Source organism: Akebia trifoliata, chromosome 1, assembly GCF_017979445.1.
Source record: "Akebia trifoliata isolate Shusen 1 chromosome 1, ASM1797944v1, whole genome shotgun sequence".
Lineage (NCBI taxonomy): Eukaryota > Viridiplantae > Streptophyta > Magnoliopsida > Ranunculales > Lardizabalaceae > Akebia > Akebia trifoliata.
Genome location: NC_141375.1, coordinates 27165231 through 27237319, shown reverse-complemented (window position 1 = coordinate 27237319; position 72089 = coordinate 27165231). Strand labels below are relative to the sequence as shown.

Below are 72089 nucleotides of genomic sequence, written 5' to 3'. Positions count from 1 at the left end.
ATTTTATGGGATTTTGGATTTTATTTAAGATACCTCCATGATTTTCAAATTGATGATGGGATTCCCCTTTACCTTTATGGCCAAATTGAAAACACCATTCTTTCTTTTTTTTCTTAGACATTTACCCGACAGACACAACGTTGCACTTTTATTACAAAAACTCTTTTGAATTTTCGACAACTCCAAAAAAAACCTAACTTTATAAAGTTTGTTACTAACCAAACCTCACTTTATCAAGTTTGGCAAATTAGAGTGGGGATCCACGTTCAAAAATTCAAATTTATGCGATTAATTTATTACTTAACATACCTTGGATTGAATACTTACCGCGTCAATTTGTTGCATCTAAAAACATGAGCTAACAATACAAGGTTATAAAGGACAAAATGCTAAGAATTTTACAAAAAAAATTTGGAACAAAAAGAGTTAATTTTCATTATTAAATTTGGGAGTTTGGTAAGTGTCCATTTTCAACACCTACGGCCAAGTTCAAAACTATTATTTTTTCAATTTTTTTTTTTTTTTTTTGAATCTGAATTTTTTCTTGAAATCTAAAAGGCTTTGTTGCTAATTTGACAATCCATGTGGGCTCAATGACCCTTAGTAAGATTTGAAATCTTACTAAGTTAGCTATGGTAGCATTATTCATAAAGTATGGTTTGTTGAAGTACTAAATTGGATAAAAAGTAAAGAAATTTTTGTAATAAAATTGCAAAAGATAGGTCTGCCGATAAATCTCTCGTCTTTTTTAATCACAAAATTATCAAAATTCACAATTTAATCTTGGAATATTATAACATTTTTATCCTTGACTTTCAAAATTTTATTTTCTTCAACATTCAAAACTCAAGAACAAGATAGACTTTTGGGGAAGTTGAAAATGACGGTTTTTTTTTTTTTTTTGTAAGATCACCTCTGAACATCATTTGTATATTCTCATGATTTTTTTTATTATAAAACTTTCTAGAATTTATATAAATTAACTGAATTGAACCTTGATAATTACTTAGTTCAAACTTATTATTCATGGGCTTTAATTATTGGTTATATTTCTAAAATCATTACGATGTAATCAATTATTGAGGAAAATATTATGATTTTGAGTTATTTTTGACATAAGCTTAGAGATACCCTCATGCTTTCAAAATTCAAATTGATGGCAAACGCCCCTTTCGGTAGTTTAAAATTTCTTGACCACAATTATTGGCAGAATTTATCTTTTTAAGTATTTTGAGATATCCTTCAAGATATTGGTGAATATTTGAGAAATCCCTACTTTTCTAATTGACTATGTAATCCCTTGACCTCAGTCTTCTCTAAGTGAAAAATGACCTAAATGCCCATATCTTCAATACCTTTAAAAAACCCACTAGTTTTGTCTCCCCAAAACCTGTTATCTACACTCCCTCGTACCCATTTTTAAAATCTCGAGAATAAGATAGGATTCTTAACAGGTAAAAACAGTATTGAGGTGAAGATTGAATATGTATATGTTTGAATAATTTAAACAAATTACCATAGATGTTGGATCAATTGAAAGCTTTGTTGAGACCAAATCAATGAGAGAGAGAGAGAGAGAGAGAGATCCCATGGGTTTTGGTCCTCAAAATATATTATTTTAATTTTTCCTAATTCGTTGGGATCCCATGGATTTTGGAAGTAGTATCAAGATCCTAAAATAAGGGATGAGAATTTGGATGTAATTCCACATGAAGGCATCAATTCAGATTTGCATGGAAATCGGGCTTGTGGCCAGGCCAAGATCCAATTGGATTTAAAGCATATTAATCTGCTCCAAGTTCTCTATGACGACTCAATTGAAGATAAGATTAGGCCTCTTCAATAAATTTCAAAGAATAAACTTATGATTTGCTATGATAGTGAACAACTAAATTCCCAATCACAATTAGAGTTGGAAGATCAATTGTTGGTGTGGGCGCACTCATAGTTTATAGGAATGGGAAATCCAAATCTAATTGTGCCTACGAACCTAAGCAAGGTCTACTAAGAAGGGTAGATCGAGGAGTAAAAAGTCTTGGTCCCATCTGGGCCCTCCAATTGCCACTAAATTTAGATTAAAAAGATGAATTTCTCGTCATTTGGGCCCTCTAGCCTTGATTGTTCATTTGCCTTCTTTTTTATGTCAAAAAGTTGTTATGTAGGGGCTTGTCCTTGAATCACTGTAATTCATTGTTTATTTTATATATTTTCCCCTTTTCCTACTTAGCAAAAAAAAAAAAAAAAAAAACAAATTAACATAGGTAAGTTTAAAGATGACATAATTTTGGGAGAAAAATCAAGGGTTTTGGTCCTAAGATAGAAGATAATGGAATTTATAATTTTTTTTATATTAATTTCTTTTAAAAGACCAAGGTCAATGAGATATGTCATCAGTTTGAAAGCACATGTGGGTATCTCAAATATTCACCAAACCTAGAGGGTTATATCTTATAACTCACCCAATTATTAGTTTTTCTCTCCCTTCAATGCAACACCTTACCTTGCCAATTATTTGACATTGACATTGGTCGATGGGCCTGAGTTTGCAAAGAGAAGATGAGGGATGGGGACACTGACAAAGAAAAATCACTCCCATCCGCTATCTTTCCCATCTTTCATCTTTGAAAAAAAAAACCCCAAAAACAAAGTATCTCAGTTGTAAAAGGAAACCTCCCATCACTATATGGTTTAACACCATTTGTAACTTGAGAAAATGGCTTCTTATCACTACCTCTCTTGACTTATTACCCCACCATGATTCATAAAAAAGACACATGAGATGTGAAAAATTCAATCTTCTATTAATTAAGGGTCTGTCCCACTCATCTTTATTCGCTTTTAATGATAAATGGAATTATATATTTCTCTCGATTTTTCTTTCAAATAATGTGCCTTTATTCTTTGTGAACCAACCAAGTGTAACATTATCTACATATTGTTAAGCTTCGTTTTCAAATTTTGAAATTTGCACACTTGAAGTTGACTACTTTGTAATATTTAGAAACTGAAAATAATCTTAGAGAGAGACATTAGCATCAGGTTTATGTGAGTTTATTGGATGATCTCAAGGACACACAAATCTCTTAAAATAAAAGGGCGCTATGCAAATAAAAAACTAAAAAATTAAATGATTCGAATGAGGAAAGTAATTAGAATACATAGAAATAAAAGTGTCTTTTTAGACAGTTACTAAAACTGTTGACAAGTGAATTTAGGGTGTGATTGGAACATACACACTTGTCGGTAGAGTTTGGGTTGTGATTGTTTGAACAGACACACATGTCTGTAATCATTAGTGTCTCTTATAAAAATCATGAGTTGATTCTACTTGAATCTCTTATAAAAGTATAAGAGTCACAAGTTGTAACTCATTGAGCTCAACTCGGTCCAACAAAGTTTTAGTGAGCCTTTTACGCACACTCACATGAGATTTAACTCTGAAGATTTACACCCCCTTGCATGCGCATACATGTATTAAGGTTTTTCGGATCAATGAGTCCAAATCCTTTTTACAACCCATGGGCCCTCATGTGCGCGTGGGCTTGACCTATATCTTTCTCTCACTTACTATATTTTATGAAAGTTTCCATTTATACTCTTTAGTTGTTCCTATCCGATGTAGGACTAAAAAATTTATACAACAATTTTGAAAAACAAACTACTTAACTCTTACTTTCATTTTTTTAACTCTTACTTTTACCTTTTCTTTTGCTTTTACTTTTCTTCCACTTCCATTTAAACATTAGAATAATATCCCACATTAATCAATAAAAATTGAGGAAATTTAATTGTTGGGATAGACAAATGTTCCTTCCATTTGGATTTAATTTGTACGGCAATGACCAAGTATAGTCCCATTTTGAATTAAGAGGAATGGCGATGTTGGCCCAACATTATTTCTTATCTTGGAAGGTCATTTTGCTACGGCAGATGACAGTTGCCAAGAGTGGAGTTCACCATGGCAGAGTGGTCTTTCTGTTCACGTGCGAAGAAGACTGATTACGAACATAATTAGATGGAATATGCAAGTTGAAGACTCTAAAAACACAAGTAAAACATGGATTGAGATAATGTATATGAACGTTTGAATTGTTAGAAGACATTGTTTCATGGATAATTTAATAAAAAATTAAAAAATAAAACATCATGATGCTTCTACCACACCATTTATTGCTCTTTTGGATGTATAAGCTTTTGAAACATAAAATTTCAAAAAACAATAGCTTGTATGAACAGATAGAAGCAGCTTTCCAAGGTACCAAACGCACAAAACAGTCAGCTTTTACCAAAAGGGACCACTTGAAATTGGGAAAAAAGAAAAAGAATTTGCATATAAGACACAAAAAATTTATAAAACCAAAAATTATCTGCCCTTGTAATCTTGGACTTGTATATATATTGATGTAGATCAAAATAGAGATGTGTCATCCATCATAGGACAAGAAGCAATGAGAACAAGAATTAATTTAGCATTGGAGTGAAGACAAAAATGCCACACCTAAATGCTTTTTTCGGCTAGTGTCATCACCTCAAGTGTCTAGGCCTGTTTTAGGCGGGATTTAAAAAAGTGGGGATAAAATGATACTTTGGTTGAATTTTTTGACGAAACTGTGTTATAAAGCGTATTAATTTAGTCAATTTTAGAACATAAGGGGTGTCTCAAATATTTAAGTAAACTTGTGAGGCATGTTTAAGATTAAAAAACACTGACTTGGCATATGCAAATGCACCTGAATTGCGAAATTTAAGATTTATGCTTAATTAAAATTACTTAATTTTTTTTAAAATAAAAAAATCAAATAGATAATCTTTTTTTTTTTTTTGATTTTTCATATTTTATTATTTAATATATTGTAATGGTCTTTTTGTAATATAAAATATTAACTAAGTTTATTTTCAAGAAAAACATAATAAAAATATATTTATGTAGTTTTAGAAATTAAAAACTAAATAAGATCATGGGATTGTTATTTTATTCATTTTCACAAAAGTGACTTTGATAATGGTACTGTTAAATGTAAATGTGAGGCATTTTTGATCTTCCAACTTTTGGTGTCAACAAACATCTATTCAACTTTCTCTCATTATGATAGTAAAGATTTGAGAAGATGGCTCTAATATTTACTGTTATATTATTTTCATTTTACTTACATGTTAGTTGTGTTTACTTACAGGACTGATTGGTAGCTGGTAACTTGGTATTATTTTGATGATAATGACATATCTATATTGTTTTATTACATGACATTTACTACATATTGAAATTAAAAAAATTGATTGTTTTTTTAGAGCTCAAGTCCCGTCGCTTTACAACCTTGCTTTTGGAAAATATTTACCTCATTTTCGTTTTTAGACACACGATTTAGGCATTTTTTTTTTCCATCACGGGCTTGGGACTCGTTGACGGATTTGTTCATGAAACCCGCAATTAAAATAAAACCTAAAAAAATCCTCTAAAATAATATCTAGAAACACACCAATCAGGGTGATATTTGGATGTAGGGTCCCTCTCTCTGCTGCCTGATAAAGGGGAATATTCAGTCTCCAAATTCAATATCATGAAGATGTATCATAATGCAGCATTATGTCAGTTACACCATATAAATTATTTGCATGTAACATCGATGAAAATATCTTGCCAATTAAAAAGAAAAGAAAAAAAGACATGACAAAGTTTGTACTGCATTCATATCGGATCCGATAGATAACAATAAATCTGTCAATATGGCAATGATCGAAGTCGACAGCCTAAACAATAAATCTGTCAATATGATAATGATCAAAATCAACAAATTAAATGCATCATGTATTGTTTCATTCAAAGGCTGCAACAAGTACGATTCTCAATTTCTCAAAGCTTAAAGACAATTACACTTGCATGCCCCAATGAAAACAACCCCACACATGTACAATCTACAGAGATGGTAAGGCTTAATATTAGAAAGACTTGGGCGTTTTTACTCTTTTGTGGGGCTTCATAATGTTTTTTTTTTTTTTTACCAATCCCAAATATGCCAAAGCATCTTGTAATCCAGTACATTTTACCTAGGTACCACGGCTACAATACATCATGGACACTAATTTCGCATTTAGAATTGGTGTGTAGTCGTGTACAGCATGAGTACAGCTTCAATTTTGATGTGTCATTGTAAGATATCCACAATAATTACCTCATTAATCTTGATTATTTTGCCAATCTGCATAGCTTCGGTCAAGGCCAAACTTGGGTTCAACAGAGGCCGTGCCCATGCCAAGACCAGTGGAGTGCTGAGAGTCAAAATATTGCTCGAGCACTAGACGAGCCAAAACAAGCAGATATTTTTGTAATTTGCAAGTGTTTGAATCAAATCTGAGCCTTGCAAGTCCATGCATTCTTTGAAACATGTGTCAAATAGCATTTCGGTTCACATGGCACATAGATTTACTTGGTTCCCCTAAGATTGAGGTACACACTATTCTCAAAAATCCAAAACAAAATATATTATTTTTCTCACAAAAAAATTATATAGATATCCTTAATGAATTAGCTAGGGCCAGCAAGCTAACAGTACCATCAAGTTTCACAAACCATAACAATGAGGAAACCTAGTTATCTTGTTCAAACCTTTAACAATGTGAGAGAGCTTTACCATCTTAGTTTCTATTAGGTCATTAATTGATGGCTAAACTGCAGTCTTGTTTATAAGTCTGTAAAGAATTATGAACTCAAAGTAAGAAATGGTAGTACTATTGCAATGGTAACATATCTAGAAAAGAAGAAAAATCTTCATTTGCTCTTATACAACCTTTTGACATGGTATTATCTGTATGAAGATCTCCCAAATAGTACCTTATTCCTTCAAATAAGGTGGAAGACTATCTTAAGTTGGTGATAGAAAACACACACGAAGAGATGGTATCATGGTAGCAAGTGAATTGCCACATAAATGACTTTGTCACCCTTTTTCTTGATCTAACTAAAAGATATGGCCCAAGTAATGGTTGAATGGAGAAATATAATTCATGTTGGTGACCTAACATTGGATGACAGATAAATGGTGATCGCCTGGAAAATTAGATGAACATGATTCTTCTGACGCTAAATTTTTGGGATGAGGCTTGGATTATGATCCTGCATTCCTAACACCTCCCATCCTTGGCAAATCTGAAGTATAATGACGTGACGATGGAAAACGAGAACGAGTGAAAAAAATGAGCGAAAGTAAAGCCAAATAATAATAATAATAATTATATGTTCTTTACTGATGAGTATAGCACGTGTATTTGTAAAATTTCTGATCACAACCTTCATCCTCCATTCTCTTGCAAAGCATTGATGTTCATCAATCTTTCCGCAACTAGCAAATGTGTCAATAAGTGTATTATTCTAGCAATATGAATCCCATGTGCATCCATGACCCCCATACCTTTAAAAAGCTTCTCTGCTTCATCTACTCCCAACATTCCCAAGACAAAGTCGATGGGACAAGAATTAAAATGGCATCGACGAGAACCCCTTCTCTCGAAAATCTTCATGATTTCCATTACATTCACACTTTTCGCAAATTAATCAATCAAAGTCGTGCAAATTCACATTACATACTCTTTCTTGTCATAACATTAAAAAAACAACAAAATAAGTAACCACAATTATTGATTTGTCCATTTGGATATATATTTAAAAAGTACTTTCTTCCAAAATTACTTTTACATATAATTATTTTCTACTTTTGCCTTTTTATCTAATCAGGACTGTCGTCAATCACGAAGCTGAGGGTAAATTTCATATTCCTTCTCTTCTTCCATAGGTTTCGAAAATGTTTGCAATCCTATTCCAAGTTAAAATTTTCTTATCGGTGATTGGAATTCAACTATCGGTATAACTATTGTAGTCCAAGAGTGTTTTTCTCTAGATTTTGTATTCTCTTATAATCCCATTATTTTCATAGCGGAAGTTGAACTTTTAATCTGGACCAGGTCTTGTGATTTTTTTATTTCTTTCTCATTGAAGGTTTTTATTTTATTTTTTTAATTTCATATTTTATTTGTACCATTCATATGCACATAGAGTCGAGTAATTTCCCATCAAACTCCACTAAAGTAACAAGATTGGATAAAAGTTAGACAAATAAATCTTATTACATTGAGATCAGATACGTCAAAAAAAAGTGGGTTCTATGCAATCAAGAGGAGGAAGGAAAGTAGAATCGAATCTTGAATTACGACAAAAGAATAAGCTCCGTTCGCTTCTTCTGTCCGTCTCTGATATTGACATTCTCGTATCGTGGATAAGAAATGAAAATTATTTTATATAAAATATGAAGTTTTTAATCGCAGAATGGTCCCATGGTCTAGTGGTCAGGACATTGGACTCTGAATCCAGTAACCCGAGTTCAAGTCTCGGTGGGACCTTACTTATTGGGTTTTTTTTTTTTTTTTTACTGTTTTTGTTTATTGAACTTTACAGTAACATAAGTTAGTCTCGGTGGTACCTTATGTTTTTGGGTTTTTAATGTTTTTGTTTGTTGAACTTTACAGTAACATAAGTTCTAGGGTGACTTTTACACACCCCTTGACCTTGTTCTACTTTAGAAAACTAAGTAGAAAGACCAGAATGCCCTTTTATTCATATCAAGTTATAGACCTATTTTTAAAACTAATGTTGTATGCGAAAATGAATTCTATGGATAATCTAAGAGAGGGTTTTAAGTGGATTTTAGAAGATTCCATAGTTACAGATTTTGGTCAAGATATCTAGAGAGTTTCACTATCATTGGATGATCCACGTGCAACCATAGTATAAAATGGATTTGTCATTCTAAACTTTGCCAAAAAGAGAAAGAAAATTGATAAAAACATTATTTTGATGAACATGTAATCATATGTTAAGAATTATTATTTTTTGAATAATATTTAAATAAATAAGTATGTAATATGGTAACTCCCAAAAATGCATGTTTGTCTATACTTTATTTTCTTTTTAAAAACTACAAATTATTTATTTTACGAGAAAATGTAAAATTCACAAAATAAACACAAGTATACGATAGATTGTTATTTAGGGTTGAAACTTTGAGATTATCAATTAACAATTGGATCAAGGAAATCAGAGACGCAAGTATAAAAATTTATTTTACAGTATATCTATCATTTGCAAAAAAAGCTGTCTTAGTAATTAGAGTTTGCCTGTGACTATCATAATAAAATAAGCATTCTCTTTGAGGTTAAGGGAGTAGAAGAAGAAATACAATAAAGTTAGAAGGATTTCACTGGAAAAGACTAGAAATGGAAAGACAATAAAATTAAAAAAATTTCTCGAGATTAAATCCCAATTTCTCTTTACGTGTGGAATAAAGGGAGTGATCGTATTTTATTATATAGACTAGAGTTCGATGGCACAGGCATCCACTTTGAGATTAATGGGATAAAAGCGAAAAAAATAAAATAAAGTTAAGGATAGTTTTAAAATTTTTGAGGTTAAATGGTAAAAGACAAAAAACAATAAAAGGAGTTAAAAGAAGTAAAAGAGGAAATATGATAAAGTTAGAGGAGGACTGACAAAAACTGTAGTTTATTAGATGGGATGTTTATCCTACTTGGATAGAAGTTTGTCCCCCACAAAAATGGGTCCTATAATTGTGTTTTATTATATAGATTTTCCTCTCTGAATTACTAAAATAGCATCACCTAATACATGTTTGTTCAACATAGGGTGAAGTATATTTGAAGAATAATGCTGAGGTGACCTCAAGATTGGACCTCACACCGCACACCCTAACCGTGAAAGTGTATGGGAACCATAGATGCTTTTCCTCGAGATATGAGTGAAAAACATCTATGGTTCTTATCCACTTTCACATCAAGTTGTGCAATATGAGGTCCAATCTTGAGGTCACTCGAGCACGACTCATATTTGAATCTATGATTGTGCACTGAAACACGTGGGGTTGTCAAAGCCCGATCTGATCCGTTGTGGAGTGGGCTTGGGCCATTCTTCAATGCCCATTTACTTATTAGGTCAGATTGGGCTAGGATTTAGGTTTGGGTTTGGACAATAGAGCTAGGACAGTTAGACGACCCAAACCAATCCAATAACTAATATAATAATAATATTTATAATATGTAATAAAACTTATTAGATGACCTGGCCTGACTTGTAAATGGGCCCAGATAATTACATGACGGCCAGCTTGGACATTGGTTTTTTTTATTAGGCATGACCCGTCCTGCCATTAATTGGGCTAGCGGAGGTTAGTATTTTGATGCCCGATTAGCCATTGGTCCCAAACCAAGCCCAGCCCCATTTATATCTCTTCAATCTTTTTCCAGTATTTGAGTCAAAAATTATATTTTTTGACTGAATATCTATCTCCCAACATTATTAAAATCCAATGTGATAAGTGTCTTATCTCTTCATTGAATGAAAAAAAAAAAGAAAAATAGAAAAAAAAAAAGGTCTATTAGTTAAGTGGGGGAACTTAGAACTTCAAGATAAAGGTGTTTAAAGTAAGGGAAGAAGAATAAAACAAAGTAATGCCTCCCAAAGCCAACACTTTCATTGGAGATTTTACCTACTTAAATTGATTTTGTAGGAAAAGTGTTGCTTTAGATGTTAGGTAATATTTTGTTAAAAAGAAGTAATAGATTTGGTTCTTCATTGATTACGTCGAGACTTAGACACCACAGTGGGCTACAAAAGTGGGTTTAAGAAATTGCAAATAAGGATTTTTGTGAACCAATGGGTCAAGGAAGGGGGCTTTACTAACATTATTTAAACCTCGATCGAAAGTCCGAAGCCTGTCGAGTGAGATATTCAATGTGAACTGTCCATCACATTGACTCTCTTTTTTAATATTAAATATTTACTTTTAATAAATTATATAAAAAAGATTCTATGATTACACATCCACTAGCCCACCTTATAATAATAATTTTTTTATATAATTATTTAAATATAAATATATATTAATAAATAGTTTTAAAGACATGATGACTCAAACGAGTTTGTAATGCCTTAGACCCATAATAATACAATATTATCCATTTTGAGTCGAAGTCTGCATGACTTTAAAACGAGTTGTACTACGTAGGATCTGGTTTGTCTTTATAGATCATGATCTAAATGTTCTCCTGTTCGATGTGGGACTAATCGCACTCCTCCATGTCATTCCACCTTGCCACATGACTGCTTTACTTTGACCCCTTGATCTCCGCAATCATTTTCACGTTTAATCAATGGCGCACCGACAAGACTGTGGCAATCTCCTCACCAAACAAGAAGAGTTGTCCTCGATTATGATACCATTTATAATGTCCCAGGCATACAATAATACAATATTGCTCGCTTTGGGTCGAAGTCCGCACGACTTTGTATGTCATAATTACAATTTATACCTTTGTATTACCAAGCAAACATAGCAAATAATAACTAGAGTATATGTTGAAAGTTCTAGAGTTTCCTTTACTTTTTTTCACTTACTTTGATCTAAAACATCTTTCAAAATCTACATAAAAGAGAGAAGTTCACATTGGTGTACAAATTTGGGTTAAAAATCTAAAGATATTATAAAGAAAAAAATTGATCCTACATTCTAAATAATGTTGGAGCATTAAACAATAGACACTCTGTGGCACGACCGAAGCCATAGGAATTCATTGTCGTTATGAAAGACTTATGTCAAAAATTAGGGTTGATTGGAAGAATCTCTTCTTCATCCATTTAATTCTACAAGTTATGTCTTATCATCCAAGATATAAGAAAAAAAAAGGTGGAGGAAATAATAAAATAGCTATGTATTTCACCAAAATTACTGAATCAATCATTAGTTTTTAATATTTATGAAAACAGTTACATTCTCAATTTCCTACTTATTATTTGTTAATAACAATGATTATCTGATGTAAATTATAAAGTTGTTGTATGGACAATTTGATTAGTTTACCTTTATGCCCTTTGGTTAAGTGTAGGTTGATTGGAAAGCTAAAAAAGTCAATATCAGATAATATTTGTCACAAAAATCTCTAATTATAGAATTAGTTATCTAGCTGTTTTCATAAATGTGTAAAAAAAAAAAGTTAATTCAGTAATTTTTACAAAATACTCAATCATTATCATTAAATTCTAAAAAAAATAAAAATAAAAACAAAAACAAAAACAAAAACAAAAACAAAAACAAAACAATTTATTGTATAGGCATGTTTAAGAAACGGTGAAATATATTTAAGTCGATGGTTGTAGTCCAAAAGTAACGTTTAAGGTTGATGGGGATATTTAACTTAAAATTTTAGGATAAGGAAGGTAAAGGAAATCAAGAAAGTATAAAGTAGTCTAATGCTTCTCAAACCCAAATATTAGAGAAGTAGTCAAATTCGATAATTGTATTTAGCTGCCTACCCTGATGTTACCTGCTTAATTAAGTAGAAATATGTTTAATTTTTATAAAAAGAGCATGAGATTTTGTCCTTCATTGGACCCGAATAATATTTGGCGAAAAAAAGTTGTTAAAAGTAGCTTTAAGATATAGGTTTTGTCAAGTGGGTTAATGAAGGAGGCTCGGACGAAGATGCCAACTTAGCAAGTTGGTAAGACGTATGGAAAGTGTTCCCACGTCTTAGGTTCGACTCTCTTAGAACCAACTTCGTGATTACCTCCCCCTCCCCCAAACAAAAAAAAAAAAAGAGGGAGGCTTGGACTATAAGAAATTAAAACCAATTTTGCAGTAATTTTAGGTTCTAACTTATTTTTCTGATAGTCACCCAAATATGAAAAAACTACTTACAACCCAATATACGAGGGACGAATAGGGCTTAAAATGGGTTGGGTTTGGGTTGGATATGTGTCTACTCATACCCATATCCTAATTTTTTTTTTTTTTTTTAAAAATTCGGGCCCGAATCTGGATCCAAAACCGATTCGGATTCTACTATCTCAAACCACATCTGATATTTTTTACTTTCATTAAACCCCTATTTGAATTTGATCCGATTGAAATTAATTGATTCGGGACAGACGGGTCAGATAATTTCAAACCATTACAAAATATTTTATTAAAAAATGTGGCTTAAATATGATTTGAATTTAAGATCTCTCCCCTTTTGAAAAGAAACTTTGACCACTACACCTAATACTAATTTGTTGATGAATGATAGACTAAAAAAATATAACATACAACATACAAAATAACATATCATTCGGATATAGGGATGGATCCATATCCGACCTGTATTCAACTCGGGTCAAGGGGGTATCAACCCATATTTTAATTCGGACATACTTGAAGAAATCAAATCTGTTAAAAATTAGATTTGGTTCACTCGGATTTTGGATAAAATCCGACCCATTTTAAGCCCTAGAAATGAATAATCTAGTTGTTATTAAACATCAGAAAATAAGGTGAATACATATTTAAAGTAGGAGATGGTAAGCGATTTATCCAAAAAACTGCGATAAAAAAGCAATCAAGCCAAAGTCGAGGAGGTAGTTTAGCATGAAAACTTCATAATGACATTTGGCAACACATAGAAGAGAACTATGAAACCTTCATACAGCAATGTTTAATGTTTATTGAGCAACAGATCTAATAATGTTTTTAAGAGAAGATGGACTCGAGAATCTAGATCTTTCTCAAGAAAAATTCTAGAGAAAGCAATATCATTGGGAAATAAGGAGGATAATGTTGCTATACCACTAAAGTTTCAAAAATTGGCACTAAACATTTTAAAAAGAAAAAAAAAATCAAGATCTGGATCATATAATTATTATTCTATAATGATTATGGCACGAATTGATGTACGTATTGGTGTTTGCATAAATGTAGCATGAGTTGGCACTTCCATGGCTCGCTTGATTGGATCATCTAGAACACAAGATGAACATTGAAGAAGATGAAATGTATACTCCTTGGACGGGGAAGGCCTCTTTTTATGGGTATGGAGATCTAAGAAATTTAGGTGGCATTTTGAAATGTTTTATTGGGGTTGGATTTTAGGATCTGTGTGGATTGACTTTTCTAAGTGCTTCTGATTCTTGCGGGGAGTCAAAAGCACTTTAAGGGTGTTTGGATAAATAGCTTCTAGAGAGAACTATTTTACTTTGAGTCATTTTAGTACTTTTTCACAAAGTACCGATGGTGCAACTTCTCTAAACTACTCTTGCACAGAATCACAAAACACCGTCAAAATGACGGGATTGGGACAAGTATGCTCATCATAAATTTTGAAAATTACCCTAAAAAAGGCAATTGGAATAATATTATATTACTGTCCATTGATGTGGTGGCAACCTTTTGGTGTCGCATTTGGGACAAGTATGCCTCTCATAAATTTTGAAAATTATAAACATACCCTCAAAAATGTAATTGCAATAATATTATATAGTCCATTGATGTGGTGGTGGCCTTTTGGTGTAGCATTTGGGATAAATATGCTCCTCATAAATTTTGAAAATTATTAGCATACCCTCAAAAATGCAATTGAGTAATATTATATTACTATCCATTGATGTGGTGGTAGCTTTTTAGTGTAGTATTTTGCTTTGGATTTCTAACTCCTCCAAGTGGTCACTTAATGATTTATCCATGAGGGTTCCAACAATAGTTGAAAGTTTTTCTTACAAGATTTTACTAGCCATTGATGTGGTGAAAGCTTCTTCATATTTGTAGTGGTTGTATATATTTGCTTACAATATCTTCCATTTGTTTATAATTGTTAGGTGTTTATGAGTTTTTATGGATAAAAATAGTCACTATTTTTATTTCTTTAGGAGCATAATTTGTTGAGTTATAATGTTAAAAGTAGTAACTGATACTTATAAGAGCATTCTTGTCATTTTAACAGAATCCAAAATAGTTCCCTAACACAAAACTCTATCAAAAATATTTTTGACAGTAATTTTCAGAACCTACATCCAAACACACAACAGTTATTCACTTACTTCGGACAGTAGTTCAAAAAGTACTTCTAAGAGTACTTATGTTCTAAGTACTTCTGGCTCTTGTATCCACACAACCTCTTTAGTTTCCAAATCCCGAGAAATGCTTTTGAGAAGAAGAATTGGGTCTGCTAGGAACTTATTTGAAGCCAGATTCTAGGCTAGATAGAAGTTGAAACTTCCTCACATTAGGGTGAAGAGAAAAGACAAAAAGTGGTTAATATGGATTTCACAAAACTTTAGATGGGATGTTTATCCCGCATAATTATAGCAAAGGTAGGACATACAATTGTATTTTATTATGTATATATATATACATTTTAAATCAATTTTTTTTAAATATTATCAATGGTAAGATTTAGGGGTGTCAATGGGTACCCATTTTATTGAAACTGAAAACCTCGATTCTAGTTCCTTTTTTTATTGGACCTGATTAGAACTGGGTCTAAAATGGAACTGAATTGATAGGAATTGGAACCATTAGGTTCTATCCAATGGATACCCGTGACTACTCGGAATTGATTTATTTTGTCATTTCTAAGGTATTTTTTTTTTTTATATTTCAAAATAAATGTGTATTATATACAATTCTTCAATTTTTTATATAAATTATTGATTGGAACTTAAAATGAGTTCTCTTATAAAAATTTGTTCCTTTTAAGTTAAAATTTATTAGTTTTTGATTTTTTTTTTTGTAATGATTTGAAATACTTTTTTTCTCATTTGATTTTTGAGAACCAGAATCGATGCGTATCCGTGATTTTTAACGATTTTGATTTCATTTATTTTGGAACCTGACCTGAAATCGATAAGAACCAGAACCAAACTAAATATAATGATTATGGTTTTAAGTTCCTTGGGAACCAAACTGGAACCAACCCATTGACAACCCTAGAAAGGTTTCTATCTTATGTGACAATGTAACGTTGTGGCAACGCAATTTGACATTAAAGCCAGCCTATTACACGACCAAATAACATTTAAAATCTTGATTAAGAATGATGTTTAGTCAACAAGATAAAATGATTTCCCTATACAATCAGTTTCTTTTTTTCACAACTTTGACTTTACGGATAAGATCCTATAGCATTATCATTTTCATAATCAAAATCTTATCTTAAGGGAATTTCATCGCATGATATCAGCCTGCACATGTAACGTACACAGTTTCTTTTGCATAAGCAAATAAATGTGTCCCTACACAATATAGAATGTCCGCAGCATCATAATTATCAACACCAATATCACCAATCAAGCATAGCCAGGAATCCCATATAAGCCCTAGAAATGATTCAAAAATTAGATAAAGAGATAAACCTAGACCTACAAAGACTCACAAATTTGCACTTTTTTAGTGCTTTGAAATTGACCTAACCCCCCACCCACGAGTGATGAACAGCACCACCAAAAAAAAAAGTGCAAAGCCACAAACCCCACATTGGGAGCATTTTTCACTTACAAGAGGACAAACCCTATGTGAGTTTAGTGCTTTTTAGCATAAAGACAAATGTTTTTGTTGAAAACATGTCTCATAATTTTCTTTCAGATAGGAAGAAAAAAAATTGAGACATATTTTGAATAATTAATGGGATAATTTCCTGCTCCTCTTTCAACTTATTTAAAGTTGGAATCCAAGTCATGGTTCAACAACCAGATTTGTTGTTTCCCATTGTTTCACCACTTTGACTCAGTCAGAACCCACAAGGTTTTCTCCCCCATAGAGCACCATTTTCTACTCTTTGATGATGCTATTCGGAAAAAGAACTTTAACTTTTTATATTTTATACAAAGGCACCACCATATTTGGAATATATACTTACATTATCTTTCCACGTGTCGCTTGACATGTGGTAAGCAATGACGCGGTCAATCTATTCAAGCAAATGTTACGTTGTACTAATTAAATTTCTGGTTTGTGTCTTTCTTAATTGTGATACAATGAAGTCCTCTTACGATATCTAATTTAAAATAATGGCATAGGCTATATCATATTAATATGTTTGTGTTGTGTATTCTGTTGCTGGTATTATATATAAGAGCCTAGTACGCTTTATACCAGGATCTACTCTATAGAAATAATAAATTGTCGTCCTTTTAATTTATAGATTATATATTTTTAAAATGAGGAAGATTTTCAGTTTTATTGAGAGGAAGTGAGATTGTAACACTAATTTTCACGGATATTGTGAAAGGATCTTCTTTTTCTTGCCCAGCCACGTAAATTAATTTTATCTCTCTAGCTATTGGACTTTAATTATCATGAACCCTATCTCTAGTCGATGTATGTTCTTTTGTATTTTTTCTTACCATCTCCACCTATGCCATTTTTGAATTTTATTTTACCTTTTTTTGAGTCATCAACTTACATAAACCACTCATTCTCACTAATTTTGTGATTGGTGTACTTTGCATTTATGCCAAAACAACCTAAAAATGCCATTCCCTGGTTTTATTGCGCGCATTCAAGCCATTCACAGTAAAATTTCTAAATGATACTCATCTCTCTCTCTCTTTCTCTCTCTCTCTCTCTCTTTCTCCCTCCCTCCCTTTAACCATCTCATCATTCATCCATCTAAACATCCTCATCACTAATAGGATTTCCGATAAACATGTTATTACTTGATAATCCAACATTCAACTCAACAAACTATAAATAGTCCTATTACCATCTTACAAATTTTTTCCTTCAATTTGATTATTACATGTTAATGGCATAGTTTATATAGTTACCACATATAAAACACGATAATCCAAGTCAATTCTTTGGTTGACTATGATATGATGGTAATCCAAGCCATCCAACTCATTTTGCTCACACAAGAAGTAACTCACATCGTTTTTTTTGGGTAGAAAAAGGCCCACATTCCATGTAGGAACAAGAGAAACCAAGAATAATTTCTAAGGTAAAGATAATTGATATTAGGCTTAATATGTGAGTCATGATAATATAACTCATCAGGTGGCATACTCAATCGACTCTTTGACGTGACAAGTTCGGGAACCACAGTCTATATGCCTCGGGATACATGATTGTCCTTCCCCATAAACAAGTGTATCCCGAGGCATACGGATCTAAGGTTCCTGAACTTGTCCACATCAGGGAGTTGATGAGTATGCCACCTGGCAAGTCAGATTATCAGGACCCTTAATATATAGAGTGCTTTAACCTTGTTACTATATATACGACTCCCCATAGGTAATATATATTTATATATATGACTCCTCATATATGTTAATGTTGTTCATGTTCTTGTGACTTCAACAACCAACACCATAAATGGAGCCTCCACTCACCCCTTCCTACACGTGCACAAAAAAGCTCTCAAACCTAACCAAAATCCACATCAGATACCATACAGTAATTGCTGACCCAATAGAAACTATTTGCCACGTAGGACTCTTCATCCATATCTGATTTTAATATACAATCTGTTTGAACATGAACCTCTGCCTACTAGCAACTCTGATGGGTATATAAAGGCATGGGTCTTTGTGTGTTCTCTCATATTATAAAGCTATAGTTCCTTTTGAGTTCTTTACACAAATGGGTTCTCTCATGATGGTTATTATTGCTTTATTTGTTTTGGAACCAGTGGTGGGTGCAAGACATGGAACATGGTCATTTGAGAGGGGGGTGAAGTTACAGGGAAGTGACCAGGATCTTGTGACTGATTTGCCTGGCCAACCCAATGTTGGGTTTCGACACTATGCAGGTTATGTTACCGTGAACGAAACGAACGGTAGAGCACTATTTTACTGGTTTTATGAGTCATGGACTGACCCTGATGAGAAGCCTCTAGTTCTCTGGCTAAATGGAGGTAATTAAAGATATTGTTATATGGAGCCAGTTGTAACATATCATGCTCGTTGCGCCACTAACCGATATAATATGGAGACCATGACACAGCACTTTATTGCTCTGGTGGTGCACCTTTCATTGGCTGGTCTGTCTGACAAGTTTAATTTGATTAGGAGAGCTGCTATTGGCACCCCAGCTTTTACTTATTACACCCCAATTTCTTAAATTAATAGATATCACACTCCACTTAAAGATTAAAACTCACCATTCAAACATTACAAAGTTTGGCTCAAATTATTATGTTAACATTACAAAACATTATAACACTTGTTCAAACAATTTCAGTAGTTGTTACAGTTATGATTAGGCTCATATAAGATCTTAAATCCAAAAAATAGAAATCTAGAAAAATGAAAAAAGAAAAAGGAAAAAAAAAAGAAAAAGAAAAAAGAGAGCTTTTATTGGCATCCCAACTTTTACTTATTCTCAATCATTTTTTTATTTTCTTTATTTTTAATTGGGGGTGTAATAAGTAAAAGTTGGGGTGCCAATAGAAGCTCTCTTCATTAGCTCTCCTGCCATGTCTCCAGCCATAGAAACCTAACATAGGCTCGGAGGGCCAATAAAAATGTTTGACCATCACTTTATTCTTTGTAGCATTTGTTCTTCTTTTTATTTTTTCCTCATAAGATGACACCCTCTCTTTCTTGGGTGCTTTGACATTATGCTCTCTTTGAAAGGTGACACATGTGGTGTTTGTTTTTTCAGGTCCGGGGTGTTCTTCTGTGGGGTATGGAGCAACACAAGAGATTGGTCCCTTCATTGTGGATTCTGAAGGACGTGGTCTTAAATTCAATCCTTACTCATGGAATAAAGGTCTTGGGATCTACATACATACATGGATATATACATATATACATACCTAACAGTTAACATCCACCAATCCACCCACCTTCACATGAAAATTACTGGGAACATCTATACATATTAATACATGCATACATGGGGAGACAATTATTAAGAGTAATTCCTTTGCTGAGCATTATTAGAACTAAATTAAGATCATAAACAAGTATTTAAATTGTCATTATGTACATGTTGCAGAGGCCAACATGTTATTTCTGGAATCTCCAGTTGGAGTGGGCTTTTCATATTCAAACACAACTGGGGATTATGATATCCTTGGAGATGAATTCACAGGTGAGATACATGCACATTGGTGTGATATGTCTTAGTTATTATGTGCATGCACATGTTATGGGTTCTGATCATGACCTTTCTAAATTGCATGTAGTGCATGATATGTGCACATGTACACATGCGTATATGTAGATATGTGTTAATTATAGAGAATTCATAATGCCACACTTAAACTTTTTTCTTAACAGGCCAAAAAGGATATAAACACGCCAAAGAAGGTTAAAATTGAAATTACATACCTTTATACCTCTTTGATTTTTTGAAGGTAAATAATTGATAGTTTAAAATCAAAGGGGTACAAAGATAAATTCACTGCAATTTTTTTTTTTTACATATACGGTAAAATTTATCTGGGTAAGGAAAAATTTCAAAATCAAATCTAATCACGTAACTTGACCAAAAGTTTTATCCAATTATATATTTTCACCTATAAAAAATTTATGTGGTCTATAGTTAAATATATTGTGAAACAGTGGTCTTTAACTAATTTTTTTTATTAACAAAGGATTATTAGCCCCAGTTTACTGATTTGTTGCTCTACTGAACCAATATTAATTAGCGAATGATACATATGCTTTCCTGCACAAGTGGTTCATCAAGTTCCCATCGTATAGGAAGAGAAGTTTTTACATTGCAGGGGAGAGCTATGCAGGTATTTTCCACCATTATAATAAGCCTTTAATCCATTTTATTAGTGTTATTCATCAAGCCTCATACATTATTCTTTAAACAATCTATGATCAGGAAAATATGTTCCCGAGCTGGCGGAGCTCATTTACAACATGAACAAGGATCCTTCTTTACATATTGATCTCAAGGGTTTCATGGTATGATACTTTCTTGATAAAAAAAGAAATCAAAGGCAGCCAATGTTTGATAATTACCCATTTTCATACTAAGTTTTTTTTTTGTTTTTGTTTTGCTAAGCAACCAAAGATGTTTTAAAAGAGAAAATTATAATACAATATCAAAAGAGAGAAAAACTGTTACACATTTAACTTTTCTTCTCTTTCTTTTTCTCTTTACTAATGAGGTTTTAGTAGCTATATATGGTGCATCAAACTAATCTCCTTGTCAAAATATAGTTGGGAAATCCTGAAACATCCGATGGTGCGGATTGGCGAGGGTTGGTGGATTATGCTTGGAGCCATGCTGTGGTATCTGATGAAACTCACAAAATTATCAGAGATACATGCGATTTTGACAGTAACGATACTTGGAGCAATGATACTTGTGCACAGGCCGTCGATGAACTACTTAAACAGTACAAAGAGATCGATATCTATAGCCTATATACATCAGTCTGTGTGAACACTTCATTAGGTTCTGATAACAAATCCATGCAAGCCATGTTTAAGACCTCATCTAAGATGGTAATTAGGCAGTAATATTTGTTTCTTCGATTTTCTTATTTTTTGATCTGTATAGTGGCCCCTCCAATTGGAGTTCAAAATTTTGAACATCAATTGCGCAGTTAGACTTCCTTAAGCAATTGGATTTATTAACATAACAGCGATGATGATGATCTTATCTTACTAGATGCCAAGGATCATGGGTGGTTACGATCCATGCGTTGACGATTATGCAAATGCTTTCTATAATAGACCTGATGTTCAGAAGGCCCTCCACGCGAGTGATGGACATCAATTGAAGAATTGGAGCATCTGCAAGTAATTCTACCTCTCTACTTTTCAGTAACATTTTTTTCTTCTTCTAAGAAAGTAGAGGACTTAAAAGATAAAAGTGAATGATGTACATAAATTCGGGGTTATCTTATACCCCTAATAATACAAATTTGGAAATCTAAAGATGGCCTAGTTTGATCTCCAAAATGTGAACTATGTACCAACTCTTTAAGATAGATGTGAACTTGATTTCTTTCTTGAGATGGCACAACTCTAGTTTGTGACAAATCTTTCCCATCCTATAATCAACTCATAGAATTCGGTCTCCAACACCGAGCTTATTTTCTTGATGCTGATTTAGATTCCACGCTTATTGGAGGGCCTAGTGAGACCAAGACCTTGGCCTCCTCGATCGTCTCTTCTTAGACCTTGCTACTGCTTTATGATCAGATGAATTGTTTAATTCATCTATCTTTCAAAAATAAAATAAAAATCAATTGCTCTGACCTTCTGAACAATTCATCCCTACTATCTCACTCTTGAATTTCCCTCCCTTTCTTGCATTCAAATTCAAATTGCCCAATGAAGTGGCATCCAAATCGGAATCAACCATGAAATGTTCTCTGCCTCCAAGATTTTCTCCATGATAAACATTATATTCCAAATCCATAAAAAGAATTTTCTAAATCCCAAGGAGTTGGATTAAGAGATCTTTTTCAGTAACATATATTCACCTTAATCTTCTTGATTTTATTAAGATTTACTTATGAGGAGAATTTTTATATATTAAGATTAGGGTTTTCAACAATAGAACTGATTATTGTCATATTATGTGGATGCAGTAATAAAATATTTACTGAATGGTCATATTCTAAGCCTTCAGTTCTTCCAATATACAAGAACCTAATATCAGCAGGACTTAGAATTTGGGTATATAGGTAAATGTTTTTTACTATATCAAATTTCCTCTCCTCCTGATCTCTATTTTTATATGTTGTTTTTAATGTTCTAACCTTTGTTAGTTTCTTTCTTTATCTTGTTGGGTATCCATCAGTGGAGACACAGATGGAAGAGTTCCTGTATTGTCCACAAGATATAGTTTGAGCGCTCTTGGACTACCTATCACTAGGGCATGGAGGCCTTGGTACCACCAGAAGCAGGTATTGTTGAGAATGTTAGTTTAAGGTGGAGTCTGATCATGTACTCCAGGGAGTTTTAGTTATCATACGCCCGGTCTCTTTTGCCTACCACATGACAAGATACACCGTTCCCCAATCTAGCCATTGGATTCGAGCAATTTTTTTTTTCTTCAGTGCTTCAAACCCACTGATTGACCTATTCATCAAGCCTTTGATGAACAACAATTAATGCTTGACCACAATGGTTAGACACAACAAACCAGGCTGATTTTAAGTGTGTAAATTTAATATTTAGTTAATTGGTTCGACCAAGTTATTCAGCAAAGCAAAATAAATAAAATAAAATGGTTATGTCCATACAACTTGAGAATTTATATTGCCGCACCAACTTTCTCTATAACACACCAAACAATGAAGTTAAATATTGTATTTCAGGGTGTGGTTAACCATTCTATTTTCTAATGAATACATCCCTTTCAATTTTTAATTCTTGGACGTTCTTTGATTTGTGTTTGTATTTAGGTGAGAAAAACTATTGAAACTCTATAGGTATTCAATATATGAAAGTGTTTGAAAAAGAAATAAAAGGTTGATTGCTATCAGATTGCCATTGCTGTTTTTATATATTTTCTCTTCTTTTTTATTTTCCTCCAGTTTCATAATCCCTTTTTAGAGTGTCTATATCTTTATTTGGTGTGTTATATATAATTTCATGAAAAAAGATGGGTTGCAAAACTTCCTCCAACTGTAGTTTACTTGAGAAATTGATATGTGTGTGTGTGTGTGACATATAATTGACAAAGATGAATTTGAATTTTTACAGGTAAGTGGTTGGATACAAGAGTATGAGGGGCTCACATTTGCCACATTTAGGGGAGCTGGACATGCAGTGCCTATTTTCAAACCAAGCAACTCCTTGGCTTTCTTTGCGTCCTTCCTCGCGGGTGTATCTCTGCCTTCTCAGCGATAAATTACTGGTTGGAAATGAAGTCTTCACACAGACATAATATAATGGGATGCAATCCATCAAACTTTCATTACTACTTATAGAGAAATATATGAGAAAACATAACTAATGCTTTGCCCATTGGAATGTAGATGATGTTGTCCCCCAATAGCATAATAAATTATATACTTATCATACAAAAGAATAGGGATTGTTCATACAAAAAGATTACTAAATTAGAAAACTCCACTCCCACACCTAAAATTTTGCTATCATTTTTGGTACATTCACTGGGAGGTCTATGTGGTAATTAAGATTTGAGGTGTGGGAGTGGGTGTATATGAACCAAACTTAATTTTATAAAATGTCAGGAAAATCTTTTGGAAAAGGCTCAAATCCAATAAGTTGAGATCGCTGATCAAATCGATATTCGGTGTGAAAATCCATAAAAAGTTTCCATGTGGCATGCAATGGAAAGCTTGAAGCTAGATATCTACCCAACTCCAACTCATAGTAGCATAAGGACAAGAGTTGGATAATATGCTATGTAGGGCTTTTTCCATCAAGAGTACAAAAAATTCTCATCTCAAATATTTGAGATTAGCTAAAAGAAATCTTCATCTTTCATTCCACTCTGTCCAAAAGTCCAGTCTTCTGCTAGCGAGAATAAGTTCATATTTGCTTTCACTGTCTTCAAACAATTTCTTTTGGATTTTCCTCTTGCTCTTTAATGACCTTCAAGTTTAACATTTCTTTTCATTGGGGATATCATCTATCTTCGTTGAACATGCAGTCATCTTTTACGATTAAAGATGTTTTAATCTCACTTATCAACTAATGGGCCTTTGTGTGGGGTAACAATAATAGTGGACCCATTTTTAAGTAGTATCATTGAAAATTGAGTAAGCAATATAGTTCAAATTGTTAATAAAAATATATTTTATATAGTTTATTTGAAATAAAAGTAATGACTATCCCATACCAAATCCAAATAAATGTAAATTAATGAACATTATAGTAAAATAAAACAAAATCTAATAGCAATGCAACTGATAAAGAAAACTGCGTCAAAAGAAAGAATTTGGGAGTCCTTGCTTTCTTATCAGAGGTTCCTAATTAGATGTTGAGTTAGAAAATGCTGTCATTGGTTCCTACTTATGGTGACAAAACAAAGTGATTCAAACTAAAAACCATCCCCTACGGGCTGCTTGAGTGGATAACTTAAATCGGAGGAGAAGACCCAATAGAATTAAACTCTCTAGAATTCTTAGCACATAAAGAGCATCATGGAAATTCTTAACGCATAAAGAACATAATGGAATGGCAACGTATATTTGTCGGGCATCCATATTTGATATATTCCCTTTCCCACCACTTCATCATTTAATCAAAAGTTAAGATAAAATATTTAGAACTTTTAGAATCTCAATTTTGTTGGTCATTTATTTATTTATTTTAAATCATTGAAATAAATCAAAAAATGCATTTAAATGTTCAAAATTAGGAGTATATCATTCTTCATTCACAATAAAAATCGTCAGAAATGACTGCAATTATCGTTGGAAAACCTAAGTGTGAAGAAATGACAAAATGATAGTTTTAGTATTCCAAAAATATTAGAAAGAGAGATGAAGTTGTAAGAGACCATTAAAAAATAGAATAGTAAATCTGAAAAGTTGGGGATTGCTTAGAAAGAATCCTGTCCCACGGGATCAATTAAGTAATTCTCCCTCTCTTAAATCCCATGAAAATCTGATTTGGAATAGAAAGGTTGTATGTATGTTAAACATATTTTATTAATATTGTAGAGGTAAATTCGAGTTTTACCTCTTGTTACTTTGCTCTAAAAGAGTACTCCTTGCTCCTCTATGATGACACGGGTGTGGTACCTACCAATAATCCTTCGACAATTAAGTTATAGTTGAAAAAAAGATTAATATGTGTTCATTCGGATTGAGGGGGAGTCAAAAAGCCTCTTAGCTCCGGGTTACCTACTTAATATATAGGATCTCCCGAGGATCAGAGTTTCCCCTTTATACAAAATTTGATTAAGGAGGATCCCATGATCACATTGTCCTAAACTGAATTGAAACCTTCCTTATTGTGCTTCAAAATTCTTGGGATTTCTCCTAGAATCTTGGAGCTTGATACGTGTGGTATGGGATGGGCATACCTCTATCTATGTTCTACCCTTCTACTGGCTAGACTGGATTATTGGCCTACTCCGAGTACTCCTAGTCCTCAATAGTTACTATGTTGCAGTTCAATTCGTGCTTTTATCACGACACGTGTAAGATCCTGATGAAATACCAATTTTATCCTTTACAACTATTATAATGAGAGAAGGCGGAATTGGTTTACATCAAAATTTATTTGGGAAAATTACTTAAAAGGACCTTAATGGAGAGATTTCTTACTAATTTGTCCCTAGATTTTGGATGATTGATTTATAGTCCATTGAGTAAAACTTTTTATTATTGAATGATCCCTCAACCTAAACTTAGGTTTAATATTTTTTGAAATATCCAAACTACCATTTTTTCATCTTCTTCACATACTTAGATTTTTTAACAACAATTCCAATCATTTTTTATAATTTTTTGATCATGAATGACGGATAAAGATGATGTAATTCTAATTTTGAACATTTAGATGTATTTTTGATTTATTTATAAGATTTATAACAACAAACAAAAAATGAAGTTGTGATTCAATTTTTTTTATATAATGTCAAGTTCACCACTTTGTATTGTCAAGCTCGCCAATCTTATTTGTTGTTGGGCTCACTACTTTTTATTGTTAAGTTCGACAATTTAAAAAAAAAATAGTCAAATTTGACAATAAAAAGTGGTGAGTTCAATACAGGTAAAACCCACTTATTTTTGTTTTTTTGAGATTTTTTGATTAAAATACAAAGAAAGATCGACTAAAAACTTGACATAAAGCCTTGTGTAAATGATTTCAAACTAAAAGAACCATCCTTAATCGATTTTCACCCAAAAGCAAAGTAATTTTTTTTTTTTAAATCCTAATTTTTACATACATCTTCAAAATATTTTAAAAAATCTTTGAAAATGATTTATTCTTCCTTCTCAAACACTTTTCACGGGAATGTAGTATTCAAAATTTGATTGAAATATGAAAAATGCAATTATTATTATTTTTTTATACAAAAAATGGTGAGATCAAATGATTAACAATTTCGACATTTCAATTGTGGGACATGCGTGGAGTGGGGTTCAGGGGACTGATTAAAAAACAAAAAGGGTTTTACTAAATGGACTATTAAGAAAACCCCTAACAAAGAAATCCCTCCGCCAGAGTCCTCCAAGTAATTTTCCCAATATATTTTGATCTAAATAAAATGCATCTACTCTTTTCCATTTAACCCCGGATTGATGGTGAAGGAGAATATGGAGGTGATCTTAAACCAAAGGATGAGTGTGGAATTAGAAAGAATTCCGCCATTTGAAGACGTTTTTCTCTGAAAATCTAAGGTGAGTGTGAGTGGAGGTGCGATCATGCGGCCTCACATAGAGATCATCATATTCATGGCAGAACATCAAGTGGTGGTGGTGCTTGCAGAAAGGGCCGCCACGACACAGGTTAGTCTCTCTTCTTCTTCTTCTTCTTCTTTTGAAACTAGGGTTTCTTGGTATTTCGAATCGCCGTGTTAACCTGTGAGTGGATCTCGAGCTGGCTCCTGATTGGACTCATTGAATTGACTTGCCAGAAACCCAAACCAATGAACAGTTTTTAGGCATAAAACGGAAGATTGAACCCATGCTCTGCTCTCCACTGTAATAGATATAGTTTTTTTTTTTTTTTCTTTCAATTTCTTAAATTATGTATCACACCCCAATTAAAGATTGAAACACACTTTTCAAACATTAGACTCGTATAAAATCCTAAACCCGAAAAAGGAGAGAATTCTATTGGCAACCCAACTTTTACTTAATCTAAAACCATTCACTTATTTTCTTTATTTTTAATTGGGGTGTAATAAGTTAAAGAAGGGGTGCCAATAGCATCTGGGTTTTGAACATGGGTCATGGTGTAACAGAAACTTTAACCAATTGAGCAAGTTGGCACCTTCTTGTTAGGCTCAATTAGTTATCAAGCCTGCTTGCCTGCCTGCCGAATAAGGTCCCATACGTATTTGGAGTAGGGTTCATGAGCTCGACTCATAGGGCGATCCAGCCCGATAACTAATATATTATATACAAGAAAATTTGTTAGGCAGCCCGGCACGACCTGAAATAGGCTTGAATACTTGTGGGTCGGGGGAGGCTTGGACACGGGTGAAAATTTATTTGGCTCGGCGGTAGGATTTCGGAGGCCCAATTTGTACCAGTAAATTTACGAGCCGGCCCAAATCCCTCCCACCACGGTCCATTGAAAGCTCTGAATAACAACTCCTAATCTCTTTAAACTTGAAGTCCTAACATGAGAGGTCTTTTGGATTGTGTGCAATTAGTGGTGGGGCCCACATGGATATCCCAATAAACACCAAACTTATCAGGTTATTATTATAGAAATATTTGAAAAATTATAAAATCTTTAGAAATTAATGTACAATGATTTATTGTTGTCAAATTTTTGGTAAAACTTAATTTTCTTACAAACTCACCATAAAAATACAAGGGTTTATTAATGAGAAATCTTTTCGAATTAATGTGTAAGATCTTTGTTGCCATTCAATTTCTTGAAAAACTTTGGATATAGACCTCAATTCATCCACCTGTTTCAGCATAAAGTGCATGTGATTAAGAATTTTGTTCTTCACCTCTTTTTTTGCATGAAAAAACTGTTAAAGCTATCCAAAACCCACATTAGATACCATTTATTTGCTTACCAAATATGAACGGTTTGTCATCTAGGATTACTCTTCCATTTCTGATTATAATGTACAGCGGGTTTGAACATGACACTAGTAATTGTAGCTATATAAGGAAATATGTGACTTGGTGTGGTCTCTCATATTGTAAGGAAGTTTATAGAGTTTTTGAGTTCTTTACGGAAATGGGTGTGAGAAGTGGTTTAGACTTTGAGACAAAGGCGAATGTTTTTCTTGTATGGGTTCTTGTAGCTCTATTTTCTATGGAGCCTACGGTGGATGCAAGATATGGAGCAGAGTCATTTGATAAGGGGAAGAAGTTATTGGGAAGTAAGGATCTGGTGACTGACTTACCTGGACAACCAAAAGTTGGGTTTCGGCATCATGCAGGTTATGTAACCGTGGATGAAAAGAATGGTAGAGCATTATTTTACTGGTTCTACGAGGCATGGTCTCACCCTGATGAGAAGCCTTTAGTCCTCTGGCTAAATGGAGGTAAACATACTGTTATATGGTGCTAGTTGTAATGTATTGGCTTTGTTGCACCACTAGGCCATATGACATGTAGGCTATGGCACAACACTTAGGTCCCATTTGTCACAGCTCTGCTTTAATTGAAGTGTTTTTATGGAATCACTTCTCTTTTAAGTACTTTTATATGACTACATTCAGGAAGTGCTTCCAGAAGTTGTACATTTGGTGAAATCAACTAAAACTAGTTTCATGATATGCAAATGGTGAAGTGAGAGAAATAACTCTAGAAACAATCGGGATTTTTGTCCCAAAATCATGCAATTTTTCTTACGTTTGGCTTCTCCTAAAAGCGAGAAGCCAAAGGTGGGGCCGAGCAATTGTTTTCTTCTGTCCCCTTTTTGGCTTTTGCGTCTTGTGGGAATTCTGAAGCCAAGCACCCTCCAAAAATGCTTTTGACTTTGAGAAGTGCTTTTGATGGACGAGAACCAATGTTGTCAAATAGCATATGCAACGCAGGGCTACCAACGTATGCTGTGTGCATATGTGATTGCGCAATAGTATATGCGCTTGAAATCATTATATGCAAAGCAGTGTTTCCAATGTAGTCAAATAACAGTTTTTTTTTTTTTTGGCTCTAATATTGAAAATAAGAAAAAAAAAAGTGCAACTATGGGAACAAATTTTAAAAAAATAAATTATTTGTAATCTTTTATTCCTAATTTTATTATAAATTATTATATTCACATGTTTAACAAGTATGTAAGAATGTATGAACTTAAAATTGTTAAAAAGAAATATTAATTAACCGTGACTTATGAACATGCGTATGAATATATAAATGAGCTTGAATTGTTGTAGTGTTGTAGGTGCTAATGTAGAAGAAAAGTAGTGAAAATATGAGTTAAAGAAAGTATACTGGAGTAGAAAAGTGAAATAAATAGTTTAGAGTGGTGGAGTGGGGGAGTGGAAATGGGAAATCTATAGAAGATGGGTTAAAAAGACTAATTTATGGTCCAATGGTCAAATTGTTGACTATTAGAACAATATGCAAAGAATGTGATGGCATAATGACCTACAGCCACGTAATTGTGTACGTCATGATGGCATATGAGATTATGTGACCCAAAATTGCATATGCAATTGCATATGACAACAATGATGGGAAGCTAGCCTTCCCCAAATGTTGTATCAAGACGATATATTTTCTTCAAATGACATGGTTGTATATGTTTCAGGTCCTGGTTGTTCTTCTGTGGGGTATGGAGCAACACAAGAAATTGGTCCCTTCATTGTGGATAGAGATGGACGTGGCCTAAAATTCAATCCTTATGCATGGAATAGTGGTCTTGGATCTTCATATATATATATATATATTACATCTATCCATATTCTTACAATTATTAACTCTAATTCCTTTGCTGAATGACATTAGGACTAAATTAAGTATATAAATTGTCATTATGTGCATGATGCAGAGGCCAACATGTTATTCCTGGAATCCCCAATTGGAGTTGGTTTTTCATACTCAAACACAAGTAGTGATTATAAAAATCTTGGAGATGACTTTACATGTGAGTTACAGGCACATTGATGTGATATATATACATGTTTATAGATTCTAATGACCATTTTAAATTGGTCCAACCCCATTGAACATTTATGCATATTTCTGTGTGCTTGCAAGCATGGAAATATGTATGTGTAAGATGTGCACATAAATACATGCATATATGTACATATATATTCATTGTAGAGAACTTATATTACCATCCCAACTTATTTATAACACATTAATTGATAAAATCATATATTACACACCAACTACTCTAATAATCAGCCTCTAAAGAGTTTGAAAAGCTTTTCTCACCTGAGTAGAAATCCCAGAAGATCTTCATAGAAGAGATTGGAAAGGGCTACGATCATTAAACAATAGAACTGTTATCTGCACTCCAAACATGATATTTTATGTCATTATTGTGTCATAAAACAGTTGTGCGGCAATGTAAGTTCTCTAGTTATATTGTGAAGCAGTACTGATCTTTAGCTGTAATTAATAGATGACTATGAATCTCATTATTATACAATTGTTTGCTGTTCTACTGAACAATTGTTTATTAGCCAATGATACATACACTTTCCTGCACAAGTGGTTCACCAAATTCCCAGAGTACAGAAACAGGAGTTTTTACATTGCAGGAGAGAGCTATGCCGGTATTTTTCCATCATTATAAACATTTAATCCATTTTAACAGAGTTCCTCATTAAGCCTAATAGCTTTTTAAAATATATGAACAGGAAAATATGTTCCCGTTTTAGCGGAGCTCATTTACAACTTGAACAAGGATCCTTCTCTATATATTGATCTGAAGGGTTTCTTGGTATGATCCTTAACTTGATGAGTAAAGATATCAAAGAGAGCTAATCTTTCACAATTACCCATTTTCATACTAAATATAAAATTGGATATTCTTTCCATCATTCACATCTAATCTCTTCGTCAAAATATAGTTGGGCAATCCTGAAACATCGGACGGTGAAGACTGGCGAGGGATGATGGATTATGCTTGGAGCCATGCTGTGGCATCTGATGAAACTTACAAAATTATCAAAGATAATTGCGATTTTGACAGTAACGATACATGGAGCAATCATGATTGTGGAAAGGCTGTGAATGAAGTACTTAAACAGTATAAAGTGATTGATATATATAGCCTCTATACATCAGTCTGCATGAACAATTCAATGGGTTCTGATGACAAATCCATGCAAGTCATGTTTAATCCCTCATCTAAGATGGTCAGCAATTATCTGAATTTTTTGTATCTTGTAGAGTTCAGATTTTTGAATATTGATAGCATGATTACATTCCCTTAACATATCTTGAATTTTTTAATATAATGATGGTGGTAATGGACTTGTTTTATTAGATGCCAAGAATCATGGGTGGTTACGATCCGTGCCTCGACAATTATGCAAATGTTTTCTACAACAGACCTGAAGTTCAGAAGGCTCTCCATGTTAATGATGGACATCACTTAAAGAATTGGAGCATCTGCAAGTAATCCTAACTCCCCAAAAACAAATAGGCATTGCAGTTTCGTTAATTTATCATCTAATTAGGAGAAAAGATTATTGAAATAATTAGAGTTTTAAAGAATATAACTGAATTATTTGTCAAATTATTTGGGTGCAGTAATAAAATATTTAGTCAGTGGTCTTATTCAAAGCCTTCTGTTCTTCCCATATACAAGAAGCTTATTGCAGCTGGACTTAGAATTTGGGTCTACAGGTACATTTTTTTTATTTTTTTATTTTTATTTATTAATAATCTAATTTCCTTCTGATCTTTGTTTATATGTTGGACTTATCTGCTAACCTTTGTGAGGTTCTTTATCTTATTGGGTATCAGTGGAGACACAGATGGAAGAGTTCCTGTATTGTCCACACGATACAGTATCAGTGTGCTAGGACTGCCCATCACTGGGGCATGGAGGCCTTGGTACCACCAGAAACAGGTAATGTTGAGTATTTTAGTTTAAGATGGAGTCCAGTTCATCTAATCCTAGGAGGTTGGCTAGCTACCCTTGTCCTGTCTCCTTTGCCGACTGCATGACACACAAGTACACACGTGCGCACACAAACACACAACTACATATAGTGTTGGGATTAGGTGACAATCTTTGTTTAACAATCCAGTTGACAACCATTTGTTCTATATGGGTTAAAAGTTCTGGAATGGGCTGATTTTTTGTGAGGATGATCTCTATGGTACAGAGATGATCCTCACAAAAAATCATCCCTTAGTGAAACATCTAACCCCATCAAAAGTGGTCTACAAGTTAATGGTAAAAATTGACAGTCCATGATTTTTCAACTTGTAAACTACTTTTGATGGGGTTAGAAGTTTCAGAATTAACTGATTTTTTGTGAGGATGATCTACTCACAAAAAATAGCCCATTCCGGAACTTCTAACCCATATAAGCCAAATGGTTGTCAAATATCTATATAATAAAACAAAACGGTGGACCCCACTCTTTTTTCTCTATCTTTATACCCCCACAAAGAATGTATCTCGAAGATTGCTTTTGCCTTTTCTCTTCTTTCCCATTCCAAGAAAAACCCTTTAATTTCATCTCCTTTTCCAATAATATCCTTTTATTGTCTTTCCTCTTTTACCCCTCCCACAAAGGATATCCGTGTCATAGGCACGGGCAAACTCTATTATATATAATAAAACGCAATGGTTGTCCCTCCCCTTTGTCTCAATCTTTATCACTCCGTAAAGAAAGTATCTCGAGGATGATTTTATTGCCTTTTGTCTTCTCCCACCTTATAAAAGTACCGTAACTTTATTGATTTTTCTCTTCTACTCCCTTTCCAAGAATGCCCCCTTTAACTTTATATATTATTTTTCCTTTTCTCCCTTTTTTCAATCTGACCCCTCCAACTTTATTGTCTTTCCTCTTCTCCCCCATCCCCTTTTCCAAACACATGTTTGTAAAACTTGAAAGTCTATATTTCCGAACTTCTTTCATAATCACCAAACAATGAAATTAAATATGGGGCCTGGGATGCGGATAACCATATTTTTTAATGACCTGTCCCTCGTTTTATATCTTTTTCTTGAAGAAATTCTTCGATCATGATTTGCACTAAACTGAGAAAAGTTATTTGAACTCTATAAGGTTTGGTTGTGAGAGTTAAAGACTGATCTAGGAAGAAATCGAAGGTGGGCAACTGTTGGATTTCCATTGTAGCGTCTCTCCTTTCTTCGCCTCTTCTTGTTTCCTTTTATTTTCATAATTCCTTTGTTGACCTTATTTAGCGTGTTATAAATAATTTCTTTTAATGGTGTATTGGAAAAGAGTTGGGGTGCCAATACTTTCGTGGGCTTCATAGTTTATGAATGAGTTCTCAATTCCAGACATAGTTTTATTCGATATCTTACAAATAGAGTCCCTCTTTTTTTTCCAATCCCATTCCTTCAGCACCACTGTGAACCCCAAGGCATGGGGTTTGTATGTGGGTGCACACGTGTGTCTGCGCACGAGATATAGTTGATAAAGATGAATTTGAATTTATCCAGGTGAGTGGTTGGGTACAAGAGTACAAGGGACTCACATTTACTACATTTAGAGGAGCTGGACATGCAGTCCCTATTTTCAAACCAAGCGACTCCTTGGCTTTCTTTGCATCCTTCCTTGCCGGTAGATCGCTGCCCTCCTCAGTGATCGTGATGTAATCCGTCATATTTTCATAGTAGATGATGTTGGTACGGTGCATGGCAAGAAATATTCGACAAGTTATAAAATTTCCAGAATCGTTTGAAATAGTTGTTCCATATTTTGTCTCCAGCAAATTTCATAAAAAAAATAATAAGTTGGCTAATAACTTACATAATGTGGGATATAATTTTTTACAAATAATATTTTGTTGGGAAAATTATCTCACCAATTTTGCTTGCAAAATAATGCAGATCACTTTGAGAAGTTATAACATCCAATGAATAGATGAGATGGGAAGAGATTCATGAAAATTGATCTCTATGAAACTTGTATTTCTCCTCTCATCATCACCATAAACAGAAACCCTTCTGTTACAGTTGTTCTCATGGAACGACCGGCCTGGGGTCTTCATGAAAATCAGTTACTAGAGTAAAGTTTATTTTCCCCAAAGCATAACTGTAAATATTTTTTGAATTGAAGACACCTTTGACACCAGGATGAACTTTACAGGTTTGATCCATCAAAACCCCACATCGTGTTAATGACATCTAGGGTTTGCTTCATTATGCATGGAAAAATTAATTTTTTGTCTGCCAATGATCTAATTCATGATTGAGGAGACATTGAGCCCATTTTTAAGGTATGAAAGAGGTGAAAAATTAATTTTTTGTCTGCCAATGATCGAGTTCATGATGAGCATAAGTACAGAAGAGGCAATCTAAGCATTTCCTTTTATGATTTGTCCTTTCAAATTCGAGTTGGTTTGATTTACTTAAACCATATGTTTACTTGTTTAGTATTTATCAACAATACTCATTGGCCAATAGTGAAACTTCTTCGTCATTAATTACTCTACGACTTATTATCTTACAAGATGGGGATACCTAAATACTGATACCAACAATTTATAAGTTCTTTGAGGTTATTTATTCTAGCATACTCATGACAATCATCGACCGCCATAAGCTTGAGCAAGGGTATTTAGGTTATGATGCATTGTAATAGGGATTTTATTTGCACGCCAAATCATTCTCGTGAAGAGGAGGATTATATTGGATTGGAATAGTTTAAAATTAGGATTAAATTAGATGAGATACTGTTATTTACTATCGAAACTCTATTAGGCATATACATAAGTCGTGTGAGACTCATTAAAAGCTTTATGATAAAGATTTTGACTTAACAGGTCCCTAACTAAAATATTCAAGGAAGGTTAAGCCCTTCACGCAATTGGGGATGTTTAATTTGCGTTGCAAATGTTTTTTTTTGGTTTAAACTCAGCAAATTCAATGGAGATTTCATATGGGAAATGTGGCAGTGTCAAAATTTGTCAGCAATGATCAAACAAGTATCGAAGACACCTGAATATGTTTATTTTACATCGATTTATGGCGTTTATGTTTCTACCAAGTAGGGTCTTTACATCAAATTAAAAGAATTTAAGAAGAAAAGAAAAATAAAAATTGGTGGTGCAACTTTAACAAGGGGCATCCTCAATTAGCTGGGACATGATATGTAAACCCTAAGGAGATTGGAGGCCTAGGGGGATGCATAGAGCACATCACACAAGTCTACTAGCTCTCATGTTGAAGATGCCCTATAGTTGCTCTTACAATTAACCGAATTCATCATGAGTCATGATCATTTAGCCATAGGGCTTTTTCCTAACTTTAACTAGAATCAGCACCAAAAAGTCAAGGAATGCTCTTTGGGTGGTCTTTAAATTTTCTCTCTTTTGTCACAAACATATACAAGGGAGGCTTTGTTCAAGCCAAACATAGTTAGTGATTTCAAGGCAACTTGGATACATTCGAAATGAATGTATTTATGTTTTTGTTTGAATTTTTTATTAGTTTGTTGAGAAAATATCTGAATATTTTCTGCTTCTTGTGTAATATTTTGTGTTTGTTCTACTATTTTGATTACATAATCACACGAATATTGTATTGAGGCATGATTATTGGAGATTTGATTTGATTTGATTTTTGGTATATCCCAATTTTTTAAGGATCAGGTTATGTTTTCAAAGACAAATTCCCGGGAAGATCCCAAGAATCAAGGGAGTGGATAATGGAGTCCAAAGAATCTTTTCCTTCTAAGTATCATTTCCTAAAAATAAGGAATCTCTGTTGGAAATCTTTCAGAGAAAGTTATAAATACATGAGGAGACTCAGAGGAAGGGATTTAGAAGAAAATATCATATAGTTTATTACTGATTAATTACGTAATTGACTTTATCATCGAAGAATTTTTTACATGTATCACATTGGTATCACCATAATAAGTCGGAGGGAGTAGGGGACAAGAGACGAACAGAAGGAGTTGAATTGTAAGGGGTAACATGAAATCGCCTCTACAAATCTATAGCACAATTAGTTGACATATAGGAATGCAACTTTGAGATCAACTGATTGTTCGGAGAGAAATTCATAATTAAATAAAAGTAGGACCCAATAGTACATAACATGGTACCCAAATCATAAAAGAAAGAAAACATGGTAGCAAGCAAGAAGTCACAAGAATTTTAGGCCTTGTTCTTTTAAGTTTTAGGAGTCAGTTTTTTTTTTGCTTTCAAGTCAAAAAAGTCAGATAAATGATGTTTGTTTGGATTTTTTTGGTTCTCGTAGATTTCAATTGAAACTCAAAAGTAACTCTTAAAAGAAGTCGCTAAAGAGAGGCTTCTTCAAATAACTTTTATGGGAAGCCAAAAATGTAAAACAGTTCAAGTATAGTTATCAAAATACCCTTCATTTTTACCAAAATACCTTTCATCTTTAATCAAATTTTCAACTAAACTTAATTTTAAAAAATAAAAAGGAATTACCAAAATATCTTTCATTTGTACCAAAATACCTTTCATCTTTAACAATTACCAAAATACTCCTCCTCTTTATCAAAATACTTTTTATCTTTAATCAAATTTTCAACTAAACTTAATCTTAAAAAATAAAAAGGAATTATCAAAATACTCTTGATCTTTATCAAAATACCCTTCTTTTTTGTCAATTACCAAAATACCCTTCATCTTTAATCAAATTTTCAACCAAACTTAATTTTAAAAAATAAAAAAGAAATTACCAAAATACTCTTCATTTTTATCAAAATACCATTAATCTTTAATAAAAATTTCAACTAAACTTAATCTTAAAAAATAAAAAGTAATTACTAAAATACCATTTATCTTTAATCAAAATTTCAACCAAACTTAACTTTAAAAAATAAAAGGGAATTATCAAAATGCCTTTCATCTTCTAAAATACTATTCATCTTTAATCAGATTTTCAATCAAATTTAACCTTAAAAAATAAAAAGAAATTATCAAGGTACCCTTTATCTTTATTACTAAGATAAAAAATAATTAATCATCACTATTTTATTACCAAAACACCCTTTATCATTATGTGGATGTTGGATTGTGTATTATGCATGTATTTTCTTTATCATATGTTTATTTTTAAGAGGAGATGTTGTCGAATTTTCGATAGAATTATAAAATTTATAAATTTATTTAAATTGAAAATAATTATTTTATAATTTTATAATATAAATTTATTATATATATATATATAGGGAGCGGTTCAACAGCCCCTTATGGTGCCCCATATGGTCCCATGTATTTTTTGTAAATCACTTTTGATGGGGTTACAAGTTTTGGAATAGGCTGATTTTTTGTGAGGATAATCTCTACGGTGAAAAGATCATCCTCACAAAAAATCAGCTTATTTTAAAACTTCTAACCCTATTTTACAAGTTGAAGAATTGTGGACCGTCTAATTTTTGTAAATCACTTTTGAAGGGATTAGAAGTTTTGGAATGAGCTGATTTTTGGTGAGGATGATCTCCTCATCATAGAGATCATCCTCACAAAAAATCAGCTCATTCCAAAGCTTGTAACCCATGTTTTGAAAAATGCATGACACCATATGGGGCACCATGATGGGGCTGTTGAACTGCTCCCATATATATATATATATATATATATATATTAAGGTATTCTGCTTATTTTTTATGCATTCTGGTTGTATTATCAATATTAAGAGTATTTTGATCATTTTACCAGAATCTAGTAATAAAAAGTTATCAAACGAAAATCAATTTCTGCCTTATGTACTTCTGTAACGAACAAACTTCTACTAGATGTGGCTTTTTAGGCTCTGGACTTTTGCTTCATCTAGAAGCTAGTTTCTAGAGTTGGAACTGGCTTCTGTAAAGAACAGACCCTATTTTTTAAATAAATATCCAACATAGAGCTCACCTTGCACCACAACTATGCATCCTTGTTCAAAACATAAAATAAAATGTGGTACTCCTTTAAAGATCAATTCTTTGATTAAATGTGTTTATCTCAAAGAAAAAAAAATGTAGAGAGTGAGAGAGGAAATGTAGAGAATATCTGACCGTCAATCTGACGATCAGATAATAATACAAAAGAGAGTTGGGTGGTGATGATGATTGATTGATTAAATGATGAAAATGATGGTGTTAATATATCATGAGTGAGGATGAGTCATTGAATGAAGAAATCAAGTTTAGATTGCTGAACCCAAATAATTGTGGGACCACAACAAATGGGGCATTTCTTGAATAAATTTGCTTATCACCAATCAAGTTTAGATTGCTGAACCCAAATAATTGTTGGACCGCAACACATGGGACATTCCTTGAATAAATCCATGTGTTCATACTATCCTGATTCTGACTATGGACCAAAATCTGACCCACAAGCCTCCTTGGCTGATTGGAAACCGTGTACCTTGTTTCATGTCACTTCGATGACTCGACTAAGTAAACACCAATATCTCAAAATGTTATATTGACGCCATAAGTCAACTCAAAATTCCACTGTACCTTGTCATTTCGGCCAGCCTTGAGAAATAAGAAGAGAGAGAGAGTCAAAATGGGTGGGCTTGATTTCTGTGTTCCCTGGGGTGTGTCTCAGATCTCGTTTATGCCCCACTCCACGTGAAACATAAGCGATTACAGCTATAGAGATAAAGAAAGAGGGGAGAAACTAGGGCCCAATAATAAAATCTAGATCCCATGGACCATCGCACTTGGATTAGAGTCACAAAATTCTCCCAACTTTCTAAAAAATTCTTAAAATTCTCCGACCTAGGGGTTAACAGATTAATTTGGTGAATTGACGACTCCTTAATTGATCATGGAATATGACAACATTTTTACCCTTCAATTCCAAAAATTTTAATTTTTCCAACATTTAAACATCAAGAAGAACAGATTTACTGAGAAATTCAAGATGATGAATTCTGGAAAGAAATCCAATAAAACGTTTTGTATAATTTACAAAATTTTATTGACTTTTTCAGAAAAGGTTTTTGAATTTAGCCGAATTGAAACCTCACCGAAAAATTACTGAATCTGAACTTAGTTACTATGCTTAGATCTAATCAAAACGTCCACAATTTGATCATTGGATACTACAAGTAGGTTGCATTAGCAAACATACATATATTAAAAAAATTAAAATTTATGTTTGATTAATTTTTTAAATATATAATCTATTTTTATTAATTAGGTGACTAATTTTATTAATTTTGTAAAAAATAACTTTAATAATAATAATGTTAAATGTTAAGTGGGGGGCATTTTTGATCTTCCGCATCTTGGTGTCACAAGACACTTATGCAGTCTTCTCTCATTAGAATAGAAACTATGTTATTTGTAGGAGCTAGCTAAGTTGGTAAATTCTTTGGGTGATAGTACCACAAACTTGGGTTCAAATCCCGTCAACACCAAGTTACTGAACTCATTAAAAGTAAGATTACCAATAAAAAAATAGAATAAAGATTTTAAATAAAATATAAAATATACATATTTTCTCATATATTAATTTCATATCAAACCTATATATTTATTGCATGGTTGGTTGAATACAAATTAAAATTGATCCATTTATTTATTAACATAAGTCAAAATTTTCAAAGGGGATAAATTTTTTAAATTATGTATAAAAAAGTCCTCTCTTACAAAATAAGGATTGTTTAGCACTCACTTTATTGAATATTAATCTAATAAGGACTTTTTAAAGTTAAAATACCAAAATTACCCTCCTTTCAATTAAGTTTGAAAAGATGTATTTGTTTGAGAGCTTATCCCTCCACTTTTTGGGGAATATTTGAGGTACTCCTAAGTTTTAAAACTCAACTTGAACATCCATCGAATCAAATCAACTCATAAACTCGCAAATTGACTAAAATGTGTCATATAAAATTACACTAAATTTATGAATAATTCGAAAATATTTTTTAATAAATAAAATATTTATTTTTCATAGAAATATTAGTGACTAAATAATTCAGTTATAATTTTGACTTAACTCGGTGTATTTTTTATCTTACTGAAGAAGTTGGTTCCACCAAGTTTGGACCAATTCATCTTTAAATCCAATTGACTTGGATCAAAAAATCAATTTTTGTACATTGCAATTCATTTGATTGCATTTCGTAGAGATTTGGCCCAATTCAACTTGCTCTAGCCAACTCAAAAATGATAATATAGTTTTGGAGTATCCAAATTACCATTTTCTCATCTTTTTCACATGAGTCGTGTTGGAGTCACCTCAATTTTTCAATTGTGGCTTTGATCATTTACGACGATCTCTCTCTCTCTCTCTTCATCTTTTCCCTACTTCAAGTACATTTAACTCTCTTTGCTCATCAATGACACAATGAGTATCGCTATAATTTTATTCAAATAATTTTCCCTTGCTTTGGATCCTTTAAATTCATTCAATTATCTAATTAAGTTCTCATCATTGTTGTTCCTGTTTGGGAATGCTGCCCTTCTAACTTCCTGTGTGCTAGAAGCACTTATATATAACCAATTTTGCACCATTAGTATAGACTATAGAGAAGCAGTTTTTGCTTTTCACTTCCCGAAAGAACTAGAAGCACATTTCTAGAGAAAATAGTCCAAGGCCCATTTCCAACTCCAGTGGAAAGCTAATAAATGTCGAACACAATTTTTATCTACACATTTTTACCTCAATCTTTAAATTTTCACTATACCTTATTTCTATTGAAATCTATATATGCAATAATCATAAAAAGCACCTAAATTCTTTTCACTACATTTTTCACACTTTTAACTTCATCTTCTAACATTAATTTTTTTAGTGGTCATTAATAACTGATTTTTTTTTTGCGCTCCTCTACCGACGGGGATACGATGTTTCAAAAAATAAAAATAAATAATAACTGATTTTTTTTAATCTCTTTTACAAAATGACCAGTCTCTGGTGTTATTTTTTGAAATAAAATATATATAACCATTAGACATTGATTGTTGATATGTTTTACCAAATAATCATTAATCATTACTAATTAAGTGATATGTGATCACTGATCCTTGATCAATTTCTGTTATTTTCTAAATAAAAATACATGATAATTGATCACTGGTTGTTCATTTGTTTTACCAAATTATCATAGTAGTTTGGATGTACAATCATGCTTTTAACTAGTATATATATATATTTTTACTTTAATTAAAAATGTTAAATTCTGTTTTTTTTTTTTTTTTTCAAATTTATATGCAGTCATGTTTATTTTATTAGTGAATCCCAAATATATAATTCAGAAAAATACTACATTCCGTTGGAGGGGTAAAAATATCAACTCTTACATCATTTTTTTACCAAAATTTAATATTTGATTAGCAATAATTTCAAATTTCTACACACAATAATGCTTCTCAACCATGGTTGTGATGAAAGTTAATATTAATTTTATTTTATTAGAGGATCCCAAAAATATAGTTCATAAAAGTACTGCGTTCCTTTGGAGGGATACAAATATCAACTCTTATTTCATTTTAAATCATTTTACCAAAATTTAATAGTTGATGAACAATAATTTCCAATTTCTACACCCAGTAATACTTCGATCTCAAGCATTGTTACGATGAAAGTGCATATCCAAGCCAACAACGTTTACTTCTTTTAACAATACTTCAACTTCAACTCCCTGGGCCACAGAGAGCCCTCCACCTCCCTCCCCAACCACACAAAATAAAACAAAATAATAATAGTAATAAATAAGTAGACCTCCCCTCACCCACACACACGCACACATAAAAAACAAAAAGGAGAAGAAAGAATATGGGACCATCATAAAATTATTTAATTAAATTTTTTTGTGTGGGCGCGTAGACCCATGGAAGCATTGTGGTGGGACAACAATTTTTTGTGATCCTTAAAATAGGATAAGTGTCTATGTGGAACGTATTTTTGTGGTTCTTAAAATAAATACTACTTACGTGGTGTGTAGTGTGTATTGGGGTGGGGGTAGAGGGTTTCAATCCTCCACCCGGGAGCATCCGAACTGAATTCTAACTTTAATCCATAAATAAGTTTTTCCACATGGCTTTGGCTTATTAGGTTGGAGACATAATAATACGAGTGTGATGAATGCACGTGGTATTGGTATAAGTTGGATATACGGCTGACATGGCAAAAACATAGAGTCATAGATATTTTTCATTGGGATACATAGAAAATGATTTGTAGTTCTGTGCCCTTACCACGTCAGCCACGTTCCCAACCGCATGCATTCATCATTATTCTAATAATAATTTCTAAAGGTAATGTTGGGGTGACCTGGGAATTTATGCGATTCTCACATTTTTGTCGTGGAGGTGTGCACATAACCATAAATTCTTTTTAGTCATATCTCGAGGAAACACATCTATTGCTCCAAAATTTTCCATTTCTAAATGTAGTATCATGATGATACGTTTAATTGGAAAAAAATATGGCTTATAGTTAGGTGTTGTTTGTTAAACTGAAAAAAAAAGTGCTGAATAGCATTAAGCGCTGAATTTAAATGCTGAAAAAATTGTTTATTTAGATGTTAAATCATATTTGTTACACATTGCTGAAGCTGGTAAATTATCTTTGTTACCCTTACAATCAGATTATACATTGTTTGTATGTTTCAAATGCCTATTTATTATCTAACACGATAAAATATATTATTTCTTATAAAATTAAAATACAATTCATTTTTAAATAAATAATACTCAAATCTTCAATTTATAAATAATAATTTCTATTTATAAAAGTCCACAAATTTCAAATTAAAAATAATAATGTCATACAAGTCACCAAAATTTGAAATCAACATTAAAATAACTTAATTTTGGATGAATAATTTTTGATGAAAATGAAGGATGTGTAATTATAAAAGCACCCTATGAATTAATAAGGGCAACCCATATCATAGTCAATTTTTTTTTGTTTTATATGGGTTAAAGTTTTTGGAATGAACAAATTTTTAGTGAGAAATGTCTATATGACTAGAGATCATCCTTACAAAAAATTAGTCCATTTTGAAATTTCTAACTCGTCAAAAATAGTTTTCAAAAAAAAAAAAAAAATGACGATTTACGATTTTTGAACTTGTTTTGGTAGGGTTAGAAGTTTCAGGATATGTCGATTTTTGGTGAGGATGATCTTCTCATTATAAAGATCATCCTCATCAAAAATCAACTTATTCCAAAACTTTTAACCCATATAAGACAAAATAATTTAGCCATGATGTGGGTTTATTAATTTGTGGGGTGCTTATATACTAATGAGGAGATCATCATCATCAAAAATTAACTCATTCCAAAACTTTTAACCCATATAAGACAAAATAATTTAGCTATGGTGTAGATTCACTAATTTGTGGGGTGCTTATATACTTATTCATGGAATATAAGAGGTAATATCATTTTAAGAATAAGGGGCATACTTGTCCATGCTCAAAAAAATGAAGAGCATACTTGTCCGTGTCGAAAAAAGAGAAGTGCTTACTGTTTCAACACTTTTTTTTAATATCAAAATAGTGCTGAATTTTTTTCACTTATTTTCAACAATAAGCACTGAAAATATAGAGTAAACAAACGCGTTATTTTGATAAAAAGTGTTGAATTTAATTTTTTTCAGTAATAAACGCTAAAAAATAGGACAAACAAACCCTGCCTTAGTCAGTCTTTGCGAAGACTTGGATTACGGCTGCATCAATTCAAATTCCTCATGATGTAGACCACATGAAAACATTATCTCAAATTATAACAACCACTAGATTAAGAAATCGTCCTTGTGAACCCAGTATGAAATGTGGAGCACGTGTCAATGTCCAACCCCACTTATGAGGAAAATAGGGTACCGGAGAAAAATCAAATTTTGTTTGCCGAAAAATCAAGTTTTAAGCAAACGTGAGAAACGATACCATGTTTTATTTTCCTATATAAATACCTCCTCATTTCTTTGGATCTGTCACACACGCACGCAATAAAAGAAAAAAAAAAACTTGCAACACTGACTGAGCTTTCCATGAAAATGGCACACTCATCAATTGAAGAACAAGTTAAGAAGATAAGAGAAGAAATGTTCTCCACCGTTGATTTCTACTCACTTGTGCCCACTTCGACTTACGATACTGCATGGCTAGCCATGATTCCTGATTCTCATCAACCCAATCAACCCATGTTCCATGGATGCTTGGATTGGGTACTTAACAACCAACAAGAAGATGGGTTTTGGGGTTCTGGGCTTGCACGTGGCGAAATACCCACCTTAGATTGCTTACATGCAACACTTGCTTGCATGGTTGCACTTAAAATGAGGAATGTGGGGTCTAGTAATGTAGACAAAGGTATTGATTTATTCTGTGTGATACATCCAATATATAGTTTAATTTACATGATTAAGACTAATTGGATTGCCATTTTTAGGGATGAAGTTTATTCATGCAAATGCAGAGAAGCTACTTATGAAGCAGAATGGTTGTTATCCTCGTTGGTTTGCCATTGTTTTTCCAGCTATGGTTGAACTTGCACGTGCTGTTGGTTTGGAGGTTTTATTTCCTGAAGGTTTGGAGCAGGTGGTGGAAGATATTTTCAGTGAGAGACAAATCATTCTTGGCAGGTTGTTTTTCCACTTTTGTCTGTTTGTCATTTGTTTACTAGTTTGATTGGTATTTAAGGCAGGAGCGGATTTACAGTGGGGCACTTGACCCGACAAGAATTTTCAAAATCTATCTATAAGTTAGCTATTGCCACAAATTTTAACTAATAAAAAATCTGCCAGTATTGTTCCGACAATAACAGTACCCCACCAATTTTTTTCTACTCGTGGATGCCCTCACATGGGCAAAATCCTGCTTCTGGCCCTAATTAAAGGGTGGGTTAGTTGACTCTTGTTTCATTCCTAAGGTATCTCGAACCGGAATAACTGGTTTATGTTATCAAAATCAGTGATCAAAGACTTTCATCTTCTTTTTCACACAGTAATGTTTTTTTTGTTTTTTGTTTTTTTACAGAAAGGAAAATGCTGGACTGACTTTCTTGGACAACGTGTTCAACGATGCACATGGCACTGACGTGACAGTGCATAGTGAACCGTTGATTTTTAAACTTATATTTCGATGAAAGAAATCCAAGCTTATCTGTGCACTGCCACTGTGCCACATCAACACAATGTTGAACATAATGTCCAGCGAAGTCAGTGTAGTGCGACTCTATGAGAAAATGCTTTCTAATGATGAATAATGTTTTAGGGACCTCAATTCACACCTTGCTGACTTGAAAATGTGTACGAAATCATAGATGTTTTCATCAAGATAAAAGTGAAAAGCATTTACGGTTGTGTGCACCTCCATGTCAGTAAAGTCTGAATTGAGGTCACTCCAACATAACTCTTCTACGATTCATCATAAGAAGCAAAAAAATAAAAAATATTCTTCTAGAATGACCTCAATGCACACTTTGTTGATATGGAGCTGTGCACACAATTATATTGGGGTGTCAATGGGTACCCATTTAATCGAAATCTAATCGGAACTGGAATTGAAAATCCTGATTCCGGTTCCCTTTTTATTGGAATCGATTAGAGTTGAGTCCAAAATGGAATTGAACTGTTAGGAATCGAAACCATTACATTCTATTCGACGAGCATCTGAAATTGATTTATTTTGTCATTTTTTGTATACAATAGATTATTTTAAGGTATTCTTTTATTTCAAAATTAATGCATATAATAAAATGCTTTTCAATTTTTCATAGACAACGGATTAGAGCTTAAATTGAGCTATCTCTTCGAAAAAAATATTAATTTTAAAGAAGATAAATTTTTATTTTTGAAAATAATAATTAACTTATATCTTTAGCATAACAAATTTTTACTAAGTTAATAATTTTTTAGATAATATATTAATTTTTTGAAAGGTAAAAGATTTTATAATGATTTCAAATACTTTTTTTTTCTCATTCGATTCTTGAGAATTGGAATCAATAGGTACCCGTGTTTTTTAGCGATTCCGGCTCCATTTATTTTGGAATCATAATTGACAAGTAGGGTTGTCAATCAATTAGATCATATCTGAAATCCGATCCGATAACTTTGGGTCAAGATCGATGCTTTGGACTCCGACAAGATTTTGATCCGATATCTTATTGGATCATATCTAGATCAACCATGTCCTAATCTGATAATATGTTAGAAAATATATAAATTATATTATATATTTGTTGAGATGTATAAAGTTTATTTAGATTTTGTATATAAAATCGAGTTTGGCCCGAATTATTTATTAATGGATCAGATTTGGATCTTAATTGCAATAAAAATCTAATCCAATATATAATGGATAATTTAGTAAAATCTCCTCAAAGAATTTGTGATATTATGTTTACACCCTACAAAATGTACAACTAGGTTTACCCATTATCAAAGGTCAACGTTATTATTTTTATTTTTATTTTTTTTATTTTTTTATATATATGAATGACAAGTGAAAATTTGATTTTATTTAAAAGGTTATTTTGAAGATAAGTAAAAAATTCACCATTAATACATAAAAAAAGAAGAAATTAAGTTTGGATTAAAAGAAGTGGAGAGATAAAAATAAGAGAAGAGAAGAAAAGCTCAATTTCTCTCCATATTTGGATTTTGAAAATTTAAAATATCTTAAAATGGATTTTGAGGTAAAGTTGAAATTATAAAATATTTTAAAAGAACTTTTCACAATTTTTCTCCAATCTCTCCCCTTTTGGAGAGAAAGTGCGCCCAAAAGGGTTTCCACCCTGGCCCATGATCATACTAACTTTCATATATTAATTTGCAGGGAAGAACTTGGAAATCAACGTAGTTATCCTCCATTAATATCTTATTTAGAAGCCCTCCCTGAGTCATACAATATTGATCAACATGAGATACTTCGACATCTAAGTGACGATGGGTCATTATTCCAATCTCCCTCCGCGACTGCACGAGCATTCATGGCTACAAGAAATGAAGCTTGTAGGTCGTATTTAGAATCTGTGGTTCAGAGATGTGGCAATGGAGGTGAGTGATCGTGATCTTCTTCACTTGTATGGTATCATTGGATTTTTTATGTAACTCTCCCACAATGTTTCGATATTTTTATCCTTCTTTGATATTATGGTCAAGGACATTAAACTTCAGTTTTTTCACAGTTCCTCCAATCTATCCCATGGATGAAGAACTTATAAGGCTTCACATGATCAGTCGATTAGAGAGTTTAGGGTTGGCTGATCATTTCCTTCAAGAGATTGAAGATATTTTGGCAAATGTTTATAGGTATTTCACTAATTCAGTTTTATTATGGAATACTTTATTATTATTTGGGAGAAATAAGAGATTTCAATAAGGCAAAAAGAGAAGAATCCAAGAAGTTCTAACAAGCCAATTCTCTTTGAATCACTTCTATGAGAAATCCATTGTTTGACGACAGTGTTGAGGATATATACTTTTGGGTTTGTAGAAGCGCTTCTAGCTAGAAGTTTATGCTTTTGACTGTTGCAGGAATCTAAAAATCGAATGCCCACCAAACATGCTTTTTTAACTCAAAAAATACGTTTGGTGGGGAAGCTAATTATAAAAGCCGCCCTCCAAACACTGCCAAATGCAATATGGATTCTGGGAAACTTCTATTTTACCATGAATTTTTTAGGTTCACCGTATATTTCATGACTTAATCTTTATTGTTAATGCTTGCAGGAATTACATGAATGAAGAATCACAAGCCACAGAAATCGATGTGCTTCCAACAAAAATATACAAGGATTCTTTAGCATTTCGACTCCTGAGAATGCATGGGTACCACATATCTTCTTGTAAGGGTTCTTCTGTTTGAAGTTATAGATTAATCTATATGTTAAAAAAGACTTACTAAAACTCTTTTCCTAATTAAATGTTAATGGCATTTGCAGGGAGGTTTTGTTGGTTTCTATGTCATAACGATATTCGCCAACACATAGAAGAGAACTACGAATACTTCATTACTGCAATGTTTAATGTTTACAAAGCGACAAATCTAATGTTTTTAGGAGAAGATGAACTCGAGGAAGCCAGATCATTCTCAAGAAAATTACTAGAGAAAGCTATATCATTGGGAAGTAGTAAGGAGAATAATGTTGCTATACCACAACAGTTTCGAAAACTGGTACCATACATTTTAGAACAAAATTTAAAAATCTGGATCATATAATTTCTATCTATGACGATTATGGCACACATTGATGTATATATTTGTGTTTGAATAGATTGAGCATGAATTGGCACTTCCATGGCTTGCTCGATTGGATCATCTAGAGCACAGGATGAGCATTGAAGAAGTTGAAATTGATACTCCATGGATGGGGAAGACCTCCTTTTATGGGTATGGAGATCTAAGAAATTTAGGTAGCATTAATTTTGAGATGTTTCTTGGGGTGGTTGGATTTTATCTTCCAACCCCTGAAAGTGCTTTCGAGAAGAAGAGTTGGGTTTGCTAGGAACTCGGTTGAAGCCAGATTCCAAAAGCTGGTCAGAAGTCCTCGCACTAGCTTTTGGATTTGGGTTTCTTTGGAAATCCGGATTCCGGACTAAGCACAAAAAATGAGTTTTTTAGACAAAACATCTAAAATATTTAACTTGACCAAAATACCCAAAATGTTTCTCGGTCTCAATGTTTATTTATTTATTATTATTATTACAAAATATCCAGGGAATCTATATATTTTTTATGACCAAAATGTCTAAACTTTTTTATGTTGATGACCAAAATACCCGGGGAAGCTATTTTCACAAAATAGCCCACAGTGCATTGAAGTTCCTACCCAAAAAATACTGTCACCGAACAAATTGAGAGCATGACCGTGAATCAAACATTAGTAAGTTAAAGAGAAATTATTTTATAGAAGCACTTATATTGAAGGCATATCTGTTGTAAACAAGCCTTAATGTAAATCTTACATAACTAATCATAAACTAAAAAATTAATGCCTATAAAATCAGATTACCATGTCATTGCGACAAGGCGCTGCTGCAACTTGCTTTGGAAAACTATACGCTTAGGCAGTCAATCTATAAAGAAGAGTTGGAGGAATTAAAAAGGTACAAATGTTTATTTTATATATTCTCACTCACATTCACATACTGACCAATGGATGATTAATATGAAAATAAAACAAAATAAAACTTAATTATTCATATATTATGTCTTGGCTCCTAAAAATTAGGTGGGCTAAAGACACAGGTCTCAGTGATATGGGATTTGGTAGGGAGAAAACTACCTATTGTTACTATGCTGTTGCTGCCAGCTCCTCTCTACCATATTATTCAGATATACGAATGTTCGTTGCAAAGAGTGCGATAATCGTTACAGTAATCGATGATTTCTTCGACGAGGAAGGTACATTGGAAGAGTTAAAAATCTTCACAGAGGCAGTTAAAAGGTATCTGTTGCTAATCTAAGGAAAATTATTCAATGTGCATGGTGTTATTTTTATTCTTCAACTATCCCTGTTTTACTCCATTGGTTGTTTTGATGATAATAGATGGGATGGGAACAGTTTGAGTGGGCAAAGTAAAGTTATCTTTGATGTCCTTGATGATCTAGTTGTTGATATTGTAACGAGATACTTCCAAGGACAAAGGCGTAACATCACGAAAAATCTTCATGATATAGTAAACTTCCAACTTTTTGCTCATTAGGCCTTATTTGGTCAAGAGATTTTTTGCTCATACATTTCACAGAATCCGGGACGAACAATCGCACAAACCCTAACAAGGGTAGTTTTTTTAATTTGGGTATGCCATCAATAGACGTGGGTTCGTGTGATTGATCAATCCAGGATTCAGTGAAAATCTCATATTGACTTTTTGGCAAAAGAACAAAAAAAAAAAGGTTTTTTTTTCTATTACTCTTTGTTGGATCAAGATTACACAAGAAACATAAAATTATTCTGCTCTGAAAAATTGTTATGTTGTATGTAGTGGTACCAAACAATAGAGTCTTGGTTGACTGAAGCTGAATGGAGCAGAAGCGGATACATTCCATCCATTGATGAATACCTTGAAACTGGGATGATCTCTATTGCTGTACACACTATATTTCTTCCAGCTGCATGTTTGATGATTCCAAGCACACCAAAGTATATGAGGATCTCTCAATATGAAACAATTACAAAGTTGCTCATGGTTTCATCTCGCTTGCTCAACGACATTCAAAGCTATCAGGTTTATAAACTTTTTTTTAAGTCATGTTTAGTTTCATTTGTGTCATTTTATTCTCCTTCATAATCAGATGATCTATTTACTCTTTCAGAAAGAAAAGAAGGATGGGAAAACAAATCTTGCTTTATTATACTTGAAAGAAAATCCACATCTAGACATTGAAGATTCGATCGCCTATATAAGAAAAATACTCGACACCAAGAAGAAAGAGTTGCTTGAACACATTTTTGTGGATGGAATATCTGATATGCCCAAATCATGCAAACAACTGCATTTATGCAGTTTGAAAGTGTTTCAAATGTTCTTCAATTCCACCAATGGGTTTGATTCCGATACTGAGATGGTCAGTAACATAAACAAGGCAATTTATCTTCCGATAAACAAAAAGATTCAAGAACCAGTGCTCCTAAAGCCTCAACCAAAACCTCAAGGAATATCAAAGATGGGGAGTTCAGAAACTTATGCACAACTTGCTAAAAACTCCAAGCGTTATAGTTGGCAGACTATCGGAACAAGTGGGATTTCTTGGTCTAATTCTAAAGGCTTCTGTGGAGAACCAAAGTTTATTGCACCCAAGTTATTTGTTTGAGAAGGAATTAATATTCTTGGATCCATATCATACTCCTTGTATTTTGATATATACCTAGTTTCCCATGATACAATACTATGTAAGTTGCACTGTAATTGATAATGTGCATAGTGATACATTTCACACAGAAATGAATAAAGGTGAAATTATCAGAAAAAACCAAAATAAAAAATTATTTATGAAAAAAGTATCAATTTTCGTGAAATTACAAATAGGAACCTATGTTGCCACTTCATTTAGCGGTTTTAATTTTTTAAGATTTTCTGCTAACTAACTTTTTTTTCAGTTGTGCTGGGGTGACAACAGGATTTACTGTGATTCTCACAATTCTGACGTGGATATGCATAGATAACCATAGATGATTTTTACTTGTATCGCGAGGAAATATATTTATGGTTATGTGCACATCCCACGTCAGACTTGTGAGAATCGCAATAAACACCCTGTTTCATTCCAGCATTTTCCATTTTCTTTAATTTTTCCGCCATTTAAAGTGGCGCACGTTTATTTATTTTATAAAATTTTCCAGCACATAAAGTTGGGCATAAGATGGTTATATTTTTATTCTTTTTAACATTCCGCCACTTCAACTTGGGAACTTTAGTATTTTTTTTTTTTGGAAAGACTATGACTAGCCTTACTTAGCTAGCAAGTGTTTCACCCTTTAAGGGTCGTTGGACTCACCTTGTGGCATCAAAAACATGATCTGATGCTTGAAGATGGTAGTGGAAAAAATTCTAGGAACTTGAAAAAAAAATTCAAGAAAATCAAGTAATTTTCACCCAAAAAAAAAAAAAAAATTGTTTCTTTATATTTTTGGATCTGAGTTTTTTATGAAATCTAGAGGGCTGTGGTGTTGGATTACTAATGTGATAATCCACTGGAGCTAAAGGTTCCCTAAGTAAGGCTTAAAATGTTACTAAATTAGAAAGCAAAATGTTTCTATTTTGATGCAGTTTGCTTAGATGGTTTTGAATATTCAAAAGAGAAACATTTTGCCTACTAACTTAGTAAACATTTTAAGCCTTACTTAGGGTTGTTTTACTAGAATGGATTGCGACATTAGCAATCCAATACCACAGCCTTCATGGAAAAATTAAGATCCAAAAAACATTTTTGTTTAACTTGATCCAAGGTTTTGAAAATGGACGGTTAACGAACCTCCTTTTAATTCAAAATTTTAAAGTTAAACTTCTACGGTGAAAATAACTAGTTTTTTTTTTTGAAATTTTTTTCAAGTTCCTAGAATTTTGTCCTCTACAATCTTGAAGCACCGAATCATGTTTTTGATGCCACAAGGTGAGTCCAAGGACCCTTGGCAAGGTTGAAACACTTGCTAACTTAGTAAGGCTAGTTATACCCTTTTCAAAAAAACCTAAAGTGCGCCACTTGAAGTAGCGGAATGTTAAAAAAAAAATGATAAAGAAAAAGTTTTGTGCGCCGCTTTAAATGGAGGAAAAAAAATATAAAAAATTTAGTTACGACACTTTAATTGGCAGAAAATCTTAAAAAATTAAAAAAAAAAAAAAAAAAAAAACCATTAAAATCGAAACCACCACTTGAAGTGGCGAAATAGGTTCCTGTTTGTAATTTCATGAAAATTGATACTTTTTTTATAAATTGTTTTTATTTTGATTTTTTCTGATAATTTCCCCGTGAATAAAACTTTGAATCAAATTATCTAATCGGACATGGTTTTAAGCATTTACATACCAAATAAATGAGTCGTGCTAGGGTGACGCAGGATTTACTGTGATTCTCACAATTCTGACGTGGAGATGCATACGTAACCATAAAGACTTTTACTCATATCACGAGGAAACATGTGCTTGTGAGAATCGCTGTAAATACCCTGTGTCATTCCAGCATTTTTCCAAATAAATCAATAGGTCTTCATAGTACATAGTTTTCTGATTTATTTAAAGTATTCAGTTACATAATTTTGGAATGACCTAAGGCGTTTGCCTAAATTGTTTTAACACATTATCAAAATGATTGATGAAGCCGTAGTAACCCAAAGATCGATCTCATGAATATGGGAAGAGAATCAAGAACTCTGGAAGTATTAAAAAAAATCTAGAAAACCCTAATTAAAGCCCCAAAAGTCAAACATCTAAGAGGATCAATCCCTAATTGGTCTACAATCATGATGGGTCCCCAAAGCAGTCAGTTTGGTTGATGTAGGAAACATGGCAGAAGATTTCATCAAGTATGCTTGGATCGCTAGAAGTCCAAGTAACAGAAGGCGTAAACACAACAGTAGAAATCATGGACCCTGGAGTTGGGATCATTCGAAGGGATCCATTCCCTAATGCAATCATCGAATGATGTGTGAGTTATTATAATAAAATTTAATGATTATAATTATGTTGAAGGTGCCCGATTGGTAATTAAGTCGGTAAACTTTGTGAAGGTTCAATACCTACATTCATCTCTTAGAAAAGAAAATGTCTACAATGAACTTTCATAGGTAATGGTAAAGATTTTCGATTGAATGTATATCTTGTTAAAAGATTTGAAGTTTAAGCTCTTCTCCCGGTTATGATATTTAGTTGATCATAATCTTGTCTTTGACCTCGGCCATTATCTTTTACTTGATATCTCCTTTCCCTCAAACATATGACATTTCTTTGGTCTTTCTTGTATGCTTGTAAAAACTTATTGTAGATGTGTGAAGTTTTGTTCTACAAATTTTTTTATTTTTATTTTTATTTTTTATAGCTTGCTTCTCCTTTGATTTTTCCTAGTTCTCACTTTTTTTTTTCTTTTTTCTTTTTTACTTTCTTATCTTTTATTTTTATTTTTTATTTGTTATTTGTTATTTGTTATTGATTGATTGATAAGGTGGAGTCGAAGGGATTCCACCTTGAACACACTACTACCAGGTAGGGGTGCAACTTGGCCTGGTTCAAACCGAGAACCGAATCAAATTGAGAGCTTTAGATTGGTTTGGTTGGATTTATAATGAATTTCGGTTCGGTTCCAGATTAACAAAATAGAGAATCGACCAATTTGATTTGGTTCTCGGTTCATGCCTTGTAAGAATCGAACCAAACTGAGAATTGAATCCTTACATTAATAAAATTATAAATAAATATTATTAATCTATTTAATAAACTATTTTTAATGGATAAATTGATTATATTTTTATGGATAGATTAATGACATTTTTTTGGATGGAGGAGATTAATGACTTACTTTAATTGATGAAAAAACTATTGACTTTTATTTTTATTTTTTTTTAATGGATACATTAATGATTTTTATTATTATTGATGAATAGATTAATAAGTCATTATATAAGATTTCATATTCATATATATTTATTTTTATTAAAAATGTGTTGATTTAATTAGGTTTTGAAGATATTGGCAATCCATAGAATCAAACTGAACCAAATTGACCTTAGCTAGGTTCGGGTTGACTTAGTTCTATGGCAATTCGGTTCGGTTCCGGTTCTTATTTAATGGACCGACGTAGGTCGGTTTGATTCCAATTTGACCTCAAATTGAACCAAGTTGCACTTTTACTACCAGGTGTAATTGCAAATTAGATCTTCCTCTATAATGCTCTTAAGCTCTTGAGAAATATTTTCTTCCTCTTCAATTATAATAAAATGCTTCGCATAAGAACCCAATCATGCTAAAAAATCTGCAGCCTGATTTATTTCTCTCCAAAAGAACTCAAAATTACATATTGCGGAAGTATCCTGTAGGATGGTAATCTCATACAAAATCTCTAAATATTTCCACACTGACTCCATCTTATCCAAAATGCTTTTGATCGAATAGAGAGAATTTGACGAAATCAGGATATTCGAAATATTTTTCATTCTTGCATATTTCATAGTCTCCATTATAACTTGAATTGTAGTTCAACCATGATAATGTCATCTTCCATAGAGTTACTCCATCCTACAAATAGAGTAGCACCACAATTATTTCTCCTTATAAAGTCGAAACCTGTCCTATTCGAAGACTTTGAGCCATCTGCGTGATCTTGACCACATTCTCTTCCGAAGTTTTCCAAAAAAAAAAAAAAAATTGTTTAATTGGTGGGTTTACAATGGAAAAACAACAACTCTAATTCTAAAGAATTTTGGCATTAATATATTGATGATGTATCATCATCAATAATGATGTCATAGAATATATTTTTAATAACCTCTCCCACTTGTTTTAGAACAACGTTCTTTGGTGACATAATCTTCTCAAATAGTCTTCTATTCCTCTCTTTCTAGTTGAAATAAATGACAATACAAAAAGTTATAAACAACATCTAAGTAATGTGTTTACTCGAAAGACGAATGCTATTAATCACTATAACTTCTTCAATAATTGACCCGGCTCCCTCCTTAAGAATACCGAACCTCCTCAACTATTGATTCCATATCCAACTCATAAAAAAACAACCAAAGAACAAGTGATCGTTCGTTTTTTGATTCATAAAGCACAAATGGCAATGCGACACTCATTGGAAATCTCTCTTATTCTTATTTTCAACTATAGAGAGTTTCCTTTGAATAGCTAACCAAGCTATGAATGAATCTATGAATGCATTTCTTATCTTAGGCCTATGCAAGGGTATTTCCAAAGTTGTGTCGAATTTTATCAGATTTTTAAAGCATTATTATTAGGGCTGCAACTTAGGCGGGCAAAACCCGAATTCGTTGAGTTGAATCCGACCTTGGGTCATGTTTGAGCATAGTTAGCTGGGGTTCAGCCTCAGGTACGGACAACAACAAAAATGTCTGGCTCAAATTGGATTGGGTGTCAGCATAATATAATTTAAAAATATTTTTTTTATCTTGGTGCCTTTCACACTCATAATTCATATTTCAATATGTATACTTTTGTTTATCTATATATCAAAACAAATATATGATTATCAATAAAAATAATTATTTTAGTTAATCATATTATTTTTCTTCTGTCTTTAAATTTGGTTATAATTATATATATATATAAACTTTTGAAACACATGTTTAAGAAAAATAATTGTAAATATTGAATTTTTTTACATGTCACCTATTATAACTGAGGAAAAGTTGGCAAGTCAGGCAAATTCAAAGTAGGTGTCTAACTCTTATATTGAAGATGGATGGTGGCTCTTACAAACCAGTTTCATCTTGGGTCATGATCCTCTAGGCAGAGAGAGCACTAGAACTAGGTTTAGAAAATCATGGAAGGTTTATGGTGATGAAAAAGCATAATTATGAGACTTGAATTTTTGGGAACCTCCTTAAATTTGAAATGAAATTCAAAAATATCTTAAAAATTGAATTTCCTACCAAAAATACTTTCAAAAGATTTTTATTTCTTTTAAAAAAAAAAAAAGACCATCAAATGCTTATTTTCAAGGTGTATTTAATGCAGTTCAACATGTGCCATTACGGTAGATGTTAACAAAACCCTTTTCTCCTTGGAAATGCTTTCATCATCACCAAAGTCTCGAAATATTTCGGCTTAAGTGTCATGATTATGATGATTATTGACTGACTGATGAAATAAGATTCGTGTGTGCTGATATGCCGAAATGTTTGTATTAAATGTAAATGCAGATGAATGTCTTATTAAGACAGCGAGGATGATTCATTGTATGTGAATTCTTCAAAATAATGAGCAAAGGAAATCAAATTTGTTAACATGTGTCCCTTCAAAGTGCAATAAATGATAAATACACGTACACTTTGAAAAATGGATTTGTACCGAAAATGCCCTTCAAATTTTCTTTTTTATCAAAATAACCTCGTATTCCAAAACCCTACAAAAAATAATCTCAAATACTTAATTATAATGAGTCCAACATTGAAATGGGCAGCCCGCTTCAAATTTTGATGGAATCCTCTTCGTTGAATGACATGTGGCATTTTGAATTTATCTCATGTCGCTACATTTAAGGCTGTCAACGAATGCTTATCGATTCGAATACAGTAATATTCCAATCCAAAATTTTTATCTGATATCCGAATTTGAATCTAACGAATATTCTAAAACTCTATTTGAATTCGAATCCGATTATCCTATCGAATATCAGATAATATCCTATTAGAATTCGAATAATTTGTATATTTAAAAAAATACAATTTTTCCTTATCTAACTGATTTTTCATTATTAAAAAAAAATTCTATTATATATTATATTATGTATATAATAAATAAATCAAATAAAATTAAATTAATATATATATATATATATAATTTTAAAATAAGGATTCGAATATATAAAACTACCCAAATTCGAATTCGACATCTGAAATTTTCGAATAATATACAATTTTTCGAATTCGAATTCGATTAATTTTTTACTATCCATTAACACCCCTTGCTACATTTCTATCAAAATTTTAAAACATTTCCATGAAAATTTTGGAATACCCCCTTGAAAATGCCACGTAATTCAGTTGAGAGGGTTCCTTCAAGAGTCCGACTTTGAAGTGGCTAGTCCACTTCAAAAATTTGAAGAAACCCTACTTGTTACAAAACATGTAGCAATTTGAATTTATTTTCACGCTCTTACATTTTCACAAATTTTAAAATACCTCCTTTAAAATGCCACGTGTAATCCAATGGTGAGGGTTTCTTCAAAATTTATATTGACCACGTCATGTGAGCCGACTTTACAAGTTATTTCAAAGGAAAATTACTTCATGCACATTACTAGAGGAACTCCTTTATAAAATACCCCTAACTTTTGACTGGTAAATTAGTAATCCAATTAATAAACTGTATTTTTCATGTGTATCCCTAAGAATAAAATTCAATGTTAAAAAATAATTTTTATTTTTTAAATTCATATAAATTTATTCTTTCCAACTCTATTTCATCGGGTAATGATTTTAAATGTTCAAAAGTAATCTGACATGAAAGTTTCTTCTTTTCTTCACGAGAGGAGTGAGAAAAAAATAATTTATTTTTATTTTTATTTTAATAAATTAAATACTTTCACATCAGGGTCTGTCAGTTGTGTAGGGGGCCAAAAGTGTGTCAAATTATCAGCTGGCCTGCTAAAGATACAGCCAAATAAAATAATAGAGTCAACGAGTTTATCACTTTATCTCACTCCACGTGAAACATAACCTAAGCCCATCAATTATCAAACGAATCATGGTAATTGCGGCAGGAATATTCGGTTCAATAAATGGTGTGGGGACCAGACGTATCTTTCCTGGATTTACCAAATACATCATAGATCCAAATAATATTTTATCATCTTTAAAATCAGAACATGGTTGATCCAATTTAAAATTTGGTCGTCATCATATAAACCATTTAAATGAGAAAAGGATTGCTATATCATATTAATCGATTTCATAAATTGTCTACCTACATGGCTACAGCTTTACCATTGAAATGAGAAAAGGATGGCTATAAGTTACCTACCTACATCGCTATATCATAGTAATCGATTTTATAAATTATAAAAGTGCCTTTTCCATTACCTACTTTAAGTAAAATGACTTCACACCCTAACATCACAGCAGACTCATACATCTAGATTTTTTCAAGACAAGATAGATAAGCGTTTACGTACTTCTCACTTTTTTATTTAGTGTTTCAGAAATCCAAATCTCTTTCTCAAGTTAAATTCAATCTCCCATTCTTCGTTATATAACTAGCTTTGAGTGCATAAATCTATTCAACCCTCTCAATTTCGATTGTCTTTGAGTATTATTTTAATTTCAATAAATAACTTTTTCCCACTTCGATTCCTGTTAAGTACATTAAATTATCTACTTCTTCCATCATTGATGGAAAATATTGTTGTAATCGTTTGGGAACTCATCCAAATTTCCCCTACTTTATAGACGTTGAAAGTGTTTATGACTAATTTTAAGTTGTTCGGATAAAGATGTTGCTTCCTCCTCTCGCTTCTTGCCAAAGCTAGAAGTACTTTTTGGAAGAATAGCAGTGCTCCAGGTTGCTTTCTGCTACTACAAGAAGTTTATTGTCGTTGGACTTTAGTTTTAACTAATTTTTTTTTAATTTTTAAATCTCATTATCCGCCTTACCTCTATGAAAATCCCTATAATCCCCCCATAAGAAGCATAAAAAAAGCCTTTTAACATTATTATTTTTTTCTTCATATTTTTAACCTTGTCAAATATTTTATTCTCATAACTCTTAACAATTTTTTTTTTTCAATAATCATTGATAATTGACTGCTACCAAACAATAATTGATCATTGATAAGGAATTTGTGATCATTAATCAATATTGATCACTCATTGTTGATCTATTTTTACCATATAATGTGGGATAAATTTTTTTACAAATAATATTTTCTTGGGAAAATTATCTCACCAATTTTACTTGCAAAATAATGCAGACACTTTTCCAATGAATAGCTGAGATAGGAAGAGATTCAAGAAAATTGATCTCTATGAAACTTGTATTTCTCCTCTCAACATCACCATAAATTGAAACCCTTCTGCTACAGTTGTTCTCATCGAACGACCGGCCTAGGGTCTTCATGAAAATCAATCACTACAGTAAAGTTTATTTTCCCCAAAACATAACTTTCAATATTTTTTGACGTAAAGACACCTTTGACCTCAGGATGAACTTTACAGTTTTGATCCATCAAAATCCCACACCGTGTTAAGGACATCTAGGGTTTGCATCATTATGCATGGAAAATTGAAATTTCGTTGAAAATCACATTTTCCATCGTTTAGTTGCTCATTTTTCTAGATTTTATTTTCTCACACAATCCCATGGAAAAATCAATTTTTTGTCTCCCAATGATCTAGTTCATGATTGAGGAGACATTGAGCCCATTTTTAAGGAACTAAAGAGGTGAAAAATTAATCTTTTGTTTGCCAATGATCAGTTCATAATGGAACAGACATTGAGCCCATTTTAAGGTATGAAAGAGGTGAAAAATTAATTTTTTTATTTGCTTTGCCCAATATATACACTGAGTAAGATAGATTTCTAAGCGGATTCTAAATCAACTCAAATCCCATATTTTCAGGGAAGATCCCAAGAATCAAGGGAGTGGATAATGAAGTCTAGAGAATCTTTCCCTTCTCAGTATCCTCTCCTAAAGGTAAAGAATCTTTGTTGGAGATCCTTTATTCGAATAAATCTATTAGAGAAAGTTATAATTAGAGGAGGAGGCTCAGAAGAGAAGGATTCTGAAAAAAAGATCAGATAGTCTATTATTGATTAATTATGTAACTGACTTTATTATCAGAGAGTTTTTGGTAGGTATCACACCGGTATCACTATCGCAGGTCGGAGGGAGCTAAAGGATAAGAGACGAATAAAAGGAGTTGAGTTGTAAGGGGTAACACAAAATCATCTCTACAGATTTATAGTACAATAAGTTGACATTATTGGAATGCAACTTTGAAATCAACCGATTGTTTGAAGAGAAACTCATAATTAAACAGAAGTATTCAGACCCAATAGTACATAACATGGTACTCAAATCATAAGAAAAAGAAAGCAAAGTAGATAGCAAGGAGTACCAAGAATCTTAGTTTTTCAGAACATGAAGCCCACCTTGCACCACAACTATACATCCTTATTCAAAAAATAAAATAAAATGAGGTACTCCAAGATCAATTCTTTGATTAAATGTGCTTACCTCAACAAAAAAAAAAAAATGTAGAGAGAGTGAGAGAGGAATGTAGAGAATATCTGACCGTCAATCTAACGATTCATTAAATGAAGAAATCAAATTCAGATTACTGAACCCAAATAATTGTTAGACCACAACACATGGGAGATGCCGTGAATAAATTTGCTTCACTCTATGAAGAATGATTCTTACGTACCCTTTACTTTGACTCAGGATAATTGATAAATCCATGTGTTCATACTATCCTGATTCTGACTGTGGACCCTAAATCTGACCCACGAGCCATGTACCCTTGTTTCAAAATTTTATACGACGCTACACAGAGAGAGAGAGAGAGATTCAAAATGGGTGGGCTTGATTTCTGTGTTCCCTGGGATGTGTCTCAGATCTCGTCTATACCCCACTCCACACGTGAAACATAAGCGATTACAGCTATGGCGACTTAGAAAGTGGGGAGAAACTTGGGCCCAATAGAAAAATCTAGATCCCATGGACCATCGCACTTGGATTCAGAGTCACAAAATTCTCCCAACTTTCTAAAAATTTCTCCAAACTAGGGGTAAACAGACTAATTCGGTGAATTGACGATTCACCGAAATATGATAACATTTTTACCCTTCAGCTCCAAAAATTATAGTTTTTCCAACATTCAAACACCAAGAAGAAGACCAGATTTATTGAGAGATTGAAGATAATGAGTTTTGGTAAGATTTCCAATAAAACATATTGTATAGTTTACGAAATTTTACCGACTTTTTCACTAAAGATTTTTGAATTTAGCCGAATTAACCGAATTGAAACCTCAACGAAAATTATTGAATCTGAACTTATTACTATGCTTAGATCTAATCAAATCGTCCACAATTTGATCATTGGATACTACAAGTAGGTCGCATTTTTCTAGTACTATTTCACACTTTTAACTTCATCTTCTAACATTAATTTTTTAGTGGTCATTAATAACTGATTTTTTTAATCTCTTTTACAAAATGAACAGTCTCTGGTGTTATTTTTTGAAATAAAAAATATATAAGCATTAATCATTAACTGTTGATATGTTTTACCAAATAATCATTAATCATTACTAATTAAGTGATATGTGATCACTGATCCTTGATCAATTTCTGTTATTTTTTTAATAAAAATACATGATAATTGATCACTGATTGTTCATTTGTTTTACCAAATTATCGTAGTAGTTTGGATGTATAATCATGGTTTTAACTAGTATATATATATATATATAGGTCCCGTTCACAACAAACATTTTGACAAACATTTTGGCAAAACATTTTTCAAAACATGGGTTAGAGGTTTTGGAATGGGATGATTTTTGGTGATGATGATCTCCTCACCGTAGAGATCATCCTCACCAAAAATCAGCCCATTCCAAAACCTCTAACCCATGTTTTGAAAAATGTTTTGCCAAAATGTTTGTTGCTGAACATTTCCCATATATATATAAAATTAAAAATGTTAAATTCTGTTTTTTTTTTTTAAATTTATATGCATAGTCATGTTTTTATTTATTTATTTTTATTAGTGAATCCCAAATATATAGTTCAGAAAAATACTACATTCCGTTGGAGGGGTAAAAATATCAACTACTCTTCATTTTAGATCATTTTATTAAAATTTAATATTTGATTAGCAATAATTTCCAATTTCTACACACAATAATGCTTCTCAAGAATGGTTTTGATCGAAGTTAATATTCAACCCTACTTCTTTTTATTTTATTTTATTAGAGGATCCCAAAAATATAGTTCAGAAAAGTACTGCATTCATTTGGAGGGGTAAAAATATCAACTCTTATTTCATTTTAGATCATTTTACCAAAATTTAATAGTTGATTAATAATAATTTGCAATTTCTACACACAGTAATGCTTCGATGTCAAGCTTTGTTGTGATGAAAGTGCATATCCAATCTAACAACGTTTACTTCTTTTAACAATACTTCAACTTCAACTCCCTCGGCCACGGAGAGCCATCCACCTCCCTCCCCAACCTCGTAAAACAAAACAAAATAATTATAATAATAAATAAATAGAAGAGTCGGGATTATCTCAGACCCTCTCCCCCCGCCCCACATAAAAAAGAAGAAGAAAGAATAGGGCACCAACCTAAAATTATTTAATTAAATTTTTTGTGTGGGCGCATGGAAGTATTGTGGTGGCACAACAATTTTTTTGTGGTCCTTAAAATAGGATAGGTGTCTATGCACGGATTTTTGTGGCCTTTAAAATAAAATTTTTGTGTCCCTTAAAATAAATACTACTTACGTAGTGTGTATTGGGGTGGGGGTGGGGGAGGAGGGTTTCAATCCTCCACTCTGGCGCATCCGAACTGAACTATAACTTTACTTTAATAAATAAGTTTTTCCACATGGCATTGGCTTATTAGGTTAGAGACATAATAATAAGAGTGTGATGATTACACGTGGTATTAGTATCACAGTTGGGTATGCGGCTGACGTGGCAAGATCATAGAGCCATAGATATTTTCCATGGGGATACATATAAAAAAATGTGTGATTCTGTGCTCTTGCCCCATCAGCCACGAATCCAACCACCTGCATTCATCATTATTCTAATAATAATCTATAAAGAGCAATGCTGGGTGACATGGGGATTTACTGCGATTCTCACATTTTTAACGTGGAGGTGGCCACATAACCATTGATTCTTTTTGGAGTCGTGCTGGGGTGACACAAAGGTGACAAAATGATGTGGTGTCGTGCCTTTTACCATTGATGTTTTTTCGTGAGATACGAGTAAAAGGCATCTACGGTTATGCATGCACCTCCATATCATTTTTGTCACCTTTGTGCGTCCTTTTGTGCCATTCCAGCATTTTCCTTCCTTTTGGTCATATCTCAGGAAACACATCTATTGCTATCACTTCAAAGCAGTGAAAAACAAAGCCCCCCCCCCAAGATTTTCCATTTCTAAATGTATGGTACGTTTAATTGGAAAAAATATGGCTTATAGTTTGTCAGTCTTTGTGAAGACTTGGAAATATGGCTTATAGTTTGTCAGTCTTTGTGAAGACTTGGATTTCGGCTGCATCAATTCAAATTCCTCATGATGTAGACCACATGAAAACATTATCTCAAATTATAACAACCATTACATTAAGAAATCGTCCTTGTGAGCCCAGTATTAAATGTGGAGCACGTGTGGGGATGTCCAACCCCACTTACGAGGAAAATAGGGTACCTAAGAAAAATCAAATTTTGTTTGCCGAAAAATCAAGTTTTAAGCGAACGTGAGAAACGATACCATGTTTTATTTTCCTATATAAATACCTCCTCATTTCGTTGGATCTCTCACACACGCACGCAATAAAAGAAAAAAAAACTTGCAACACTGACTGAGCTTTCCATGAAAATGGCACACTCATCAATTGAAGAACAAGTTAAGAAGATAAAAGAAGAAATGTTCTCCACCGTTGATTTCTACTCACTTGTGCCCACTTCGACTTACGATACTGCATGGCTAGCCATGATTCCTGATTCTCATCAACCCAATCAACCCATGTTCCATGGATGCTTGGATTGGGTACTTAACAACCAACAAGAAGATGGGTTTTGGGGTTCTGGGCTTGCACGTGGCGAAATACCCACCTTAGATTGCGTACCTGCAACACTTGCTTGCATGGTTGCACTTAAAATGAGGAATGTGGGGTCTAGTAATGTAGACAAAGGTATTGATTTATTCTGTGTGATACATCCAATATATAGTTTAATTTACATGATTAAGACTAATTGGATTGCCATTTTTAGGGATGAAGTTTATTCATGCAAATGCAGAGAAGCTACTTATGAAGCAGAATGGTTGTTATCCTCGTTGGTTTGCCATTGTTTTTCCAGCTATGGTTGAACTTGCACGTGCTGTTGGTTTGGAGGTTTTATTTCCTGAAGGTTTGGAACAGGTGGTGGAAGATATTTTCAGTGAGAGACAAATCATTCTTGGCAGGTTGCTTTTTCACTTTTCTCTGTTGTCATTTGTTTACTGGTTTAATTTTCTCTGTTGTCATTTGTTTACCTTTGCCGACGAATTGCAGTATTAAAGGCAGGAGCGGATTTACAGCGGGGAACTTGCCCCCACGAGAATTTTCAAAATCTATCTATTAGTTAGCAATTGCCACAAATTTCAACTAATAAAAAATCTGCCCCCCATTTGTCCCACAATTTGTTTTTTCCACTGTTAGCTACCCGCCAAAACTATATTTTTTTCACTCTTAGTTGTCCCACCACCACCACCACTTTTTTTTTTTTTTTTTGTACTCATGGTTGCACTTGTGCACGTTCACATCATTAAAGTGTGAATTGAGCTCTAGAGATCCATGTCATCAGTTTCGAAACATGAGAGGGTATCTCTAATATTCATCAAAACATGGTGGTATGTCTAAATCACCCATATACTATTTATAAAAGTTACAAAACATAATTAATAAGGATTTTATTTCATGAGTGATTGTGACATCCAAAAACATGATCCGATGCTACAAGGTTGTAGATGAAAAAAATTTATGAACTTAATTTTCTTTTTCATTGTTGAATTTTAATTTTAAATTTGAAAATTTCGTAGTTATCCATATTTTATACATTAGATTAAGTTCAATTATTATTATTATTATTATTATTATTGAATTTCTTTATTTTGAATTTAAGTTTTTCCATGAAATCTAGATGGTTGTTCTTGAATTTGTTTTTTATTATTATTATTTATTTATCTAAGCTTTTACATGAAAGCTAGAGGGTTGTGGTATTGGATTGCCAATTTGATACGACTCAGGATCCAATATGGTGTTCCTTTCCTATAAAATTAGATAGGTGTCTACGAGGCACATTTAGTTGGTGCTTAAAATACCTTGTGCTTCTAATCAAACTGTTCAACCCAATGTGTTTATTTTCTAATCAAACGAACACGAAACCATATATCTTTTTTCCTTGGGATACACAACTATGCATTCCTATAAAAGATCTGTAGTTATGCATCTCGAGGAAAAAGATCTATGATTCCATGTCCATGCCACATCAGCCCAGTATTGACCGAGTGAATTTCTAATTAGAAAATGATTACATTAATAAGAGAAAAATTTACCGAGCATAGCTATTTGTAGCAATTTTATTTAAAGAACTCCATTTACCTTATTAAGTTTGTTACTTTTGCAAACCTTACCTTACCTTACCTTTAAGAATTAGGCTAGCATGACTAACTTAGCAAGATATCAAATCTTACTAAGGATTGTTGGGCTCACATGCATTATCAAATTAGTAATCCTACACTACAGCCTTCTAGATTTCATAAAAAAACTCAGATTTAGAAGGAAATATAAAAAAATCTTTTTAAGCTTGATCGTAGGTGTTGAAACTTGATGGCTACCAAACTCCCAAACTTAAAAATAAATTCAACAATGAAAATTAACTTTTATTTTCGATTTTTTTACCAAAGTTTTTAGAATTTTACCCTTTATAATACTATGAAATCAGATCATGTTTTTGGATGCCACAAATTGATGCAGGTCAAATCCATCCCAAGTATGTTAAGTTACAAAGTAACAATATAAATTTGAATTTTATGACGTGGATCCCACTCCCAGGTTTAACACATTTGAGTTGGCTTTAGCAAAAGTTGGTGTGGAAATATAAACTCTCTTTTTTCTACCAAAAATTCCATCCTTTCGTACTTTCCCCAAATCCTATCTTGCATCAGAGTTTGAAGTAGATAAAATTTAAAGGATTGAAGATGACTGATTTAGAAAAAGCAAAAAAGAAATTATGATTTTGGTCACTTGTATTTTACTTTTAGTGTCTTAAACATTCAAACGAAGGAAAATGCTAAACTGACATCCTTCAACACCATATTGATATGACAGTGTGGAGAGAATCATAATTTTTACAAAACATAAAGCAGTTTAACAAGTTAATTGTAACACTACTATTTGCCCTAAGTTTATGAGTTGAAGAATCGTGGACTGTCCATTTTTGGTAAACTATTTTTGATGGGGTTAGAAGTTTCAGAATGTGCTGATGTTTGATGAGAATGATCTCCTCAACATAGACATCATCCTCACCAAAAATCAGCCCATTTTGAAACTTCTAACCTATGTTGGACAAAACACTTAGACAAAACGTAGGGTAAATAGTAGGGTGCCGAACATGTCCCTTATCACAACTCTAATCATAAACAATTGATTTTTATACTTGACCACGTGGCACTCTCTTAGTCATAAAAAAAAGTGCTACGTGGAAGTTAACTTGACACAATATATAATGGATAATTTAGTAAAATCTTCCGAACGAATTTGTGATATTATGTTTACACCCTACAAAATGTGCCACTAGATGTCTTTTTTTTTTCATGAATGACTAGTGAAAATTTGATTTTATTTAAAAGGTTATTTTGAAGATAAATAAAAAATTTACCATTAATACATTAAAAAAAAGAAGAAGTGAAGTTTGGATTGAGAGAAATGAAGAGAAAAAAATTCATTCCGAGCAAAGAAAAGAATAGAAGAAAAACTCAATTTCTCTCCACCATATTTGGATTGATAGGAAAGAAATTGGGATAGTTTTGAAATTTTAAAATGTCTTAAAAGAGATTTACAGGCAAAGTTGGAATTATAAAATATTTTAAAAGAGCTTCTAGCCGATTTTCTCCAAATCTCTCCCCTTTTGGAGAGAAAGTGAGCCCAAAAGGGTTTCCACCCTGGCCCATTATCATTCTAACTTTCATATATTAATTTGCAGGGAAGAACTTGGAAATCAGCATAGTTATCCTCCATTAATATCCTATTTAGAAGCCCTCCCAGAGTCATACAATATTGATCAACATGAGATACTTCGACATCTAAGTGACGATGGGTCATTATTCCAATCTCCCTCTGCGACTGCACGAGCATTCATGGCTACAAGAAATGAAGCTTGTAGGTCGTATTTAGAATCTGTGGTTCAAAGATGTGGCAATGGAGGTGAGTGATCACGAACTTCTTCACTTGTATGGTATGATTGGATTTGTTTTTGTAATTCTCCCACAATGTTTTGATTTTTTTATCTTCTTAGATATTGTGGTCAAGGACACTAAACTTCAGTTTTTTACACAGTTCCTGCAATCTATCCCATGGATGAAGAACTTATAAGGCTTCACATGATCAGTCGGTTAGAGAGTTTAGGGTTGGCTGATCATTTCCTTCAAGAGATTGAAGATATTTTGGCAAATGTTTATAGGTACTTCACTAATTCAGTTTTATTATGCAATATTTTATTATTATTATTATTATTATTTGAGAGAAATAAGAGATTTCAATAAGGCAAAAAGAGAAGAATCGAAGAAGTTCTAACATCACTTCTATAAGAAATCCATTGTTTGATGACATACTTTTGGGTTTGTAGAAGCGCTTCTAGCTAGAAGTTTTGGCTTTTGACTGTTGCAGGAATCTAAAAATCGAATGCCCACCAAATATGTTTTTTTAACTCAAAAAAATACTTTTGGTGGGGAAGCTAATTATAAAAGCCGCCCTCCAAACACTGCCAAATGCAATATGGATTCTTGGAAGCTTCTATTTTACCATGAATTTTTTAGGTTCACCATATATTTCATGACTTAATCTTTATTGTTAATGCTTGCAGGAATTACATGAATGAAGAATCACAAGCCACGGAAATCGATGTTCTTCCAACAAAAATATACAAGGATTCTATAGCATTTCGACTGCTGAGAATGCATGGGTACCACATATCTTCTTGTAAGGGTTCTTCCGTTTGAAGTTATAGATTAATCTATATGTAAAAAAAGACTTACTAAAACACTTTTCCTAATTAAATGTTAATGGCATTTGCAGGGAGGTTTTGTTGGTTTCTATATCATAACGATATTCGCCAACACATTGAAGAGAACTACGAATACTTCATTACTGCAATGTTTAATGTTTACAAAGCGACAAATCTAATGTTTTTAGGAGAAGATGAACTCGAGGAAGCCAGATCATTCTCAAGAAAATTACTAGAGAAAGCTATATCATTGGGAAGTAGTAAGGAGAATAATGTTGCTATACCACAACAGTTTCGAAAACTGGTACCATACATTTTAGAACAAAATTTAAAAATCTGGATCATATAATTTCTATCTATGACGATTATGGCACACATTGATGTATATATTTGTGTTTGAATAGATTGAGCATGAGTTGGCACTTCCATGGCTCGCTCGATTGGATCATCTAGAGCACAGGATGAGCATTGAAGAAGATGAAATTGATACTCCATGGATGGGGAAGGCCTCCTTTTATGGGTATGGAGATCTAAGAAATTTATGTAACATTAATTTTGAGATGTTTCTTGGGGTTGGATTTTATCTTCCAACCCCTGAGAGTGCTTTCGAGAAGAAGAATTGGGTTTGCTAGGAACTCGGTTGAAGCCAGATTCCAAAAGCTGGTCAGAAGTCCTCGCACTAGCTTTTGGAGTTGGGTTTCTATGGAAATCCGGATTCCGGACTAAGCACAAAAAATGAGTTTTTTAGACAAAACATCTAAAATATTTAACTTGACCAAAATACCCAAAATGTTTCTCGGTCTCAATGTTTATTTATTTATTATTATTATTATTATTTCAAAATATCTAGGGAAGCTATATATTTTTTATGACCAAAATGTCAAAACTTTTTTAAGTTTATGACCAAAATATCTGGGGAAGCTATTTTCACCAAAATGCCCACAGTGCCTTGAAGTTCCAAGACCCAAAAAATACTGTCAAGGAACAATTGAGAGCATGACTGTGAATCAAACATTAGTAAGTTAAAGAGATTATTTTGTAGAAGCACTTATATTGAAGGCATATCTGTTGCAAACCAGCCCTAAATTAATGTAAATCTTATATAACTAATCTTAACCTAAAAAATTAATGCCTATAAAAGCAGGTTACCATGTCATTGCAACAAGGCGCTGCTGCAACTTGCTTTGGAGAACTATACGCTTAGGCAGTCAATCTATAAAGATGAGTTGGAGGAATTAAAAAGGTACAAATGTTTATTTTATATATTCTCACTCACATTCACATACTGACCAATGGGTGATTAATACAAAAAAAACAAAAGAAAACTTAATTATTCATACATCATGTCTTGTCTCCTAAAAATTAGGTGGGCTAAAGACACAGGTCTCAGTGATATGGGATTTGGTAGGGAGAAAACTACCTATTGTTACTATGCTGTTGCTGCCAGCTCCTCTCTACCATATTATTCAGATATACGAACATTCATTGCAAAGAGTGCGATAATCGTTACAGTAATCGATGATTTCTTCGATGAGGAAGGTACATTGGAAGAGTTAAAAATCCTCACAGAGGCAGTTAAAAGGTATCTGTTGCTAATCTAAGGGAAATTATTCAATGTGCACATGGTGTTATTTTTATTCTTCAACTATCCCTGTTTTACTCCATTGGTTGTTTCGATGATAATAGATGGGATGGGAACAGTTTGAGTGGGCAAAGTAAAGTTATCTTTGATGTCCTTGATGATCTAGTTATTGATATTGCGACAAAATACTTCCATGGACAAGGGCGTAACATCACGAAAAATCTTCATGATATAGTAAACTTCCAACTTTTTGCTCATTAGGCCTTATTTAGTAAAAGAGATTTTTTGCTCATGGATTTCACAGAATCCAGGACAAACAATCGCAAGAACCCTAACGAGGGTAGTTTTCTAATTTGGAGATGCCATCAATAGACTTGGGTTCATGTGATTTATCCAGGATTCTGTGAAATCTCATATTGACTTTTTTGCAAAAGAACAAAAAAAAAAAGGTTTTTTTTTCTTTTACTCTTTGTTGGATCAAGATTATACAAGAAACATAAAATTATTCTGCTCTGAAAAATTGTTATGTTGTTGTATGTAGTGGTACCAAACAATAGAGTCTTGGTTGACTGAAGCTGAATGGAGCAGAAGCGGATACATTCCATCCATTGATGAATACCTTGAAACTGGGATGATCTCTATAGCTGTACACACTATATTTCTTCCAGCTGCATGTTTGATGATTCCAAGCACACCAAAGTATATGAGGATCTCTCAATATGAAACAATTACCAAGTTGCTCATGGTTTCATCTCGCTTGCTCAACGACATTCAAAGCTATCAGGTTTATAAACATTTTTAAGTCATGTTTAGGTTCATTTGTGTCATTTTATTCTCCTTCATATTCTGATGATCTATTTACGCTTTCAGAAAGAAAAGAAGGATGGGAAAACAAATCTTGCTCTATTACACTTGAAAGAAAATCCACATCAAGATATTGAAGATTCGATTGCATATATAAGAAAAATACTAGACACCAAGAAGAAAGAGTTGCTTGAACATATTTTAGTGGATGGAATATCTGATATGCCCAAATCATGCAAACAACTGCATTTATGCAGTTTGAAAGTGTTTCAAATGTTCTTCAATTCCACCAATGGGTTCGACTCCGATTCTGAGATGGTCAGTAACATAAACAAGGCGATTTATCTTCCGATAAACAAAAAGGTTCAAGAACCAGTGCTCCTAAAGCCTCAACCAAAACCTCATGGAATATCAAAGATGGGGAGTTCAGAAACTTATGCACAACTTGCTAAAAACTCCAAGCGTTATAGTTGGCAGATCTTCGGAACAAGTGGGGTTTCTTGGACTAATTCTAAAGGCTTCTGTGGAGGACCAAAGTTTATTGCACCCAAGTTATTTGTTTGAAAAGGAATTAATATTCTTGGATCCGTATCATACTCCTTGTATTTTGATATATACCTAGTTCCCCATGATACAATACTATGTAAGTTGCACTGTAACTTGAAATGTGTATGGTGATACATTTCACACAGAAATGAATAAAGAGGAAATTATCAGAAAAAATCAAAATAAAAAATTATTTATAAAAAAAGTATCAATTTTTGCGAAATTACATATAGGAATCTATTTTGCCACTTCATGCAGCGGTTTTGGAATAACCTAAGGCTTTTACATAATTATGTAATTGGACATGGTTTTAGGCATTTACATACCAAATAAATCTATAGGTCCACATAGTACATAGTTCTCTGATTGATGAAGCCGTGGTAATCCAAAGATCAATCTCATGATTATGGGAAGAGAATCAAGAACTCTGAAAGTATTCAAAAAATCTAGAAAACCCTAATTAAATCCCCAAAAGTCAACCATCCAAGAGGATCAATACCTAATTGGTTTACAATCATGATG

At 32.8% G+C, this 72089-nt stretch overlaps 4 protein-coding genes and 1 non-coding gene across 6 annotated transcripts; all 5 read left to right on the top strand.

Annotated features, from left to right (window-relative positions):
- The first annotated feature begins 8319 nt into the window (after positions 1 to 8319).
- Positions 8320 to 8391, top strand: TRNAQ-CUG (transfer RNA glutamine (anticodon CUG)). Its single transcript has one exon. It is a non-coding gene; the product is annotated as a tRNA-Gln (tRNA).
- Positions 8392 to 18309: 9918 nt separating this feature from the next.
- LOC147411351 (serine carboxypeptidase-like 31) lies at positions 18310 to 23794 on the top strand. The gene is made up of 10 exons (XM_086451468.1): positions 18310 to 18726; positions 19476 to 19583; positions 19812 to 19907; positions 20467 to 20559; positions 20652 to 20734; positions 20993 to 21280; positions 21447 to 21577; positions 22375 to 22470; positions 22587 to 22692; positions 23495 to 23794. Exons 1-10 carry the CDS (start codon positions 18453 to 18455, stop codon positions 23639 to 23641), a joined length of 1422 nt encoding a protein of 473 aa, XP_086307594.1. The 5' UTR covers positions 18310 to 18452; the 3' UTR covers positions 23642 to 23794.
- A 3016-nt stretch (positions 23795 to 26810) lies between these two features.
- LOC147411350 (serine carboxypeptidase-like 31) lies at positions 26811 to 34371 on the top strand. 2 transcript variants are annotated; one of them, XM_086447656.1, is made up of 12 exons: positions 26815 to 27222; positions 28707 to 28949; positions 30164 to 30271; positions 30404 to 30499; positions 31047 to 31139; positions 31224 to 31306; positions 31437 to 31724; positions 31856 to 31986; positions 32122 to 32217; positions 32338 to 32443; positions 34016 to 34194; positions 34234 to 34371. In XM_086447656.1, exons 2-11 carry the CDS (start codon positions 28718 to 28720, stop codon positions 34169 to 34171), a joined length of 1389 nt encoding a protein of 462 aa, XP_086303782.1. In that variant the 5' UTR covers positions 26815 to 27222; positions 28707 to 28717; the 3' UTR covers positions 34172 to 34194; positions 34234 to 34371. The 2 variants fall into 2 exon arrangements, with proteins under 2 accessions (XP_086303783.1, XP_086303782.1); XM_086447657.1 differs by lacking the exon at positions 34234 to 34371 and having other exon boundaries at positions 26811 to 27222; positions 31856 to 31982; positions 34016 to 34155.
- Positions 34372 to 44459: 10088 nt separating this feature from the next.
- On the top strand, positions 44460 to 51454 carry LOC147411349 (S-linalool synthase-like). The gene is made up of 12 exons (XM_086451361.1): positions 44460 to 44815; positions 44895 to 45087; positions 47285 to 47505; positions 47637 to 47760; positions 48181 to 48296; positions 48393 to 48625; positions 48726 to 48841; positions 49459 to 49557; positions 49683 to 49898; positions 50001 to 50130; positions 50440 to 50682; positions 50771 to 51454. The coding sequence occupies exons 1-12, from the start codon at positions 44494 to 44496 to the stop codon at positions 51266 to 51268; spliced, it is 2511 nt and encodes an 836-aa protein (XP_086307487.1). The 5' UTR covers positions 44460 to 44493; the 3' UTR covers positions 51269 to 51454.
- Positions 51455 to 64210: 12756 nt separating this feature from the next.
- LOC147411348 (S-linalool synthase-like) lies at positions 64211 to 71730 on the top strand. Its single transcript, XM_086451249.1, has 12 exons — positions 64211 to 64563; positions 64643 to 64835; positions 67616 to 67836; positions 67969 to 68092; positions 68495 to 68610; positions 68707 to 68939; positions 69040 to 69155; positions 69780 to 69878; positions 70002 to 70217; positions 70322 to 70451; positions 70759 to 71001; positions 71088 to 71730. The coding sequence occupies exons 1-12, from the start codon at positions 64242 to 64244 to the stop codon at positions 71583 to 71585; spliced, it is 2511 nt and encodes an 836-aa protein (XP_086307375.1). The 5' UTR covers positions 64211 to 64241; the 3' UTR covers positions 71586 to 71730.
- The last annotated feature ends 359 nt before the right edge of the window (positions 71731 to 72089 follow it).

What these genes read in the sequence shown, in the direction of transcription:
- LOC147411349 (XM_086451361.1), top strand. Translation starts at nt 44,494, where the DNA reads ATGAAAATGGCACACTCATCAATTGAAGAACAAGTTAAGAAGATAAGA. An exon ending in AGACAAATCATTCTTGGCAG is followed by an intron (nt 45,088 to 47,284) that starts GTTGTTTTTCCA and finishes ATTAATTTGCAG; the next exon opens with GGAAGAACTTGGAAATCAAC. An exon ending in GAGTTGGAGGAATTAAAAAG is followed by an intron (nt 49,558 to 49,682) that starts GTACAAATGTTT and finishes CCTAAAAATTAG; the next exon opens with GTGGGCTAAAGACACAGGTC.
- LOC147411351 (XM_086451468.1), top strand. Translation starts at nt 18,453, where the DNA reads ATGGGTTCTCTCATGATGGTTATTATTGCTTTATTTGTTTTGGAACCA. An exon ending in AAGAATTGGAGCATCTGCAA is followed by an intron (nt 21,578 to 22,374) that starts GTAATTCTACCT and finishes ATGTGGATGCAG; the next exon opens with TAATAAAATATTTACTGAAT. An exon ending in CTTAGAATTTGGGTATATAG is followed by an intron (nt 22,471 to 22,586) that starts GTAAATGTTTTT and finishes GGTATCCATCAG; the next exon opens with TGGAGACACAGATGGAAGAG.
- LOC147411348 (XM_086451249.1), top strand. Translation starts at nt 64,242, where the DNA reads ATGAAAATGGCACACTCATCAATTGAAGAACAAGTTAAGAAGATAAAA. An exon ending in ATTTTGGCAAATGTTTATAG is followed by an intron (nt 68,093 to 68,494) that starts GTACTTCACTAA and finishes TAATGCTTGCAG; the next exon opens with GAATTACATGAATGAAGAAT. An exon ending in TGGGTACCACATATCTTCTT is followed by an intron (nt 68,611 to 68,706) that starts GTAAGGGTTCTT and finishes TGGCATTTGCAG; the next exon opens with GGAGGTTTTGTTGGTTTCTA.
- LOC147411350 (XM_086447656.1), top strand. Translation starts at nt 28,718, where the DNA reads ATGGAGCCTACGGTGGATGCAAGATATGGAGCAGAGTCATTTGATAAG. An exon ending in TCCTTATGCATGGAATAGTG is followed by an intron (nt 30,272 to 30,403) that starts GTCTTGGATCTT and finishes TGCATGATGCAG; the next exon opens with AGGCCAACATGTTATTCCTG. An exon ending in TGCAGGAGAGAGCTATGCCG is followed by an intron (nt 31,140 to 31,223) that starts GTATTTTTCCAT and finishes ATATATGAACAG; the next exon opens with GAAAATATGTTCCCGTTTTA.